Genomic DNA, 70,399 nt, shown 5'->3' on the forward strand with positions numbered 1-70,399 from the left:
TAGCTACTTCTTTAGTTAGGCTTTAGTTCTCCTTTAAGAAGATATAGAAGCACTCGGGGATGTAAAAAAAAAAAAAAGAGGCATTTATATATTTTCAATATTTGGTTTTGCTCAGAGAACCTTTCTTAAGACATACTTTGTACATTAGATGGATATATGACTGCTGCCCAATGTTGAACTGGGAACACGGGGCCCACCAGTGACAGCCTACTGACCACCCTTGTATGTGCACTCCTGCCGCCCCAGTTCAAAACCACCCTCTTTCAACTCAGCCCCAAATAGCATGCGATGATTTCCTATATAACCCGACCCACCCATTTCTCATTTCTCATGGCAGGGCAGGGTGTATGTCGGTATAAGTGCTTGTGACTGCTGTATTGTTTCAGAGGGGTCTATGAGGACCAGGACCACCAGTTTTTTCCCAGTATCCCAGTGGCCCATTCCGACACTGCTGCAGCCTGGAAATCATAACCAGGACACTAAGGGGCACATTTACTTAGCTCGAGTGAAGGATTAGAATAAAAAATACTTCTAATTTTGAAGTATTTTTTTGGCTACTTCGACTACGACTTCGAATCGAACGATTCTAACTAAATATCGTTCGACTATTCGACCATTCGATAGTCGAAGTACTGTCTCTTTAAAAAAACTTCGACCACCTACTTCGCCACCTAAAACCCACCAAACATAAATGTTAGCCTATGGGGAAGGTCCCCATAGCCAATTTGGGATTGAAGGAAAATCGTTCGATCGATGGATTAAAATCCTTCGAAACGTTCGATTCTCGATTTCTTCGATCGTTCGCTCGTACTAAATGCAGTAAATCCTTCGACTTCGATGTTCGAAGTAATTTACTTTGACGGTCGAATATTGAGGGTTAATTAATAGTGATGGGCGAATTTATTCGCCAGGCGCGAATTTGCCGCGAATTTGCGCGATTCGGCGCCAGCGAATAAATTCACGAAACGCAAGTGAAAATTCGCGGCAAAAATTCACCGGCGGCAAAAAAAAAATTTCCAAAAAAACGGACACCGGCGTCAAAAACGTGCGCCGGCGTCAAAAACGAGACGCCGGCGCAGTTTCGCAAATTTTTCGCCGTTTTGTGAAATTCGCAAATTTTCCGGCGAAGCGAAACGGCGCAAATTCGCCCATCACTATTAATTAACCCTCGATATTCGACCCTAAGTAAATGTGCCCCCAACTGTAAGAAGTTTGCATCTTCTGGATGTGCCAGCTCTGGTGTTTGTTTTTCTCCCACACTTCAAAAACATACAGGATAGGATAAACTATGATAGAGTATCTGAAGCAAACACACCAGTTTTACTAGTGCAGCACAACAGTACATTATATTTTAATAACTTTAGAACACTTTCATTGTTTGGTGTTACTGTTCCTTTAATGCAAGTGGGCAAATGGTAGCCAAAAGGCAGCTGTGTGACACTAAGGGGCAGATTTATCAAGGATCGAATTTTGGAGTAATGGGAGTTTTTCTTTTTTTTGGGGGTGATTAGGCTGTATTCGACCGTTCGAATCAAAGTAAGATTGAATTCGATTAGAAGTATTTTCACAAAAAAAAACTTTTGATTTTTCAAAGTCCACCAATTGACTCCAAATAGGTTCTAGGAGGTCCCCCATAGGCTAAAACAGCAAATTGGCAGGTTTTAGATGGCGACTGGTCGAAGAGACAGTACATAATAAATTTCGATATTCGAATTTTCTAATTTTATTTCAAATTCGAATTGAATTTGGACTAATCCCTAGTCGAAGTACACAAAAACAGCTCAAATTTGAATTTTTTACTTTGAATTTTCAATTCGACCCTTGATAAATCTGCCCCTAGAATAACTACTTCGTGGGTAACTAAGCAAAGCTGGTATCCTGTGATTCTAAGGAAACAGCTATATTTTGCTGCCAATGACGGGTGCTATTTTAAAGGCACATGCACCATAGAGCATATTCAATATTGTTTAGGTCACTACAATATGGGTCTGCAAACTTTGAGGCTGCCCCTCCTACCGAAGCAGTCAATGGAGGATCCAGCTTAAAGGTGTATATACTCCAGCGCCAGTGGTAAATATGGCATCACCCAAGGAGCTGAAAGATTGCTGAAATATGCAAACACAGGGCAGAAGGCTGCAGTTAACGTTTTCTCCGATGACATATTTAAGCCAACAGAGAAAACACACCATGTTCATTATGCTAATAGGCCACCAGCGCCAGAACTAGGGATAAGTGGAAGGTACAATTGCCTATGGAGCAAAAGATGGGGGTGGGATAGCACATATCTCGGCCACCTACCTACCCCCTATTCGACTCTGTAAATTTCCTCCCATGCCAATGTAATGCACAATTATTGTACTGAGAACTGAAAAGTCACTTGTAAGTACCCAAGCAGTAAGTGATGTAATGCTAGCTGTTAATTACCTTTATATATATATATATATATATATATATCTATAATACACAAGAGCCATGAATATCTTGTAAATGATATCCTTATAAACAGTGAGTTCTGATGTCATCAGTTATAAACGGTGAGTTCTGATGTCATTTCTGTCACATGACTCACTGAAACTTGTGTATTATAATAAATAAAGTACCCCCAGTTGTAAAATATAAGGATATTAGACGTTACCTCGGAGTTCCATGACCTGTATAAAAACACTCGGACTTCGGCCTCGTACTTTTATATGGTCATGAAACTCCTCGGTAACTTATAATATCCTTATAATATACAAGAGGGGGTACTTTATTCACTATACTCCATTCAGTACAAATGAGGTACATACCATAAGCTGTAGTTTGTAGAATGTGTTAGCAGTACATTAGTCCTGGGTTATCTCGTGTGATATTATCTGTGGCTCATAAATTGAGGCCATAAAGCAGGAACATCGCCAATTCACAGCGCAGATGACAAAAAAAGTAAACCAAAGAGACCATCACTAGCGTTTATTGGCGCTCTTTTGCCAGGCGACTTTTCACTCTGGCAAATGGTCGTAGCTCCACAAATTCACTAAATTGCGGGGTTTCCTTCGCCATCTCAGACCAGTCAAACTGCTGAAACGAAGCTTCATCTTCCTCAATCTGATTTCAGTGACATCATATCCTGTACCCCGGAAAGTCATAAAAAGTGTAAAAAACGCAGGCGACTTTTCTATTTTTAAAACGGGATTGCCTACAAAAGTCCAAACTATTAAAGATTTATGTTTAAATTTTTTTTTAACACTTTTGATGGGCAAGTCATATATTTTAGGTTGGGCTCATGTCTAGGGCATTAGAGGAGCGTTTATGTCTTTATTAAGCTCCCTTGGGCATTTGAAATTAAAAGTGGCCACTTCAAGCATTTACACCAACATCTCTAAAAAAAGACGCGTATACGACTTTTATGCGCCTCCCCTATTCAAATTGACCTAAGCGTAAGATAACTGGCGAATTTTCGCTAGTGAATCTTCGCTTTGAAATGCTCGCACTGAAGTATCGCTAGCAAAAAAGTCGCCAGCGTTCAGCGCCCAGGGCACAGCCTCTCATTTTAGTGAAAAAGCGTAGTGGTAACAATTTTGCCCCTGGAGAAGTGCCGCGAAGTGTGCGAGTTGGTCGCTGGCGACAATACGCTTTTCAGGCCCCAAAGACTCCAGCCTTGGTGTTGAAGTGTTCAAAATGTGCTTCAGGTTAGTCTACTGTACCCCAAACCTATTTACTTGATACGTTCTATATACTAGTGGAGCACACCTGGGGTACGTATCCTTCTGGCTGCTCTACAAGTTATTCTATCTCTCACTCTTGGGGCACATTTACTAATTTGGAGTAGTTTCACCAAAAATTAAGATTTCCCTCAATATCACCAATGTACAAAAAGGAGAATCCACCAAGTTTTGGAGAATTAATTTCGTAGAGGTGAACTTTCTCCAGTAAAAATTCTGCAACACAAGAGCACATTGAGCCTCTCTCTCTCTCTCTCTCTCTCTCTCTCTCTCTCTCTCTCTCTCTCTCTCTCTCTCTCTCTCTCTCTCTCTCTCTCTCTCTCTCTCTCTGTCTGTCTTTCTGTCTATTATATGTGTGTGTGTGCTGAATGAGACACACAAGTCTGAGCAAGGCAGGAGAGTGCACTCTATAAAAGAGACCACCAGCTCAGAGGGAAATCAGATACAGAGCTGTCACCCAGCACAGAGGGTTGAGCTGGTTTAAAAAATCTTTGACTTGGCTTCTTCTCCTTGGGGAAAGTCCATAAGCCAAAAGCACCTTTATACTAGAAACCATAGACCAATATCAGGCCAGGTATTATCTTGTACTGAACACAGTTCATCAGAAATGATTGGTACTTAGTGAAGATAACTCTGCAGTAAACCTTCATCGCATGCTAAGTACAGGGAACTTTTTCTTATCATATACATGACTTCTGAAACATGTGTGCTCATTATGCTTCCAAACCTACATTAATCAGATACATTTTATAATTAGTTCAGTTAATCTCAATACTAACAAGTGGGGGCCTCAACCACCTAAACCTCCTTTACAAACGAATGCAATATACAGTTCAAACAACAATTTGTAAGTACTAAGATTCAGTGCTGCTTAATAATCAGCTGTGGCTGAGCTTCGTGTGGTTTGTAGCACCCCATACCCACCCTGTTAAACTAATGGTGGTCCTATGCTTTTAAAAATTGGGCATTGGTTTGGGCAATCTCTCTCTCTCTCTCTCTCTCTCTCTCTCGAAAGCCGCATACTGGCGGGGGAGGATCTAGCCCTTAGACTCAAACCAAGGTTCAGGTGACACTGATTACAAGGAATGTTACTATGCAGAGGAGTAAAAGACTTTTTATATTATGACCGGAGGTAACAAGTTAGGGACCATCGTATGGGGTTTATCAACTTTATGATCATAAATTTGTAACTTAAAACCCCTGTTTTTGTAAACACATACACTTGCATTTATATTGAATTACTTATGAGACAGGGGACCGGGAATGTGCATTGATTAATTGGCCAAATCAGTAGCACTTCCATTGTACTTAAACACATTTTAACTTAGCCTTGGAGTGCTCCCACATTCCCCTTTTTGTACAAGGTATTTTGGCACCCTAGGCAATCGATCAGTGCCCCCCCCTCCGTCCGATCCTGCATTACCGTTTCCCACTTTACAATTCATATTGCCCCCTGTACCTGTGCCAGCACCTATCATATTGCCCCCAATCTGTGCCAGCATAAGCCAAAACATCCATCAGATTGTTACCCCCAATCTGCCCCTATGCCATCATATTGCCCCCAAATATGTATCCGTGCCAGCAGCTGCCAAAATCCATCATATTGCCCCCAAATATGTATCTGTGCCAGCAGGAGCCAAAATTCATCATATTGCCCCAAATATGTATCTGTGCCAGCAGGAGCCAAAATCCATCATATTGCCCCCAAATATGTATCTGTGCCAGCAGCAGCCAAAATCCATCATATTGCCCCCAAATGTGCCAGCAGCTGCCAAGAAGGAGTTGGGGAGTGCTTCTGCCCGCAGTACGAATCACAGGCAAGAGGGGTTTGGAACAGGCAGTTTATAAAATTGAAAAACTAATAAAAAAAAGATCCCCCATGATTGTGCGCTAGGCAGGCGCCTACTCTGCCTACCCCTAGTTCTGACCCTGCTCCTAACAGAAAGCAGTGCTACAGTCCTGCCACATAATCTTTATCTTTAATTGTTTGTGTAGAAACCTATAGAAAATTCCAAGTTCGGAGTGAATTGAATGACACTGAGTCATTACATTTGTATCCGATTGCAGGTAAATGGAGACTACTCAGCCAGCCTGAAAAGTTCATTATGTAATTACCTTCAAAACATTTAACAGCCAGCTTTCCTGACTCGCCTGTATATGATAGCAAGGGCAGTTGGTGCCATAATATTAATAATAATAATAATAAAAGTGCTTTATCCAAACAAGACACGCACTTCCTGAATTGCACTGGGAAACCTTTGCTGTACAGTTCAAAGGCTAATGATAGAGACACTCGTTTTTCACCATTGCCAGGAGGGACATGTTGCAGTTGAGATTATCTTGGCTCAGGGAAGAAGATGTCGGCTCTGCTTTGGCTTTTTTCTGTTGGGCTTCTCCTTGCCACTGGCACGAGCCAAGATGTTACCAGCCAAGCCAGGGACTTCCTAAAACAGTTTGAACTGGAAGCAGAAATCATTTATCATCAAAGTGCACTTGCACAATGGGAATACAACACCAATATCACTGATGAAAATGCCCAAAAAATGGTAGGTGATCTATATAAATATATATATATTTTTTCTGCTACAAACTCTGATCAAATCCGCTTGGGTTTTTTTACGCTTATTTATTATTATATTTTCCCGAAAATTTGCTTTGCAGGAAAAAATCTGATATTTACAATTTTGTTCAGATTTTTATAAGATTTTTACTTTTTTTTTTTTTTTTTTTTTGATTTTTCACCCGAAAACTCAGATTTTCTGCCTGGGGTATTGCACGAAACCCAGCACACATCAAAGTGGGAACTTCTCCCATTGACTTATATGCAACCTCGACAGGTCTGAGATGCTGAATTTTCTGATTCTGACTTTTCCATCCTCAGGGTTTAATAAATTCCGAAAAAATGTGTGATTTTTTTTTTTTTTTTTTTCAAAAGTCAGATTTTATTAAAAAAAAAAAACACAAATTGTTCATGATTTTTGCATTCGGAGTTTGTAAATAACCCCCCAACAAAAATTGGAAGAATTCCAATTTACCATTCAAACCTTAATAAATCTGCCCCTAAATAGAAACAAACACCCGGCCCATGGTTCAGAATTCTTTAACTTCCCTGTTTATGTGACAAAAAGGCAGAGTCCTGAACCAAATCCTGGATAGAAAATAAAATAAAAAAATCAAATTAACTTTGATTAAAACATTCAAAAATTTTAATTTTCAGCTGTTTAAATATAAATATGTAAAGATCGGTGATCTGGAAAAGTAGAACGTGTTGCATTACTCAGCATATGTTTTGACAATTAGTTGTCAAGGTAAAATGTGCAAAGGTTTTTTTATCAGCTCATTTAGTTCTGCCTAAATGCTTTTAGCAGAAGGAGCAGCGACTGAATATAATAATGTGGGAAGAGTATTACTGGAGAGGGATTAGAGCAAGACGTTTGTGAACATGCAGAGAGTCAAAGGAACAAGTGGCTTCTCTTGTACAGGTATAGGAGCCCTTATCCGGAAACCCGATATCCAGAAAGCTCCGAATTACGGAGTCTCCCATAGACTCCATTTTATCCAAATAATCCAAATTTTTAAAAATGATTTCCTTTTTCTGTGTAATAATAAAACAGTCGCTTGTACTTGATCCCAACTAAGATATAATTAATCCTTATTGGAAGCAAAACCAGCCTATTGGGTTTATTTAACGTTTAAATTAATTTCTAGTAGACTTAAGGCATGAAGACCCAAATTACGGAAAGATCCGTTATCCAGAAAACCCCAGGTCCCGAGCATTCTGGATAATAGGTCCCATACCTGTACCAATGATGCAGGTGCAAAAACAGGAGCTATGGGTTGGGTGACATCCTTGTTCCAGTAAGGTTATTTCTCCAAAGTAAAATTGTTTTATTTTTGCTGTACAACATTTTTTATTTTTACTGCACTGTGTTGGAGCTGAATGTGACACAAGTGCTCCATGGAACTTTTGCACTGGATTTTGGTGGAGGCTGCACATTGCTCCTTGTACTGAAGTATAGGGCTCTCTTGCATTTTCCACCTACTAGTGCTCCCTAGCTTGTGTCAATATTTTTATACTCGCCCCCTGAACCAACGCTTCATTAATGCCCTCAATTTAATTAATGGGGGCCATACCTTAGGGTAGTATAGGATACTAGTTCCTGATGCAGTGATTGTTGAGGCGAATAGAATTGGTATCAGTAGCCAGGGCAGCCATCAGGGGGGGACAGGGGGTGAGAGTTGTAGGGGGCCCCGAGGGAAAGGGGGGCCCCGGCCACACCACACTTACTTGATTATCCGGGCCCCCCATCTTTCTGAGAGCTGCTGACATCAGGAAGGCATGGACGTTTAAGGGGCCCTGGCCACCAATTTTCTCATGATGTGGGGGGGGCCCTGGCCACCAATTTTGTGCATCATTTGTTTTTCTCATGTGGGGTCCTAGCCACCAATTTTTTCAAATTTTTTTTTATGGGGGGCCCTGACCACCAATATCTTTTTTATTAACATGTGGGAACCCTAGCCACCAATATTTTTTTTGTTTTTTTACTGTGTGGTTGGGGTGGACCTGTGGGGTGGGGAGGGCGGACCTGTAGGTGGGGCTTGCGGTGGGTGCAGCCCAGGGGGCCCAGGAAATTTTGTCGTATGGGGCCCTGCGATTTCTGGTGGCGGTCCTGTCAGTAGCTATGACTAGCAGAAGAAACACAGAAAATATCAGGGATGCATCGAATCCAGGATTCGGTTCGGGATTTGGCCAGGAAAGATTGCCAGCGCTTGGTCTAACTCACAATCTGGAGTTGATCAGCTGCTACAAACAATAAAAACCCAATATTTGTACAGAAAATATGGCAAGTCAGATGACAAATGAGGATTGTCAGTACTATATTTAGCAGAGAAAAAGGAAATCCGTTTTAAAAATGTGGATTATTTGGATAAAATGGAGTCTATGGGAGACCATAGACTCCATTTTATCCAAATAATCCAAATTTATAAAAATAATTTTCTTTTCTCTGCCATTCCATAGTTTGGAACTTTCAGGATAACGGGTTTCCGGATAACGGATCCTATACCTGTACACAAAAAGAAGAAGAAAGATTGCCAGCTCGCAGTTTGCCTTTAAAAATACTTACAAAAAAATGAGGTGTTCGTACCACACTTTGGCCAAAATATGTAAGCTCACGTGCCACGTCAAGGCCCCTCGTTATACGTGAGTCCTACACTATTTGTGGGAATTCTACATTTGTAGTATGCTCTTAGATAATCTTTCTTTCTTCTTCCTTATAGCACATGTAGCTCTTCAATAATTCTCTTATGGTTATTGGATCTCTAGCAGTTTTGTCATATTTAACAGACATGCCTCTGTGTAGCAGTTATGGCTCTGGTTTTCTCTACCAGTTATGTCCTTCTCTAATAGATACAGTATGTCTCTGTCTAGCTCATGTGGCTCTCTAGTTGTTATGGTTCTGTTACTCCTGATTCCTGGAAAATAATATAGTTACTTGAGTCAGAAGATTGTGACAGATGATTGGATAACCTTGGATGCATCGCTACTTCTCCTCCCAGAGGACTTTTGCCACCAAGGATCACTTCTAACCCTTTGTGTAGAAGACTTGAGCATGATAAGCTTAATAGGCAGTAATAATCAACACATTCATCTCTGGTTATTAATGAGGGTCAAAGTATAAAAGGTCAGTGTTCATAAGACAGATGATTTTATTATCAGCCCTTCTAGGGAGAGTTTTACAGTGTAAATGCTGCATACGACACACAGTATATTTTCTTTTATTCCTTTACTTTAATGCAGCAAATAAAAAGAAATCTATAGGCCTTTATTTAAATCATTCAAACGGGGAAATGTAATAAAATTCACTAATGAAACATATTACATTCCCCCATTAGTCTCAACAGCTAGAATAATTGTCCAGGTATTGGACCTATTATCCGGAATCATCGGGACCTGGGGCTTTCCGGATAATGGGTCTTTCCGTAATCTTCATACCTTAAGTCGACTAGAAAATCATATAAACATTAAATAAAGCCAATAGGCTGGTTTTACTTCCAATAAGGATTAATTATATCTTAGTTGGGATCAACTACAAGCAACTGTTTTCTTACTACAGAGAAAAAGGAAATCATTTTTAAAATTTTGGATTATTTGATTATAATGGAGTCTATGGGAGACGGCCTTTCTGTAATTCGGAACTTTCTGGTTAACAGGTTTCCGGATAACGGATCCCATACCTGTAGAATAGCTTCCCAAGGAATAGGATGGTCTTACACAGATCTAATGTATCCAATTCAATGCCTTAAGGCCCCCATACACGAGCCGATAAAAGCTGCCGATCGATATCTGGCTGAAAGTCGGCCAGATCTCGATCGGCAGGTTAAAAAATCCTGTTGGATCGGATCAGCCCGATATCGCCCATTTCAATGTGGGCATATCGGGGAGAGATCCGCTCGTTTGGTGACAACACCAAACGGGCGGATCTCTACGTCTATGGCCACCTTTATAACCAAATAATAAAAGACAGCAGGGACTAGTGGCAGACTACATACAGTATGTGCGAGTTAACAGCCCATTGGCAAGTATAAAGTGCCCAAAGGATTGTCTCTGGAATTATCTCATTGGCAAAGGACTATGTTGAGTCACGTATGTGGTATGTGGCCAGAGAGTCTGTGCATGTCCCAAATGTGATCCAATCACTGACCTAAGTATCAATTGATCAGAGCAATAAATGTGCCCTGGCATTTGGGAGGTACAAATTGGCCAAAAAGCCAACCGTTTGCTAACATATCAATTGATTTAAGCCATTCATCTGATATGAGCTGATTTCATCCTTCCTTTTCTTTTCCAACCCAAATATTGCATCTGTTTAATTAGGCAGTAGAAACCATGGGCCTCATGTACAGTATTAAGAGCAAAAAAGAGTAATCAATCATCCACCATGTTTTTTTAATCCTAATGCTGCATTTTCTGCTCCACTACAGATGCAAAACTTGTAAGTGCCGCATTTGTGTTATTTTGGGCATGTAACAGCCACAATTGCATTGTTTTTGGGTGTTAAATAGAGAAGGTGGGTGCAAAGCAAGGAACCATTTTTTATTAAAGGCTGTGCCCCTGATGCTCTTTAACTTGCACTTCCAAATGATGTGCAAGTTAAGGGAAGGGTGGGGGAGTGTCTCCGTGCCCCCCCCCTGTCCAACCCTCTTGATTGATTGAAGGGGCATCCATCAAGTCTGTGCAGCTAGTTACACAATGTGTGCAAACTACAAAAAATGGCCGCTTCTTGTAATGTGTCCTGCATTATAAATGACCCCTCCTGTATCTGTAATTGTGTTGCTACTCATGGCATAAGAGCTCTATTCAGTGTTGGACTGGCCCGTCGGGATACCAGGAAAACTCCCGGTGGGTCCAGGTGTCTTTGGGCCCTCCTGCTTCTAACCTTTTAGCCTATTTCACAGTCATTCCCTATTTCTTTATGGGGGAAAAAAAGGCTTGATAATGAAAGAGTAGAGTATAGTAAGTAGACATAAAAGACTAGGAGAATAAAGGGGTTGAGTGAGGAGAGGAGCAATAATAGTTTAGAAAGTGGGCCCTCGGTCTAAGGTTTTCTGGTGGGTCCCTGGCACCCCAGCAGGGTCAGAACTAGGGGTAAGCAGAGTAGGTGTCTGCCTAGGGTGCAATCATGGGCGGGCGCACTTTTAAGGGGATTTTTTTTTCTTTTTTTTAAAACCCTAGTTTGCTTGGCATTTAATAGTTTTTCAATTTTATAAACCGCCGTTTCAAACCCCTCTTGGCCGTGATTCGTACTGCGGGCAGAAGCACTCCCCACCTCCCCCTTGGCTGCTGCTGGCACAGGTACATATTTGGGGACAATATGATGGATTTTTGGCTCCTACTGGCAAAAGTACATGTTTGGGGGTAACATTGTAGATTTTTTGGCTGCTGCTGGCACAGGTACAGATTGGGGGCAATATGAGTGATTGGCTGATGCTGGCTCAGGTACACAGATGGTTGGAGCAATAGGATGGATTTTTTGGTTGCCGCTGGCATAAGTGCAGATTGGGGGTAACAATATGATGGATGTCTTGGCTTATGCTGTCACAGGTACAGATTGGGGGTTTGGGGGCAATCTGAAGGATGGACTACTGTTGGCACAGGTAGAAATGGGGGCAATATGATGGCTGTTGGCACAGGTATAGGGGGCAATATGAATGGTAAAGTGGGAAATGGTTATGCAGGTGGAGGGGGGTCACTGATTGAAGCCCTTGCCTAGGGTGCCAAAACACCTTAGCCCGGCCCTGCATCCCAGCCCAACACTGGCACTGATCAATAGAACGTCCAGTTCATAATATTTACATAATATAAATCTATCTAGCAACAGGCAATTAGCAGTACATGGTGTGTAGCAACAGATATTTTAGTGCAGAGTGTCACCTCTTCAAACAGCTGGATATCTCATTAGAATTGTACGTACCACTGAGATGAACTGTGTCTGCCAATCCTTCATTAAGTAAAGCCTCAAAGCAGAAAGGGGGGATTCATCAACAACAAGCAAAATGACATTTCTCATAAATACCGTTAGGTCTAAGAGCTTTAGTTCCCATATCCAATATCTCCCTTCTTAATTATTTCGATATTTCATCCTCTATAAGTTTTTTCCAGAATCTGCCATCGTAGATGAGCTTTGTCCAATCTTTTCTCCAGGAAGTTTTTTAAAAAAAAAAACAAATATATACACTCTTATGCCCCATTATCCTTGTATAACTAAAAGTTGATAATATACCCGTCTTAGTAATTTAAGAAGATATATCTCTATTTCATAAAGATATGCAGCTTTATGTTGCTACCATCTAGTGGATCTAAAACATGTTTTCCTCTTACGATACCTTTGCAATGTGGCATTTAAGCTGTATGTATTCTTGTAGGCTGCCGCAGGTCTCTGTGCTCCATAACAGATTATAGCTGTTTGTGGCAGCGCTATATATTCATGAGGGGTGGGGTTGGAATGTAGGTATCCCCCATTTTGCCCCTACCATTCCACTAACTTGCACATCATTCAGACATGCAGGTTTGGGCAAATAATGAACTCATTCTAAAAATCCACTATCCCGGTGAAAGATGTAGCTCAGCATCACCTTTTTACTTACCATGAACAACAGCAGGGGTGTAACTACAGAAGAAGCAGACCCTGTGATTGCAAAGGGGCCCATGAGATATAGGGGGCCCCATGAGGCCCAAATAATGAGCAATTTCAACATTTATGGTAAAACAGAGCAATCTCTGGATATGTTGGGGGCCTTAAATGAATTTGCTGTCGGGCCCAGCAGGGCCTGATTCCTTTGGCGGTCGCCCCTAGGCCGCACGGTCCAATCAGGCAACCACACGGTCCTAGCGCCCACCCACACTTCACCCTCCCGGCGCGAATATATGCACACCTGCGAATAAGCGCCGGCGAAGGGTGCCATTGAACGGGGACGCGCAGGTCCCCATAATGCGGCTGGGCGCCATGCCGCCCCTATTTTTTTGCAGTGCTAGGCCCGGGCCTATGTGGCCTAGCCACAAATTCGGGCTTGGGGCCCAGTAACATCTAGTTACAGTCTCTAATGCAGATTTAGACTTGTGCATGCCCAGTACCATAAAATCAGAATATTTAAAAAACGGAAATTCGGCTCTTAAAGTTACAGGAGGTGGCTTTTTGCCACCCCTTGTAACTGGCCGTTCACTGCTGCCTGAAGCAAGTGCTCACCTTGCCTCATGGCAGGAACGGCCCTGCACACTTCTGTGTGATTGGGGTCTTCTCTGTGGCTCTTTATGTTTCTCTACCTGCATCTTCCTCCTTTCCCTCATTTGTCAGCAGCTGCTTTTGCTGGGAAGACTGTTCACTTAGCAATTGCTCCCTCCATGTGGCATACCTTGTAGCGAGTGCGGGGTAAAATCATACCTTTATATTATACGGCTAAGGGACCTGTTATCCAGAATGCTCTGGACCTGGGGTTTTCCAGATAATGGATCTTTCCATAATTTGGATCTTCATACCTTAAGTCTACTAGAAAATCATGTAAACATTAAATAAACCCAATAGGCTGGTTTTGCATCCAATAAGAATTAATTAGATCTTAGTTGGGATCAAGTACAAGGTGCTATTTTATGATTACAGAGAAAAAGGGAATCATTATTAAAAATATGAATTATTTGGATGAAATAGAGTCTATGGGAGATGTAATTTCAGTAATTCTGAGCTTTCTGGATAATGGGTTTCCGGATAAGGGAATCCCACACCTGTACTTTTAATGTATTATACATTCATAATATAGGGAATGTGTTTCCTAAATAACATAGCAAATATTTGGTAAAATTTGCGTAATTGTACATATCTTAATGGCATTTCAAAGGAGGGTTGCATGTAAGCTGTTTTTGGAAAAACAATAGGGATATAGACAGTCAGACAGTAAAACACCAAAGCCACCAAACCTCTCTGTGTTCCCCCTGGCCAATTGAGGATAAAAGTCTAGATGTTTGGATACGACTAGATGTTTAGGATAGGACTCTGACATTACCTCTGTGCTTTGGGGTTCATTAGGATGAGTCCTGAAGTTGCTCCTTCCATGTGTCATTAATGCAACTATATGAACTACACGAGGTTCCTCATAACTGATATTGTCCAAAAGAGACGTTTCTCTAACTGGCCCTCAGTTTTGTTACTTACAGTTGACATCTTGAAAAAATATTTATACAGTAGATATAAATTTTTATTTTTATATTAGTGTCCCAATGGCAAAAGCTAGCCACATGTGATAAGTGGACCTAGGGGAAATATCATTCAAATTGACTATTCATGATGGAATTTTTTTATAAAGCTGGACTTCTTGGCCTTAATGTTTAAGACTGGTGCTCATGGATATCACAGTTATCCCAACTGCAGACCATGAAAGGAAAAAAAAAAAACAATATATGTATTACCTGTTTTGCAATGTATTTCTGCTGAATAGGCTTAACTATATGTAATATAATCTATTGTACATTGTAGTTTCCCTGAAAGAACCTTCAGAAAATACTAACGTCAGACAATTTAATCGCATATTTGCAGGCTTGAGAATAAGTGTTGTATCAATGATTTACAGACCTTGGAGGAGCCATACTGATAGTGACGCCAGTAGGTCCAGCACATTAGTAAAATCAACACTTTAGTTTCATACTTCTTTTACAACTACGTGATGCTGGGAATGATAATTGTAGCAAAAAAACTTGTGCTCACCACTAAACAATTTAAGACCACGAGGGATGACTTTGGGATGTCCAGGGATGACTTTGATGTAGTTGGCCAGCTGAAATACATTGCAACATATAGACAAACATTCCTTGTTTAAAGAGTGGATAACTTTTTTTTAAAACATATAGAATACCATAGTGTATTCTGCATGGAAATCCCTGAATATCTCTGTTTATTTAGAACAGTGATCCCCAACCTGTAGCTCGTGAGCAAAATGTTCCTCTTCGACCCCTTGTAAGTTGATCCCAGTGGCCTCCAAGCACGTGCTTCTTTTTGAATTCCTGGCTTTAGTTACATAAATAACATGTATACTGCCAAACAAAGCCTTCTGTTGGCTGCAAGTCCACATAGGGGTTACCAATACCCAATCACAGACCCTATTTGGAAGCCCCAGGAACTTTTTGCATGTTTGTGTTGCTCTCCAACATTATTTTATACTTGAGTGTGGCTCATGGGTAAAAACGGTTGGGGATCTAGAAGGATAACTAAACTTCTTTCTCATATACACAGGATGAGTAGGAAGACAAAAAAACGTACTTTATTAACAATACTGAATAACACACAGAACATACAGCAGCCTACAAGCCAAACGAGCTCCTGTATAATCACAGCTATGGTCATGTATTGCCGTGTGATGGCACAGATTTAGAAGGTTCTTGTTATTAGAAGTTTTTTGTTATGATTCAGACTTTTCGGTTGCAACAGGCAATGAAAGTTTGTAGTTCTTTGATCAGAGAATTCCAGACTTTATAAATATGTGATTGGAGTTACTGCCAATTGAAAAGCTCTGATGTTGGATCAAGATTACCCGATATCCATAGATTAGAGGTAAAAGCCTGCACTTTCCATCATCACGGGAAATTACTGGAGCTTCAAACATGTTGTTCCAAAGGCTCTAATCAAAGAGAAACACTGCTGCTCTCTTGACTTGTTAACTGCCAGGCGCAGCAAATTGCTACACAGGAGAAACTAGGGAGCTATAATATAATGAAAAAGAACAAGTTAATTTCAACTCATGGCAACTATGGAAGGTTTACTATTTTGTGCTGAAACCTCAACACATACACATTGCAATGCATAGCTTGAACTTTTGCAACTAATCATCGCTGTATATTTTGCATGTTACTTTTAGTCTTGCTTGTACATGGCACCAACAGACACACTAGGACATCAGTTCCAGCTCCACCACCACTCTAGACCTTGACCATCTTCTACCTTTCATGAAAGGCATGAATTAATTATTATAGATGTTTAAATATTTTAAGACCGATCGATAACTATTGGGGGGGGTTGAATAAAATAAGTTTACTTTCCTGTATTAGACAGATCTGTATGCATACTAGACTGTACTAGAGCTTAACTATTAAGTAAGGCCAAAGTCAACCCAAAAATATGGAGTACCAGCTTTGTGACTGGTATTCTCTCCCATGTCTAATGGCATTTGTCACCCTATTTGTCACTCCTATTGGGGTCAATCCCAGTGTACAAGAGATTTATTCCTACTTTTAGCAGCTTTCAAATCCCTAAAATTGGAAGGAGGCGGTATATGGCACTTGTACCAGTAAGCCATAGTTAATGCCGTTCTGCCACCTGAGCCAATCGCCCCAATAACTTTTCCTCTTAAGCTGGCCATAAACGCAAAGATCCGATCGTACGAATCGATGTACGATCGGACTTTCCCATCTCCCGACCTGCCACTAACCATTCAGATCAAAGTCTTACCATTCAGATCAAATAAAGTAGTTAAAGAACAGATCATCCAATGTTCTGCCCCTGACAGCAATCGTACGATAGTTATGTCTGACAACACTAGTGACAGTCCCCCATTGTAAATCGTACGATCGGCAATACACGCAGAGATATTATCGGCAGCCGACAGAAATTTTCTAACCTGTCCGATCGACCAAACGACCGATCTCTGCCGGACGAAAAATGTCGGGATTCTCTACACACGGTCCGAAAATCGTACAAATCCACGATTCGTACGATCGGATCGTTGCGTCTATGGCCAGCTTTAGTCCTGTCCTGGTCTGACATTGGTGGAGGTATCACTTATATAGAGAGCTCTGCTTTGTTTGCCTGCTTGCCTTTATAAAGCTACAATTTTTGGTATAAAAAATTAACCATGGCTTGGACAGACAGCTGAGGCGCGGTTATTACTGTACAGCTGGCAAAAAAACAATCCTGTGTAAGGCACAAAGTTTTCAAGTGAATAGTAAGTAAGTGCCAAGAGGCTCAGGCAACTAAACTAATCAAAACCTAAGGCCAACTTCCCAAACCCACCAAGAGAACGAGAGGTCCGGGGATCAGTAATTGTTACATGAAAAACACACTAGACTATGGTTTTATTTGCAAAATGATATTTTTTTTGGCATTACACATTTTGAAATAATTCTGATTTATTTGTATTTCAGAGTGAAGCAGGGGCCAAATGGTCAGAATTTTACACCAAAGCAAGTAAAGCTTCAGAAGCGTTCAACAAAGATGATATAACAGACCCGAGCATCAAACTTCAGCTAATCTTTCTTTCAGAGAAGGGTTCAGCCATTCTGCCAGCGAACAAATATGCCAGAGTAAGTATTACTCTCTCTGAAAACCCCATGTTATCCAATATTCAGAAGCAACTTCAGAAAGCAGCTTCCTCTGAAATATACATTTAATTCTGTAACCTTACATCAGTCATAGTTCAGCTTTTATATAGTTATACTTCCCAAATCAGCCTTCAACTGACTGACTGCCATTATCACAGCCTCTATAGAGAGGCCAGGGCATCATAAGAAAAGGGTATTAGTCCTCTCTTTAAAAAGAGAAGGAAATGTTAAAATTAAGTAAGTTTTATCAGAAAGGTCTATATAAATACACCAGTAAACCCTCAAAGTAACGCTGCTCTGAGTCCTCTGTCAAAAGAAACAGCACATTTCTTTCCTTCTATTGTGTACTCATGGGCTTCTGTATCAGACTTCCTGTTTTCAGCTTAAACCTCCAGGGCTAGGGCTTGAGCATGCTCAGTTTGCTCCTCTCTCTCCCTCCCTGCTGTAATATGAGCCCAGAGCATGAAGTGATGTCACAACAAGCTAATATGGCAGCTGCTATCCTAAACAAACAGAGAGCTTCTAGAGCTGTTTACTCAGGTATGGTAAAGCATTCTACAGAACAAATATAGCCTTCTGGCTTGCATTATTGTGGCCTTTATTGGCAATACTGGCAATACACCGCCTTGGTAGCTTCCCTTCTCTTTTAAAGGACCAGTAACATAAAAAAATTTTTTAAAAGAATTTGTTTCTTTTTAATGAAAAAAAACACACCAAGACAGTTTTAACTTTTAATTTGCAAAGCTTTTATTAAGAAATTACTTACCGATTCTCTGCATGCGCTCCTCTTCAGAAACAGCGAAAGGGCGACGATCCATTGTGCGGCACTCGATTTCTCCTCCCTGCCTTCTATAGGAGATAGCCAGGGAGGAGAAATCGAGCGCCGCACAATGTATCGTCGCCCTGTCGCCGTTTCTGAAGAGGAGCGCATGCAGAGAATCGGTAAGTAATTTCTTAATAAAAGCTTTGCGAATTAAAAGTTAAAACTGTCTTGGTGGGGGTTTTTTTCGTTAAAAAGAAAAAAAAATTATGTTACTGGTCCTTTAAGAGTAATATTAGAAAAATTAACTATATGATATTGTATGTATCCATGAATCAGGATTTTAGAGTAACATTGCCTATCTCATTTGTTTGCTACACCCTGTCAATAGTAATACTCTGTAGGGCTCATCTATTAATGGGGCAGATTGTTTGCATCCTGACTGTATTTGAATTTATTATGTTTTAATCCAACAGAGCTAAACTATAAAACTTGCAACTTGTCTTTTTCTTATTCACTATCCATCCTTTTTTGCACCAATTCTTTTAGCAGAAGTGCCAATCCAGCTGGGCTCCAGAAGGGCATCAATATGGAGATGCAGGGTGGACTATTTAAAGGCCACATTGGCATGATGCATTCTTCATGTATCCACTGGCTTTCAATGGGTTCTACAGCTTTACTCAATGATCATACAGGATCCTAACAATTGTACAGTAGTTAGACTCAGGGAACCCAGCTATTTCAAGCTTACTTGAAGGTCCTTCATTCTCATACACATTGAAACTATTCTCCTGCAATAAATGTTTTTTTTTTTTTACTAAAGGCAATTTACAATTTAAATCAAATATCAATATGAATATAGACGGTATGATGTTCTTATGCTTTTAAACTTTCCCCGCTGTCATTAAGCTGCCAAATGATTGTGTTCGTCACAGTGATTGCATATTGTCTTCTCTAGCTGAATCAAGTTCTAAATGAAATGAGCACAATATACAGCACACACACGGTATGTAAAGCAGATGGAGCAAAGGACTGTTTGCAACTGGAACCAGGTAGGAAACTCTGTATTTTCTTTATTCATTTTTTTTTTTTTTTATACATATGATTATAATTCCAGCAGATGGGTTTTAGCCATAAATAACATGTAACAGAATGGTGCCACCAAATAATTCAAATTCTGATTACTTTAACTATAATCCCAGCTGCCTTGTTATGACTTTTAACCGACAGCTCTTTCATAAGTTCAGGTTGACAAATCAGGGTGGAAAAGGGACATTTTTTATAGTGGTATGCATAGAAATACTCAAGAACATACTGTACCTCATCAAGGCTAAAAAAAATTTGGGATATTAGTCCAAAGGCCAATCCCACTGGGCCACATCCAGTAACAAGCCTTGCCCCTCAGTCCCACCTTGCCGGTATGATCTGATTTTAGATTAGTGACTGCCAGTAGACTCATAGAAATACTGGCAGTTGGGGGTGTATACTAGATTGTGTTACGTGTCAGCTGGACTTTATTATTTTAATGTCAATGTCTTAGCACTAACTGCCTTTCAGAAATTCTTGCCTGTAGTACTTGTACTTGAAAAACCTCATAGAACTTGTATTAAAAAGTGCATCATTAGCATAGTAACCTTTGGTCATAAATTGCCTCTGTAATATTAGGTTTGGACTTAATCATGGCTGAGAGCACTGATTATGAGGAAAGGCTGTGGGCCTGGGAAGGTTGGAGAGCCGGAGCTGGAAAGAAAATGAGGTCATTGTATGAAGAATATGTAGATCTGGAAAATGAGGCTGCCCGTCTTAATGGTGAGTTATGCATTTGTCTATTTAACGAGATTTATTTTATTCAAAAATCAGTGATCCCCAGCCCCTTGAATGTTGCTCCCAATAGACTCAAAGTAGGGGTGCACCCAATCCACTATTTTGGATACTGAATCAAATCCTAATTTGCATATGCAAATTAGGGGTGGGAAGGTGAAAACATTTTTTACTTCCTTGTTGACAAAAAGTCATGAGATTTCCCTCCCCACCCCTAATTTGCATATGCAAATTAGGATTTGGTTTGGTTGGGCAGAAGGATTCGGCCAAATGCGAATCCTGCTGAAAAAGGCAGAATCCTGGCTGAATCCCGTTCCTAATCCCGGATTTGGTAAATCCCTTACTCAAAGCAGGTGTTTATTTTTGAAATCCTTGTTTGGAGGAAAGTTTTGTTTCATAAAAAACAGGTGTACTCCCAAACAGGGCCTTCTGTAGATTTCCAGTTCACATAGGGGGAAACAAATGGCCAATCACAGCCCTAATTTTGCTTTAACAAGGAACATTTTTCATGCTTGTGTTGCCCCCAACTCTTTTTACATTTGAATGTGGCTCATAGGTTAAAAGTTTGGGGACCTTTGCCTTAGGGTCAGTCATGTTGAGTGTAATGGTACACTGGGCATAGTTTGGTCTTGTCTCTAAAATGTTCTATTGCTGTAACATATAAAGATTAGTAATATTTACATGGTCCATGCCATGCCTTTCTTTATTTTTTTGTAACTTATAATTTTATTAAAGAGAGAGCAGAAAAAAAAAGATACAGTCGTACATGTAGACTACATTGATCATCAACATTGTTAAGGATAAGCATATGTCATGTCATACCGAAGGATAGTCAATAAAATCACAAAACAGATTAACTGTGTGTACAGCTGAGGAGGCTCTAATTTTCATCCAAATTCAAAGGCAAAGAAAGGAAACGTGATAAAGGTAGAGTAGGAAAGGGGGGAAAGAAATACGAGGCAGAGAAAAAAAGGGGGGGAAAAAAGATAGAACAGGTATGCGCCCAGTTTTGAATGAAATACATGAGAGGTAAGAACAAAATTATAGCAAAACATAGGTGCACCAATCGAAGAGAACATCACTATGGAGGTTGCAGAGTCAACAAGTGATAGCCGGGGTTGAGGCCAATGGAGGGCACATGCCACCCCTTTCTAACCTGGCCATGACTCTGGGCATTATCCAAGGCTGACCTTTTCAGGTTGTCATCACAGTTGATTCTCTCGGCTGCTCATTGTTGTGTCACTGAAGCTGGCAATAGACGCAAAGATCCGATCATACGAATTCACGATTCGTATGATTTTCAGACCGTGTGTGGAGAGTCCCGACATTTTTTGTCCCATGAAGATCGGTCATTTGGATGAATAGACAGGTTAAAAGATTTCTGTTGGCTGACTATAATATCTCTGCATGTATTGCCTATCTGACGATATCGCTGTGAGCTTCCCAGTAGAATTTGTCAAGAAATACGACAAACAGATTTCTGTGACGGGCAGGACATCAGCTGTTTTTTTCTCTTTGCCGCTTTATCTTATCTGAATGGTTAGTGGCAGGTCGGGAAAGGGCACCGACTGATCGTTCGTCCGATATTCTGCTCGTCTATGGCCAGCTTAAGAGCCACCAATGGAAGTGACTTATCCAATGCTGGTACAAAACTGCCTCAGCTGAATTTATTGACATTATGGGGGTCTCACACCCTCTTTCTCAATGTAAAAGTCCCCACATTCTAGAAGTAGCTACACTGGACATCTGTAGAATATTGTGAAAGATCTGGGATTCTGTTGCCTCTACTTACTAACAACCCTTTCTTCTACAGAAATACGTTTTACATGTTTTATAACAGGCAGAAAACCTAGAAACCAAAATCTGTAGGAAGCATTTGCCGGCCAGCAATCTGATTTGGTTTAACAGAACTTGAGCAAACAATGTATTTATCATTTAAGTACCACTACAATGCTCATATCTCATACATACCTAAAATAGTTTTTACATATAACACACTAGAGGTTTGGTCAAACTGGCAAGTAAATGAGTGGAAGCATGCTTCAAGGTTTATGGTACATGTCAGCTAAAATGAGAGCAATAGAAAAATGAATTTTGAATAATCTATTAGACAAAGTATGCTACACTAAGGGGCTGATTCACTAACTTCGAGTGAAGGATTCAAAGTAAAAAAACGAATTTCGAAGTGTTTTTTGGGCCACTTCGACCATCGAATGGGCTACTTTGACCTTCGACTACGATTTCGACTTTGAATCGAAGGATTCGAACTAAAAATTGTTCGACTATTCGACCATTTGATAATCGAAGTACTGTCTCTTTAAGAAAAAACTTTGACCCCTTAGTTCGCCATCTAAAAGCTACCGAACTCAATGTTAGCCTATGGGGAAGGTCCCCATAGGCTTTCCTAAGTTTTTTTGATCGAAGGATATTCCTTCGATCGTTGGATTAAAATCCTTAGAATCTTTTGATTCGAAGGATTTAATCGTTCGATTCGAAGGATTTAATCGTTCGATCGAAGGAATAATCCTTGATTATTATGATTTCGATCGAACTATCTGCGCTAAAATCCTTCGACTTCTATATTCGAAGTCGAAGGATTTTAATTCCCAGTCTAATATCGAGGGTTAATTAACCCTCGATATTTGACCCTTGGTGAATCGGCCCCACAGAATAACCCATGTAACGAACCAATCCAAAACACCATTTTAATCAAATCCAAAGACAAAAAGATGGAGTTCAAGATTATCAGAATCTTTCTTTTTCATTAAAGGTTACAATGATTATGGAGATTATTGGAGAGGAAACTATGAAACTCTGGCGGCAGATAAATATGCCTACAGCCGTGATGATCTCATACAGGATGTGGAAAGAACGTACCAAGAGGTATCTCCATACCCCCATAATAAACTTTTATTCAAGAGCAGAATGAAAATATTATATAACAGGATCCCTAGTAATTTTGAGGAGGAAAATGTATATCTCTTAACATGCATATTCTTTATATCTAAATATCTCCTTCCTCCATAACAATAATGTCAATGTGATGACTTTAGCATGGGACAAAAATGCTCCAGTTGATAAATAGAATCTTACCTAAAACAGTTTAGGATATCCAGTAGTAAAATGAATCAATGCTTTAGTATAATCCGTATACTGTTAAGCATTGTCACTACAATTACACCACAAATTAGGATAATGCCAATTTCATGTATTTCTGTTTGTGTGATTTTAGATACTTCCACTGTACAAGGAACTCCATGCGTATGTAAGAGGGAATCTGCAGAAAGTCTATGGTTCTCAGTACATCAGTGACACTGGATGCCTTCCTGCTCATTTGCTTGGTATGCACCGCACTGCTGACACTCACTTTCAACTGTTGCCATTGTAATTTGTGTAATATGATGTCACCATACTTATTCAGCTTCTATATTTCTCATAAACCCGATAAAATGATGAGGCTGATGAGGCTGGTAAGGCATTGTTGACAAACTCTATAACAATAAGTACTAGATGAAGGGTGATCATCTATTTTTATAGTTTAGAGAAGCCAGAACCTCCAGTTTAAGTCGGCCATACACGGGCCGATGAAAGCTGTCGACAGACAGTCGGCAGCTTATTAGCCCATGTATGGGGACATCCAACGGGCTTCCCCGATTGATATCTGGCCGAAAGTCGGGCAGATGTCGATCGGACAGGACTAAAAAATATAGTCTAATCGCACACCGCATTGGTTCATTGATGTGGTCCCCCGATCTGACCACCTGTTTACCCATCGTTATGATCCGAATTGACATTGAGGAGAGATCCTCTCCTTTACTGAAGGATAGCTTATAATGATTGGTTGGTTGAGGTAATCATCACACAGTCAACGAGGCTGCTAAATGTGCAGTTGTATTGTAGTTCAGAAAGTTATATTTCTCAATATATCAGTTCAGTCCTCAGTCTTTAAATGGTAAGTATACTGAGACTTAGAGATGGGGAAATTTTAATATAAAATTATAAACTGGTTAATTTAGAGGTCTTCTGATTTTGAGGATCTTTCATGACTGTTTCAATGGCAGTTTTTGGTCATATTGTGCCCAAAACAACCAGACATGGGGGCAGATTTACTAAAGTGGCTATCGCTAGAGAAAATTCCCCAGAAATCTCATCCGCCGGGACATTGGCAATTTACTAACAGGAGTAGAGGACAATTCGCTAGCGAAAGAGACCTATCGGCAGGGACATTTCCGCTCAGGCAAACGATCGTTACTCTGCAAATTCACTAAAGTGAGAATTTTACAAAATGTTACCTCTTTCGCGTTTCCTTCGCCACCTTAGACCTGGCGAACTGATAAAATGAAGCTTCATCCTCCTCAGTATTATGTCAGTGACATCATATCCTGTAAGCCGGAAGTCATAGAATTTAAAAAAAAACGCTGGCATTTTATTTAATATTTTAAAGCGGGATTGCCTTCAAAAGTCCTAACTATTAAAGATTTTTGTGTTAACATTTTTTTCCCATGCTCCCTCTCAGCCATTATAACTACCCAGTTCACTATCTGTGTTGCAGGTGACATGTGGGGAAGATTCTGGACAAACTTGTATCCTCTAATGATCCCCTACGCAAACAAAGAAAGCATTGATGTGACTCCTAACATGGTTGCTCAGGTAAAGATAAATGTTATAATTATGGCTCCAGCCAAAAGGGTAAGAGTTTCAAAAATGCATGTATCTTTATAACTGTAACAAGTAAGTGGGGCTCATTTATAAACACTGGGAACACTGTGAATTATGAAATCCTGTTCTCTATCCACCATCTGGGATACACACAAACCTACCAAGATGGTGCCAAGAGCCACATGTCATCAGCCTAGGAGTAAGCACAGAATAATAATACGCATTTATCTGTGTATATTTTACATTAGTGAATGTTGCACATACCAGAAAATATGTAACGGTATTACACAATTAAGGTGATGATGATAACATCCTATTTCATATTCATTTTTCTGGGTTTCAGGGATGGACAATAGAAAGAATGTTCAAGGAAGCAGAAATTTTCTTCAAGTCTGTTGACCTTTTTGCACTTAATGAAAACTTTTGGAATAATTCAATGCTAGAGGAGCCTAAAGATGGAAGACAAGTCGTATGTCACCCTACCGCCTGGGATTTGGGAATGAATGACTTCAGGTACTAGTTGCTTGCTTTGCTTATAGTAACAGTGGGATAATAGTCTCTGGGAAGGGAGTGTGACTGTGGGATAGCAGGTATAGTAGGGAGAGATGGTGTCTATAGTAACAGTGGGATAATAGTCTCTGGGAAGGGAGTGTGACTGTGGGATAGCAGGTATAGTAGAGAGAGATGGTGCCTATAGTAACAGTGGGATAATAGTCTCTGGGAAGGGAGTGTGACTGTGGGATAGCAGGTATAGTAGAGAGAGATGGTGCCTATAGTAACAGTGGATAATAGTCTCTGGGAAGGGAGTGTGACTGTGGGATAGCAGGTATAGTAGAGAGAGATGGTGCCTATAGTAACAGTGGATAATAGTCTCTGGGAAGGGAGTGTGACTGTGGGATAGCAGGTATAGTAGGGAGAGATGGTGCCTATAGTAACAGTGGGATAATAGTCTCTGGGAAGGGAGTGTGACTGTGGGATAGCAGGTATAGTAGGGAGAGATGGTGTCTATAGTAACAGTGGATAATAGTCTCTGGGAAGGGAGTGTGACTGTGGGATAGCAGGTATAGTAGGGAGAGATGGTGTCTATAGTAACAGTGGATAATAGTCTCTGGGAAGGGAGTGTGACTGTGAGATAGCAGGTATAGTAGGGAGAGATGGTGTCTATAGTAACAGTGGATAATAGTCTCTGGGAAGGGAGTGTGACTGTGGGATAGCAGGTATAGTAGGGAGAGATGGTGCCTATAGTAACAGTGGATAATAGTCTCTGGGAAGGGAGTGTGACTGTGGGATAGCAGGTATAGTAGGGAGAGATGGTGTCTATAGTAACAGTGGATAATAGTCTCTGGGAAGGGAGTGTGACTGTGGGATAGCAGGTATAGTAGGGAGAGATGGTGTCTATAGTAACAGTGGATAATAGTCTCTGGGAAGGGAGTGTGACTGTGGGATAGCAGGTATAGTAGAGAGAGATGGTGCCTATAGTAACAGTGGGATAATAGTCTCTGGGAAGGGAGTGTGACTGTGGGATAGCAGGTATAGTAGAGAGAGATGGTGCCTATAGTAACAGTGGATAATAGTCTCTGGGAAGGGAGTGTGACTGTGGGATAGCAGGTATAGTAGGGAGAGATGGTGTCTATAGTAACAGTGGATAATAGTCTCTGGGAAGGGAGTGTGACTGTGGGATAGCAGGTATAGTAGGGAGAGATGGTGTCTATAGTAACAGTGGGATAATAGTCTCTGGGAAGGGAGTGTGACTGTGGGATAGCAGGTATAGTAGAGAGAGATGGTGCCTATAGTAACAGTGGGATAATAGTCTCTGGGAAGGGAGTGTGACTGTGGGATAGCAGGTATAGTAGAGAGAGATGGTGCCTATAGTAACAGTGGATAATAGTCTCTGGGAAGGGAGTGTGACTGTGGGATAGCAGGTATAGTAGGGAGAGATGGTGCCTATAGTAACAGTGGGATAATAGTCTCTGGGAAGGGAGTGTGACTGTGGGATAGCAGGTATAGTAGGGAGAGATGGTGTCTATAGTAACAGTGGATAATAGTCTCTGGGAAGGGAGTGTGACTGTGGGATAGCAGGTATAGTAGGGAGAGATGGTGTCTATAGTAACAGTGGATAATAGTCTCTGGGAAGGGAGTGTGACTGTGAGATAGCAGGTATAGTAGGGAGAGATGGTGTCTATAGTAACAGTGGATAATAGTCTCTGGGAAGGGAGTGTGGACTGTGGGATAGCAGGTATAGTAGGGAGAGATGGTGCCTATAGTAACAGTGGATAATAGTCTCTGGGAAGGGAGTGTGACTGTGGGATAGCAGGTATAGTAGGGAGAGATGGTGCCTATAGTAACAGTGGGATAATAGTCTCTGGGAAGGGAGTGTGACTGTGGGATAGCAGGTATAGTAGGGAGAGATGGTGTCTATAGTAACAGTGGATAATAGTCTCTGGGAAGGGAGTGTGACTGTGGGATAGCAGGTATAGTAGGGAGAGATGGTGCCTATAGTAACAGTGGATAATAGTCTCTGGGAAGGGAGTGTGACTGTGGGATAGCAGGTATAGTAGGGAGAGATGGTGCCTATAGTAACAGTGGGATAATAGTCTCTGGGAAGGGAGTGTGACTGTGGGATAGCAGGTATAGTAGGGAGAGATGGTGTCTATAGTAACAGTGGATAATAGTCTCTGGGAAGGGAGTGTGACTGTGGGATAGCAGGTATAGTAGGGAGAGATGGTGTCTATAGTAACAGTGGATAATAGTCTCTGGGAAGGGAGTGTGACTGTGAGATAGCAGGTATAGTAGGGAGAGATGGTGTCTATAGTAACAGTGGATAATAGTCTCTGGGAAGGGAGTGTGACTGTGGGATAGCAGGTATAGTAGGGAGAGATGGTGCCTATAGTAAACAGTGGATATAGTCTCTGGAAGGGAGTGTGACTGTGGGATAGCAGGTATAGTAGGGAGAGAATTTGGTGTCTATAGTAACAGTGGATAATAGTCTCTGGGAAGGGAGTGTGACTGTGGGATAGCAGGTATAGTAGGGAGAGATGGTGTCTATGTAACAGTGGATAATAGTCTCTGGAAGGGAGTGTGACTGTGGATAGCAGTATAGTAGAGAGATGGGCCTATAGTAACAGTGGGATAATAGTCCTCTGGGAAGGGAGGTGACTGGTGGGCATAGCAGGTATAGTAAGGGAGAGATGGTGTCTATAGTACAGTGGATAATAGTCTCTGGGAAGGGAGTGTGACTGTGGGATAGCAGGTATAGGTAGAGAGAGATGGTGCCTATAGTAACAGTGGATAAATAGTCTCTGGGAGGGAGTGTGACTGTGGATAGCAGGTATAGTAGGGAGAGATGGTGTCTATAGTAACAGTGGATAATAGTCTCTGGGAAGGGAGTGTGACTGTGGGAATAGCAGGTATAGTAGGAGAGATGGTGTCTATAGTAACAGTGGGAATAATAGTCTCTGGGAAGGGAGTGTGACTGTGGGATAGCAGGTATAGTAGAGAGAGATGGTGGCCTATAGTAACAGTGGATAATAGTCTCTGGAAGGGAGTGTGACTGTGGAGATAGCAGGTATAGTAGGGAGAGATGGTGCCTATAGTAACAGTGGGATAATAGTCTCTGGGAAGGGAGTGTGACTGTGGGATAGCAGGTATAGTAGGGAGAGATGGTGTCTATAGTAACAGTGGATAATAGTCTCTGGGAAGGGAGTGTGACTGTGGGATAGCAGGTATAGTAGGGAGAGATGGTGTCCTATAGTAACAGTGGATAATAGTCTCTGGGAAGGGAGTGTGAACTGTGGATAGCAGGTATAGTAGGGAGAGATGGTGTCTATAGTAACAGTGGATAATAGTCCTCTGGAAGGGAGTGTGACTGTGGGATAGCAGGTATAGTAGGGAGAGATGGTGCTATAGTAACAGTGGATAATAGTCTCTGGGAAGGGAGTGTGACTGTGGGATAGCAGGTATAGTAGGGAGAGATGGTGGCCCTATAGTAACAGTGGGATATAGTCTCTTGGGAAGGGAGTGTGACTGTGGGATAGCAGGTATAGTAGGGAGAGATGGTGTCTATAGTAACAGTGGATAATAGTCTCTGGAAGGGAGTGTGACTGTGGGATTAGCAGGTATAGTAGGAGAGATGGTGCCTATAGTAACAGTGGATAATAGTCTCTGGGAAGGGAGTGTGACTGTGGGATAGCAGGTATAGTAGGGAGAGATGGTGCCTATAGTAACAGTGGGATACATAGTCTCTGGGAAGGGAGTGTGACTGTGGGATAGCAGGTATAGTAGGGAGAGATGGTGTCTATAGTAACAGTGGATAATAGTCTCTGGGAAGGGAGTGTGACTGTGGGATAGCAGGTATAGTAGGGAGAGATGGTGTCCTATAGTAACAGTGGATAATAGTCTCTGGAAGGGAGTGTGACTGTGAGATAGCAGGTAATAGTAGGGAGAGATGGTGTCTATAGTAACAGTGGATAATAGTCTCTGGGAAGGGAGTGTGACTGTGGGATAGCAGGTATAGTAGGGAGAGATGTGCCTATAGTAACAGTGGATAATAGTCTCTGGGAAGGGAGTGTGACTGTGGGATAGCAGGTATAGTAGGGAGAGATGGTGTCTATAGTAACAGTGGATAATAGTCTCTGGGAAGGGAGTGTGACTGTGGGATAGCAGGTATAGTAGGGAGAGATGGTTATAGTAACAGTGGGATCCTGTGGCAGGTATAAGAGAGATGGTGCCTATAGTTGGATAATAGTCTCTGGGAAGGGAGTGTGACTGTGGGATAGCAGGTAGTACACGTGACTGTGGATATGCCTAAAAATATTGGTATAGTAGTTGTATCTTCCCCGAATATTTTCTCAAAACCAGCTTCTTCCAGCTGCTTAAGATGAGGGGCCTGACATTCCAAAATGGAATAAAGCATCTCACAGAATTTAACACCTACAAAATGAATCCCCTCATTTCTAGTATGATAGAAGCTATAACATCAGTACCGTGACGCTCAGTTTTCAGAGAGTGAATTATTTCACCCTACGATCGTTTTCTGTACAAACTCGTTTAGGATCAAGATGTGCACAAAGGTGAATATGGAAGACTTTCTTACAGTACATCATGAGCTGGGACATATTCAGTATGACATGGCATATGCGAAGCAGCCTTTTATGTTGCGGGATGGCGCCAACGAAGGTTTCCATGAGGCTGTCGGGGAAATTATGTCATTGTCTGCCGCGACCCCAAAGCACCTGAAACATATCAAACTACTGGATGAGAACTTTATAGAAGATCAGGGTAAGTATACTCTGAATTTGTTTTGAATTCCTCAGTAATATCAGTATGATAATAGAATTCATATGAATAACTGACATACAAAGGATATTCATAGGGTCCATTTACAAATTGAAGGTACGATACAAAAATAGGAGCAAAAATAGACCAAATTGCATCAATCAAAAAGCTTCTCACAAAGGGGCAAATTCACTAAGCGCCGAAGCGCTGAACGCTAGCGTTACTTCGCTAGCGTTTGCCATTTTCGTTACTGCGCAAATTCACTAACGAACGCTGGCGTAGATTCGCTAGTGTTACTTTGCACCCTTACGCCTGGGCGAATTTTCGCTATGGACGTAACTACGCAAATTCACTAACGCGCGCAGTGTACTGAACCTTTTTCGCTAGACTTCCTTCGCCACCTCAGACCTGGCGAAGCGCAATAGAGTAGATAGGGATTGCTTCAAAAAAAGTCAAATTTTTTTCTAAGTCCCAAAAAACGCTGGCGTGTTTTTTACATTATGGGTGATAGGCTGAAAAAGATCGAAAATTTTTTTGGGGCTCCCCTCCTTCCCCCCTACATTTCCTGACTCATGGCAACTTACCTAGACAGTGGGCACATGTGTAGGGCAAAATACAATTTTTATTTGATGTTTTGAAGGTTTCCCAGGCATTTGTAGTGCTGATACGTATTCCTCCATTGAAATTTGAATTTGGCGCCGTATGCAAATTAACCATCGCTAGCGTAACTTCGCTTCGCTTAGCGAATCAATGCTAGCGCAACTTTGCAACCTTATGCTACCCGTGTGCGACTTCGGATTTTAGTGAATTTGCGAAGCACTGGCGAAACTACGCCTGACGAAGTGTGGCGAAGTGCGGCGAAGTTACGCCTGGCGCAACTACGAATCTTAGTGAATTTGCCCCAAAGAGTGTGCTTCTCTGAAGTTTGCTAAACTCTAGTTGCATCTACTGCAAAGTAGGTGTTGCTGCAAATTGTACTGCAAATTTCTAGATGCTGCATTTTGAAATTCAGGTTTTTCAAGTTGTATAATCCGTTAAAATTCAAAATTTTGAAACTCTAATTCAAAGAAGAACCAAACCCTTAATTATAAAAACCTCTACCCTACATAGACCCCCCCCTCCCTGCTCCCCCCAGTCTTACCCCTACTTACCCCTCGGTGCAGTGGAGATCACGGGCGCCATCTTCTTCTCTCCGGTCTTCTTCCGGCGCTTCGGCAATTTCCGTCGCATGTGTAGTTGTCACAAACTGGAAGATTGTTCCGACTGCGCATGCACCGATACTGCGATCTCTTCCCGAAGATGGCGCCCATGAACCCCGCTGCACAGAATCTGCACTGAGGGGTAAGTAAAGAGGTAGGGTCATTTACCCGGGGTAACACCTAGGCTGGGGGGAGCAGGGAGGGGGGTCTATGTAGGGTAGGGGTTTTTATAATAAAGGGTTTGGTTCTTCTTTAACTAAAAAATTGAAACCACAAAAGATTTAGAGGCCTTCTTATTAAGCCTCAAATTTTTCTGGCTGAGTTTTTACGGGGAAAGAAATCTGAATTTTTAGAGGGAAAAAACTCAAATTTTTCAAGAATTTTTGTTTTTAATAAAAATGAAAAAATAAATACACCCCTAAATCTGAACATTGATAAATCAGCCCCATAGCATTAGAATTTGCTGGTAATGGCTTAGTGTTCCTTTTTTACAGAAACACCTGCTGTATTTTTAAGATGCACTCTAGAATTTTATTTAGAGAAAAAAAAAAAAATTTCAAATATATTTTTTGGCACATTTCATGGCATGTCAGATTTATTAGGAAAATGTTTGCACTGCTTTAAATTAGATTTTTTTTTAATTTTACAAATATTTAAGCTTTTTGCATGACAGCCTTTCATGACTTTTATTGCCTCCTAACTGATATCTTGTTACGTTGTCCATTCAGAGGTAGAAATTAATTTCTTACTCCGACAAGCACTGGCCATCGTTGGCACATTACCATTTACCTATATGCTGGAGCAGTGGAGATGGAAAGCGTTCAGAGGAGAAATCCCTAAGGAGCAATGGATGAAAACCTGGTGGCAGATGAAGTAAGAGTAGAAAACAACATAGGGCAATAAGTAATGTAAAATTTAGCTGCTCTAAGCTCAGCACCAATGTTATGAGAGGCGGCACAGTTATCAAGTGTTCCCAAAAGCTTCCTACATGTTTCTCAAAATATGGACAGCAACACATACTCCAAAAAGTTAAAATAATAATAATTTAATTCACTTAAAAAGAGGTAAAAGGTTAAGGAAACCGAGATACAAATTCACTATGTGCCCGAAGTGTCTAACGCTAGCGTCAATTCGCTAGCGTTGGTCATTTTCGTTACTTCGCAAATTCACTAACGCTGGCGTAAATTCCCTAGTGTTACTTCGCACCCTTATGCCTGGCGAATTTTCGCAACGGACGTAACTACGCAAATTCACTAACGCGCGCATTGTACTGAACACTACCTTTTACGCCAGACTTCCTTCGCCACCTCAGACCAGGCGAAGCGCAATAGAGTAGATAGGGATTGCTTCAAAAAAAGTTCAAAAAAGTCCCAAAAAATGCTGTCGTTTTTTCTATATTATGGGTGATAGGCTGAAAAAGATCGAATTTTTTTGTTGGGGCTCCCCTCCTTCCCCCCTACATTTCCTGACTCATGGCAACTATACAGTGGTCACATGTGTAGGGCAAAAAAAAAAATTATTTGATGTTTTGAAGGTTTCCCAGGCATTTGTAGTGATTCTACGTATTCCTCCATTGAAATTTGAATTTGGCGCCGTATGCAAATTAACCATCGCTAGCATAACTTCGATTCGCTTAGCGAATCAACGCTAGCGCAACTTCGCAACCTTACGCTACCCCTGAGCGCAACTTCGGATTTTAGTGAATTTGCGGAGCGCTGGCAAAGTGTGGCGAAGTGCGACGAAGTTGCGCCTGGTGCAACTACGAATCTTAGTGAATTTGCCCCCTAATGCGCTTCGGGATCTGTTATGTCCTTAATCCATGGGTCCCCAACCTTTTGCACCAGTGAGCCACATTCAAATGTAAAAAGTGTTGGGGAGCAACTCAAATATGAAAAAAGACCCTGGGGTGCCAAATAAGATCTGTGGTTGGCTGTTTGATAGTCCCTATGTGGACTGGCAGTGTATGGGAGGCTGTACTTGGCACTATACTTAGATTTTATGCAATTAAAACTTGCTTCTAAGTCTGGTATTCAAACATAAGCCCCTGGTGTGAGGCTACTGAGAGCAACATACAAGGAGTTGGTGAGTAACATGTTGCTCGTGATGAGCATGATGATCATAGGCCTATGATTAAGAGCATAACAGCCTGAAATGCTTTAGGTTTTTTGATTCTGCCTATTTTTAACTGTAGTCAATAAAGATTGTTATTTCAAAGGGATACTGTCATGGGAAAACATATTTTTTTCAAAACACATCAGTTAATAGTGCTGCTCCAGCAGAATTCTGCACTGAAATCCATTTCTCAAAAGAGCAAACAGATTTTTTTATATTCAATTTTGAAATCTGACATGGGGCTAGACATTTTGTCAATTTCCTAACTGCCCCAAGTCACGTGACTTGTGCTCTGATAAACTTCAATCACTCTTTACTGCTGTACTGCAAGTTGGAGTGATATCACCCCCTCCCTTTTCCCCCCCAGCAGCCAAACAACAGAACAATGGGAAGGTAACCAGATAACAGCTCCCTAACACAAGATAACAACTGCCTGGTAGATCTAAGAACAACACTCAATAGTAAAAACCCATGTCACCAGGGGCATAACTATAGAGGAAGCAGACCCTGCGGCTGCAGGGGCCCCAGGAGGTATAGGGGCCCCATGAGGCCCTAATTCATATACCATTTCAATAAATATTGGAGAAACAAGTCAAACTCTAAACTTTTTGGGGGCCTGAAAAATAATTTGCTGTGGAGCCCAGTAATATCTAGTTACGCCACTGCATGTCCCACTGAGACACATTCAGTTACATTGAGAAGGAAAAACAACAGCCTGCCAGAAAGCAGTTCCATCCTAAAGTGCTGGCTCTTTCTGAAATCACATGACCAGGCAAAATGACCTGAGATGCAACTACACACCAATATTACAACTAAATACACTTGTGTTCAAGAATGAAATTTAATATTGTAGAGTGAATTATTTGCAGTGTAAACAGTGTCATTTAGAAATAAAAACTACACCATAAAAATCATGACAGAATCCCTTTAACTTTTTTGGAGTTCTTGCTGCTATCCATGTTTGAAGACAACCTACCAATAAAATTTTGTATTTGCTTTTTCAAAGCTTTTTCCAGATGCCACTATTTGCATTATAGTTCTTATTCTAGCATCTAGTGGGATGTTTTCTTGGCTGGGGATCAATGTACTGTTCTAGGAATCTAGACAGAGTGAGTGTGGGCTCAACTTTCTACATGAAGCAATCTAACATCATGCGTATAAGCACCTAGAGAGGTGCAGTTGATATCTGCCTAGGGCCTGTCTCAGCGTGGACGAGGCTGTAGGGAGCTGAGGTGGCTCATAGCTGCTGGGGTGCAAGCCTTAGGAGTGGTCCAGGCCATAAAATAGTCACCGGGTTCTTTATTTAGGGTGTGGAATCACTAAATGTGAAACAAGTGGTATGAAAATCTGGACCACTAGTATTCCACAGTTACTTTCTCAAGGCTTTCTAGGATGCTAGTTCAAGGCTTCAGGAGGCATAACCCCTATAGACAATACTGTGTTATGATATAATGAATGAACAAATAATGAATGATAACTATTGGCAATGATGTTCTGTTGTGACCTCTACATTCAGATTAGTGAATAGTAAAAAGGACCATCAAATAGGACAACTGCTTATCTCAACTGTTGATGATCAACAATTGCCAGCTTTCTCCAGAAGCTTTTGGCTATAGATTAGTTAACGGTTGGTAAAAGATAACCAAACCCTTGCTAATAAAAAACTCTACCCATATAGATCCCCCTCCCTGCTCTCCCCCAGCCTAGGTGGTACCTTTGGTAAATGCCCCAACTCTTTACTTACCCCTCGGTGCAGATTCAGGCCATCAGAGTTCACTGGCGCCATCTTCTTCTCTTTGGTAAAAAGTAAAGAATTAGGGGCATTTACCAAACATACCACCTAGGCTGGGGGAGAGCAGGGAGGGGGTCTATGTAGCATAGGGGGTAGGGGTTTTTATTAGCAAGGGTTTGGTTCTCCTTTAACAAAAAGCTAGCAAGCTAAAGGTCTATCAGGTGGCAGTTCAAGTAGTTTTTGTCTGATCATTTTAAACTTAGAACAATGATTTTGTGTTTTTCTTTTCTTTCATTTTACTATAGACGAGACCTAGTTGGAGTGGTGGAACCTGTCCCACATGACGAAACCTACTGTGATCCACCAGCTCTTTTCCATGTGTCCAATGACTATTCATTTATTAGGTATGGCTTCTAAACAGCGCTTGGTATACAGTTTATTTTATACAAAGCAATATAGATTTTATGTAACATATAGGGGGTTATTTATCAAAATCCAAAAAGTTCTCACAATTTTCTGAAAACGACTCCGACCAAATCCGCACAGAGAGAGACTTAATGAGAATAACACCACATAATGGAAAAACTCAACCAGAGCCTCCTTACAGTTGTTATGCATGCGATGGTATGGGGCAGTTTTAATTCCTTAAAGGGATACTGTCATGGGAAAAAAAAAAATTCAAAATGAATCAGTTAATAGTGCTGCTCCAGCAGAATTCTGCACTGAAATCCATTTCTCAAAAGAGCAAACAGATTTTTTTTTATATTCAATTTTAAAATCTGACATGGGGCTAGACATATTGTCGATTTCCCAGCTGCCCCAAGTCATGTGACTTGTGCTCTGATAAACTTCAATCACTCTTTACTGCTGTACTGCAAGTTGGAGTGATATCACCCCCTCCCTTCCCCCCCCCAGCAGCCAAACAACAGAACAATGGGAAGGAAGGTAACAAGATAACAGCTGCCTGGTAGATCTAAGAACAACATTCAATAGTAAAAACCCATGTCCCACTGAGACACATTCAGTTACATTGAGAAGGAAAAACAGCAGCCTGCCAGAAAGCATTTCTCGCCTAAAGTGCAGGCACAAGTCACATGACTGGGGCAGCTGGGAAATTGACAATATGTCTAGCCCCATGTCAGATTTCAAAATTGAATATAAAAAAATCTGTTTGCTCTTTTCAGAAATGGATTTCAGTACAGGATTCTGCTGGAGCAGCACTATTAACTGATGCCTTTTGGAAAAAAAACATGTTTTCCGATGACAGGATCCCTTTAAGACTTTATATTCCTTTCTAAGGGAACTTTTTTCTGGAGAGAGAAAAAACAACTCTCTGTTTCATATACAGGTATTACACAAGAACCATTTACCAGTTCCAGTTCCAAGATGCCCTCTGCAAGGCTGCAGGACACACAGGTCCACTCCACTCATGTGACATTACAAACTCTAAAGAAGCTGGAGCAAAACTACGGTGAGAAATGCTTACTCAACATTCTGAATTAAGAACAGTGTGACACCTCCTTCCACCCAATCTTTCCCCATTACATCTATCCACAAACATTATATTTGTAATCAGCGCCGATCCGCGTCTTTATGCCGCCTGAGACGGCCTTCCGTTGCCGCCCCGACCCCTCCTCACGGCGCTCACATTTTCTGCGCAGGAGGGGGTCGGGGCGCTGCACGACGCTAGTGCAGAGAGCGCAATTGCGCTCTCTGCACTAGAAGAGCCGAATTTCCGGGTTGAAAACCGGAAATTCGGCTCTTAGTTACCAGGAGCGGCATTTTTGCCGCCCCTGGTATCCAGGGGGGCGCTGCCGCCTGAGTCGAGTGTCTCAACTCGCCTCATTGGTGGAGCGCCCCTGTTTGTAATGCCCTATATCTCATTTGTATCTACACATGTAATGATGAAAACCTAGATCTTGTTTCTCAAGTCCCCCATAAACGGGCCGATAAAAGCTGACGACAGACCAAGTCATTATTTCATACTGGACACTAAGGGGCAAATTTACTTATGGTCGAATATTGAGGGTTAATTAACCCTCGATATTCGACTGCCGAATGGAAATCCTTCGACTTCGAATATCGAAGTCGAAGGTTTTACCGCAATTCGTCCGAACGAACGAAAAATCGTTCGATTCGAAGGATTTTAATCAATCGATCGAACGATTTTTCTTCAACCCAAAAAAGCTTAGAAAGCCTATGGGGACCTTCCCCATAGGCTAACATTGACTTCGGTAGGTTTTAGGAGGTCGAACTAGGGGGTCGAAGTTTTTTTTTTAAGAGACAGTACTTCGACTATCGAATGGTCGAATAGTCGAACGATTTTTAGTTCGAATCGTTCGATTCGAAAAGTCGTAGTCGAAGGTCGAAGTAGCCCATTCGATGGTCGAAGTAGCCAAAAAAAACATTCGAAATTCGAAGTTTTTTTTCTTCTATTCCTTCACTCGAGCTAAGTAAATGGGCCCCTATTACTCATAGGCTTCCTCATGTGTTATAACCCCCTAATAAGAAATGGTAATGTAACGCCCATTGTGTTAGCTTCTTGTAAGGTAATTAAAAGAGATTATGGGGTTTGATAAATAGGGGTTGCCACCTTTTCTGGCAGGAGGGTCGGGACAGATGACATCAGAGGCAGTGCAGGGCAGGGCTGGGGAAATCGGGGGTGGGGCCGTTGATGTTGGGGGCGGGACTGATGATATGGCGATCATCGATTGGCTGATCTTCATGTCATTGTTTTCAATGTCCTGTTTGGATTTCCAAATTATGTTTCAGCCCTTCCAAATACCAGGCTGTCCTGGTGAAATCCGGACAGGTGACAACCCTAGTGTTAAGAAATATTGAATGAGACCTCTTAATAGAAGAAACAAATATTTCACTGGTCATAAAACTCATTAAGAAACACAATAAAGAACATTGATCACTAGTGTTTGCCTCCAATAAGTATTCATTTGATCTTAATCAGGATCAAGTGCAAGCTACTGTTTTATTATTACAGAGAAAAAGGAAAGCGCTTTTTTAAAATTTTAATTATTTGATTTGGAGTCTATGAGAGATGACTCAGAGCTTTCTGAATAATGGGTTTCCATATAAGGGATACCATTCCCACAGTAATTCCCAGATGAAAGCAAAATAATCTCAGTTTATGGACTGCAATATTTTATTCTTATCTAAATGTTGTCATAAATGAATATCTGGTGTAGCAATTCTAGGCTTCTTTTTTTTTTGAATATTGTTATATATTTTATGCACAATAAAGTGAAAGCCTTTGAATTTTTCCTAGAGCTATGTTGGAGCTTGGGAAAGCTAAATCCTGGACTGAAGCTCTGGAAAGCATAACAGGAGGAACAAAAATGGATTCCCAGCCACTACTTAAATACTTTGAGCCATTGTTTGTGTGGCTACAGAAAAATAATAAGGATAATGGAAGGAAGAGTACCTGGAACACGGCATGGACTCCATGTATGTTGAGATTATTGCAGCATTTGACCAGCTTCTCTATGCTCTCAGTTAAAGTGCAGTTAGAGTATCTTTTACTCAAGGTTGTAAGATTTACATAAATGAGAAAGAAAACCATAAAGGTATTAATGCCAAATGGGCTGTGTAAAGGGGACAGAGACAAATAAGGTGGCATTGTTATCCTGTAGAAAGCAGACAATAAAATGGCTGCCCCCATGGCTACACAGCAGCTTTTATATATAAACTATAGTAGTACTTATCTGTTATCTACTGTTTATCCTGTGCTTGAATGGCTGCCCCCATGGCTACACAGCAGCTTGTTTATATAAACCATAGTAGTACTTATCTGTTATCTACTGTGTATCCTGTGCTTGAATGGCTGCCCCCATGGCTACACAGCAGCTTGTTTATATAAACTATAGTAGTACTTATCTGTTATCTACTGTGTATCCTGTGCTTGAATGGCTGCCCTCATGGCTACACAGCAGATTGTTTATATAAACTATAGTAGTACTTATCTGTTATCTACTGTGTATCCTGTGCTTGAATGGCTGCCCCCATGGCTACACAGCAGCTTGTTTATATAAACTATAGTAGTACTTATCTGTTATCTACTGTGTATCCTGTACATGAATGGCTGCCCCCATGGCTACACGGCAGCTTGTTTATATAAACTATAGTAGTACTTATCTGTTATCTACTGTGTATCCTGTGCTTGAATGGCTGCCCCCATGGCTACACAGCAGCTTGTTTATATAAACTATAGTAGTACTTATCTGTTATCTACTGTGTATCCTGTGCTTGAATGGCTGCCCCCATGGCTACACAGCAGCTTGTTTATATAAACTATAGTAGTACTTATCTGTTATCTACTGTGTATCCTGTGCATGAATGGCTGCCCCCATGGCTACACGGCAGCTTGTTTATATAAACTATAGTAGTACTTATCTGTTATCTACTGTGTATCCTGTGCTTGAATGGCTGCCCCCATGGCTACACAGCAGCTTGTTTATATAAACTATAGTAGTACTTATCTGTTATCTACTGTGTATCCTGTGCTTGAATGGCTGCCCCCATGGCTACACAGCAGCGTGTTTATATAAACTATAGTAGTACTTATCTGTTATCTACTGTGTATCCTGTGCTTGAATGGCTGCCCCCATGGCTACACAGCAGCTTGTTTATATAAACTATAGTAGTACTTATCTGTTATCTACTGTGTATCCTGTGCTTGAATGGCTGCCCCCATGGTTACACAGCAGCTTGTTTATATAAACCATAGTAGTACTTATCTGTTATCTACTGTGTATCCTGTGCTTGAATGGCTGCCCCCATGGCTACACAGCAGCTTGTTTATATAAACTATAGTAGTACTTATCTGTTATCTACTGTGTATCCTGTGCTTGAATGGCTGCCCCCATGGCTACACAGCAGCGTGTTTATATAAACTATAGTAGTACTTATCTGTTATCTACTGTGTATCCTGTGCTTGAATGGCTGCCCCCATGGCTACACAGCAGCTTGTTTATATAAACTATAGTAGTACTTATCTGTTATCTACTGTGTATCCTGTGCTTGAATGGCTGCCCCCATGGTTACACAGCAGCTTGTTTATATAAACCATAGTAGTACTTATCTGTTATCTACTGTGTATCCTGTGCTTGAATGGCTGCCCCCATGGCTACACAGCAGCTTGTTTATATAAACTATAGTAGTACTTATCTGTTATCTACTGTGTATTCTGTGCTTCTCCTTTAAGAGTTGTCTTCTTCTTCTGTCACTTTGCATGTTCATTTGTGAAAGAGTTTTTAGGAAACTTTTTTTCATCTTTCTTATTGAAAGTGTGTCCTCTAAATACACTCAGGTCTTGCCCCGCTAAACCTGTGTGAGTAATTATACAATTTGTACTTATAGTCTCAGAGGCCGAGTCCATTAAAGTGAGGATTAGTCTAAAGTCTGGCTTAGGAGACAATGCGGTAAGTAGAAATGTTTTCATATCTTTCAGTTATTTAGATCTACAAAATGTTAGTATTTCTATTTCTGATAGAACTTTTATATGAATATACTAAAATGATTGGCAGTATATAAGTAATAGGAAGTAGGGGCCGAACATTCCATAAGTTTCACCAAGGGACATTTATTTAGTCCAAGGGGGCCTATTTATCAATTTTTGAGGTTAAGAAAAAAAAACTGCAAGAACAAAAACAAAAACGACAAACCCCTTGTGACTCTTTTTCTTGAATACTAGCGTATTGAAGAAAAATAATGCGACAGAATATTCTAAAGTATTTTTGTATCTCGAAAAAAGTCAAAAGAATCACATTGTTTAATTTATTAATTAAGTAACATTTCATTTCAATATTGACAAGGTGCTAGGATGAAAGGTACTCATTAGCGATGGGCGAATTTGGGGCTTCGCCGAAAAATCCCTGAATTTCCAAAACGGCAAAAAATTTGCAAAACGTCGCCGGCGTCTCATTTTTTTTCTCTGCGGTTTTGTGATTTTTTTCACCGGTAGCAAATCGCTGGAATTCGCCGCAAATTCGCACCTGCCGAATATATTCGCCCATCACTAGTATTCATTTTGTTGTCACATTTCTTGACTAAAACAATGGCATCCTTCAGTAGAGAATAGTGAAGATCTAACATGTTTTGAACCCTAATTCTGACTTCACAGTATGAATGGAACGCCAATGAACTGTACCTGTTCAAGTCATCTATTGCGTATGCCATGTCAAAATATTACTCTGTCGTCATGAAACAAGACATACCTTTTACGTAAGTGATACTAATTCTCTTACCGCTAATTACCAATAAGTCAATAGAGCAACAAGAGTGATATAATATGCGTTGCGGGGCTGGCTATTAAAGGGATACTGTCATGGGAATTTTTTTTTTATCAAAATGAATCAGTTAATAGTGCTGCTCCAGCAGAATTCTGCACTGAAATCCATTTCTCAAAAGAGCAAACAGATTTTTTTATATTCAATTTTGAAATCTGACATGGGGCTAGACATATTTTCAATTTCCCAGCTGCCCCAAGTCATGTGACTTGTGCTCTGATAAACTTCAATCACTCTTTACTGCTGTACTGCAAGTTGGAGTGATATCACCCCCTCCCATTCCTCCCCAGCAACCAAACAAAAGAACAATAGGAAGGTAACCAGATAGCAGCTCCCTAACACAAGATAACAGCTGCCTGGTAGATCTAAGAACAACACTCAATAGTAAAAACCCATGTCCCACTGAGACACATTCAGTTACATTGAGAAGGAAAAACAGCAGCCTGCCAGAAAGCATTTCTCTCCTAAAGTGCAGGCACATGACTGGGGGTAGCTGGAAAATTGACAAAATGTCTAGCCCCATGTGAGATTTTAAAATTGAATATTAAAAAATCTGTTTGCTCTTTTGAGAAATGGATTTCAGTGCAGAATTCTGCTGGAGCAGCACTATTAACTGATTCATTTTGAAAAAATTTTTTTTCCCATGACAGTATCCCTTTAAAGACGAGGAAAAGGGCCTCATTAATTGCAGTTGGATGATGTTTTTTAACGTACAAGCCACAGAGAGATGCCATTGGATCTATTCATGTGGTTCATCCTACAATTAAAAGGAAATGTATAGACTAAATATATCTGGTCTCTACACTTACATACTGTACATTCTTATTACTCTCGGCAGATATGAAAATGTTCATGTGTATGACGAGACCCCAAGAGTTTCCTTCATGTTTTATGTTACTATTTCCAACAACACTGTGGTTTCAAAACTGGAAGTGGAAAATGCTGTGAGGTAAAGAAAACATCCATTTTTTTTTTATTCTTTATTTAATTATATCAAACTAAATGGCCTTGACTTATAAGCAGCTAGTTGTTAGTAGACTTAGGGGCAGATTTACTAAGGTTCGAATGGTAAATTCAAATTTTTTTTGTCAATACTGACAATTTCGAATTTAAACTCAAAGTTGAATGTGAGATTTATCACATCTCGATCCTGGAAACAGTTCTAATTCGAATATTCGCCACTTAAAACCTGCTGAGTTCATGTAGAAGTCAAAGGTCCCTTGACCTTTAATGGTAGGAATGAGCCAAATATTTGCCAAGTTTCACTCTCCAATTGGAGAAAAAAATTGTCAGCATTATTTCCCAGTGCTTTTATTTCAAACTTTTTACCCCACATATAGTTTCATATTTTTGCGTCACCAAAAAATGTGCATAACTCACTTCTTTGTTTTCATGTTTTACTAACAGGTTGTCCAAAGACCGGATCAACAGCATATTTAAATTAGATGACAATGCTCTAGAGTTTGTAGGAATTCCTCCTACACTGGCGGCCCCGGCAGAACAGCCCGTCACTGTATGGCTTGTGGTTTTTGGCATTGTAGCTGGCATAATAGTTGTTGCTTTAATTGTTCTGATCGTTCTTGGGCACAAAGATAGGCAAAAGTAAGTATGGCATTCGCTTGGGGCAATTACTGTTTATAATTACGTTTCAACGATGTTTGGGTGGGCCAGGAACCTAACCAGGTGGAAATATGGGCAACGCCCTTCTGCATGGCAACCCTGATCTTAACCTGAGCGAAATATCCAGAAACCCTGCCACAGTACAATTGATTTTGTTTGGCTAGTAAAGTCACATGAGTAGCATGAAATAGACTTTACCACATTGGTTTCATGCCAGTGTTGTGTGATAGAAACATGTGAGGAATAACCACCTTTATATGTAATCTTGGGAGGTTCAAATTATCATCATGTGCATGAGAAATATGTTGGCGATATACCACATCACCAATACACTTAAAGGAGAAGGAAAGGCTTTGTGCACTTGGGGTGCCAAATGTTAGGCACCCCCAAGTGATTGTATTTACTTACCTGAAACCCCGGGCCGGTGCTCCTATCAGCAGAAAACTCCACCGGCCCGGGGTTATACCAGTGAGCACCACGGAGTGATCCTCTTCCAGCTTCTTCTTTCTTCAAATTTCCCGGGGCAAACGCATGTGCAGTTGAACTAAATAGCCAACTTTTTAGTTAAAGTTCAGCTTTTCGTTCTACTACGCATGCGTTTGCCCCGGGAAATTTGAAGAAAGAAGAAGACGTAAGAGGATGGCTCCGTGGTGGACACTGGTATAACTGCTGATAGGAGCACCGGTCCGGGGTTTCAGGTAAGTCAATACAATCATTTGGGGGAGCCTAACATTTGGCACCACAAGTGCACAAAGCCTTTCCTTCTCCTTTAATCTTACCCAGTTTATACTGTAGATATCAATACACTGGTATCTATAGGAAACAGAAGAACATATATTTTTTTCATTTATAATCATAGATGAGTTAAAGTCTTGATCACAGTCTATCGATACAAGCAATCTTTGTACTCCAGCACCTCATTTGGGGTGGGTAAGCTGAACCGAACCTTGGCAAATGTTAGAGGTTTAAATGTTGGCTATCACTTGGCTGCAATATCTTCATTTGAGGTTCTATGTACTGTGGAACTAACCCCAGGATAAACTTCTGGGGGGTTGTTTGCTGGTTTATCTCAAAGGGCACGTCCCATACTCCTGCTGATTACAAAACTCTTGTGCTTTATAGAAAACGAAAATCTGAAGGAGACAAGGAAGCCATGGCTCTCAGCCAAACCACTAATAATCCTGAACCTGCCACATGTGAAATGACTCAAGAAAATACAAGTCAAATGAATAAAGCCTTCGATGGAAACGATAATAAAGCATTCGATGGAAACGATAATAAAGCATTCGATGGAAACGATAATAAAGCATTCGATGGAAATGACAATAAAGCATCCGATGAAGCAGATATGAACACAACATTTTAAAGCTTATTCATCATGGACAATTTCCATCTACTGGTACTGATTTAAAAATGGAAACTATCACAAGGCTCTAAAGCTAAACTTCCAAAGTATATATATTGTAGCTATACACCAGTACCAGCTATGGAAGAAGGTCTTCTACTGCATGACCAATAAGGTCAAGCCATAATGCTATGATAAGAGCATCAGAATTTGTATTAATAAAAGCATTGACAATGTTCTACAAAGATCTAATGGTTAACATACAAATAGCAGAGGGAATAATTCTTATATGTCTTAATCCAAATAAAATCTTGCGCATGTGCAACATGAAGAAACAGGCAGAGGTACAAGATCTCAATAACCCAATGATCATCAAATGTACCTTCCAGGCTCCTTCTTCCAGCTAAAGGGGTAGATAGATACTGAGATATGTAGTTCTGCTTCACTGTAGTGGGCAGCCGAGGCTAAATGGAGTTTATACTTGGTGTCCTCTGTCTACACTGTGCTGTTTGTGTCCTTGCACATCTTTTATGTTGGACCAGTGGAAAGCTGAAACAAAATGCCATAACATTGGTTCAAACCATTTGCCTTAATCAAAGACAAAGTTTTGTTTACCCAAATGCAACACACTGAATTTATATGAATAGATATGGCTAATAAAACTATGTAATACCTTCTGTTGCACTAATTCATATTGCTTTGGGACAGGTAAGATTTGCTACTACTGTAGTTATTGAAAGGAATGAGAGATTCTAAGGCAACAGCTCAAAATTATTATGGCAACAAGTACTGGCAGATGGCACACAAAGCAACCACAGACTCAGCTAATGTACTTAAAGAGTACTTGTAGGAAATACTAGCTAGTTGTATAGTAACATCTTGTTAATTTGATATTAAAGGGTACTTGGGTGAAAAGGGTACATAGAGTATCATTATACATATAAATTGGAATTAAAAGGGCCTTTGCAAAAAGATACAGTTAAGTTGGACCATCTATTTGAATATAACGTTGATACGGATTATTTGAATATGTTACAGGAGTATAATTATTAGATTAAAAAGACCAGCTACAGTTTGGTGTGATGCTGGTCCCTCATCAGTTACTATATTGTAATCAATTCTGCATTACTTCTCTGAAAGAGCCTTAGAATGTAAGAAGCAACACTTACCCTTTAATTTTCCACTTAAGACACATTACAGCCACAACATTTTGAGCTGATGGAAAAGCACTGTAATTAGCTCCACTGGGAAGGTTTCTAATGAATACTATAGAGGGAGCTGTATCATCGTTTAGTAGTTATTTGTTGCCTGGTGTGATCACTTTAGTCTGATCCAGTTTGTTATGTTTTTGATGTTCACACTTTGGTGAACATTTAAAAGGAGTCCCAGATGAATTCCACTAATGTACTTGTGTTGGCACTTGGAGATATATGAACAAGTCATAAGCAACTACAGCGATGGGACCTGTTATTCAGAATGCTTGGAACCTGCGGTTTTCCATATAGGGGGGTCATTCCATAATATGGATCATCATACTTTAAGGGGCAGATTTACTAAGGGTCGAGTGAATTTATGAAGAAAAAAACGTCGAATTTGAAAGTAATTTTTTGGATACTTTGACCATCGAATAGTATACTACGACTTTGACTCGAAGTAAAATCCTACGACTTCGAAAGTCGAAGTACTGTCTCTTTAAAAAACTTTGACTTCAATACTTCGCCATCTTAAACCTGCCAAAGTCCTATGTTAAACAAGGGAAAGTTGTGCTCACCACTATTTTTTAAAAACATTAGGCGGGGGTGCAATGAGGGTGTGACCACAAAATACATATAGTCAAATACAAGAGGCCTCTGCACTCAACCCATTATCAATATATTTAAGACAGAGACATTTTGTGCTACTGCTACTGAAAAATGCCTTACCCTTTAAACAAAATAGGGATTGGGGACCTTCTACAACATTTTTCTAAGTCTTTAGCGGTCGAATGAAAATCCTTCGATCGATCGATCGATGAAATCCTTCAAATCGTTTGTTTAGAAGGATTTAATCGATGTTCCTTCGATCGCAGGATGGCTAATTTTGCTGAAAAATAATATACTACTAAAGTATTTAAATTTACTTCGAAAATCGACCCTTGATAAATCTGCCCCTTAGTCTACTCAAAAAATATAAACATTTAGTGGCAGATTTACTAAGGTTCATTTGGTAAATTCGAATATCCGATTTTTTTTGTTTTTTTGGTCAAAAATCACAATTTCGAATTTAAACGCACCAAATCGAATTTGAATTCAAATGTGAGATTTATCACACCTTGACCCTGGAAAAAGTTCTAATTCAAATATTTGCCACCTAAAACCTGCCAAGTTCATGTAGAAGTCAATGGAAGAGGTCCGTTGAACTATGGTAATGAGCCAAATTTCGCTGCGAAAATGATTCCAATGGTAGGAAGAAATTGTCGAGCGTCAAAAAAATTTGACGCGCAAATGTTGAGTTTTTATTTTGGAGGAAAACTCGATTCCAATTCGATTGAGTTTTCAGGTCGGGACTATTCGATCAAATTGTATATGTTTTTTTTTCCTAAATAACATACCATTCAAATTGTGAATAAAATCTAATTTATTTTTATTAAAAAAATGCATTACTCTAAAATTCGACCTCCTAAATAAAGTCAAGAGGGTTTATTAGATCTTAGTTAGGATTAAAGACAAGGTATTGTTTTATTATTACAGAGAAAAATTAAATAATTTTTAAAAAGGAGAATTATTTGCTATGGGAGATGGCCTTCCTGTAATTTCCAGATAACAGATCCCATACCTGTACTACATTCCACTGTGCCTTCTGTTTATCTGGTTCTGTAACAATGCAGACCAACATCTTTCATGTGTTGTAAAAATGATTTAATATTGCCTTGAGAAAGCTCAATGTGAAACGCGCGTCTGCAAAATTCTTAAAATCTTTTTTAATTCAGTTTTTAGTACAGGTATGGGATCCGTTATCCGGAAACCCGTTATCCAGAAAGTTCCGAATTACGGAAAGACCGTCTCCCATAGACTCCATTATAATCAAATAATCCAAAATTTTCTCTGTAGTAAGAAAACAGTTGTTGTAGTTGATCCCAACTAAGATATAATTAATCCTTATTGGAAGCAAAACCAGCCTATTGGGTTTATTTAATGTTTATATGATTTTCTAGTAGACTAAAGGTATGAAGATCCAAATTATGGAAAGACCCATTATCCGGAAAGCCCCAGGTCCCTATGATTCCGGATAATAGGTCCATTACCTGTATACTAATCGGTTTTAAGGCGGGATTCTACTTTTAATTCAATAATGGGTATACGCAAGATGATATAGGGGCCTATTGAACTAACACTTTCCTTTGTGCTCTGGTTATTTTTTTCTCTATTCTCCGTCTACTTGTCACTCCAAGACACTTTGGATTTGTGGTTTTAAAGGGTAGATTAGCTCTCCAACCAGGTAGGGAAGGTAAATAATATGACCACAGCCCCTAGTGTCCTGCCTTCTCCACCTGTGTGGTGTCCCAGGGCTAGACAGAAAAAAGGAGAAAATCAGGACAACTCCCCCTTTATTTCCTTGTCTCCTCTTGAACTTATTACATATTTATCAATTGTAGCCAAACAAATTGATTATTCTGTTTGCAATTCATGAACTATTTACTGTGCTATGCAATATGTTGGCGCTATATAAATACATGTAAATAATAATAATATTTCACAGCAAAGGCACTTTACAGAAATACCTTCGGGGTAATTAATTTTTTCATGAACACGGATTAAGTTTAAGAATTAATAAATTGTATTTATAATTTAATTCATTACAGCATGGTACACTAAATAGAAATACCCTAGTGGTAACTGATTCACTAAAGTGTCCCTGGTCTTTTAGGTGTAGAAAGACAGCCGAGTCTTGTCCTGTAGAGTTCGCCCTCCTATGCTGAGCCATTCGCTTGGTGAATACATAGGTGGGCGAGCGGCTCAGCACAGGAGAGCGAACTCTACAGGGCAAGACTCAGCTGTCTTTCTACACTTAAAAGACAAGGGACACTCCTTTGAAGATAGCAAGGTCCAAATCTTGGATAAAGAAGACCACTGGTTTGATCAAGGCGTGAAAGATGCGATTCATGTCAAGGTGGAGAAACCATCCCTGAACAGAGGCGGGGGCCTTCGACACCACTTGTCTGCTACATACAATGCTGTTCTCACAACTGTACCCCGGTGGTTTCAGAACACTTCACACATCCATTCATGCAACTCTTACAAGTAACACATGTTTCTAGGAGTTGCATGACACATTGGATAATCCTTCAATTTCCAAAGACCCACCAGCACACCCTGGCCTCCCGAATTACAGCTGGTCTGGTGCTCAGTTAAAAGGGATCTGCAACCCTTAATTAACACTCTAGAAAAACCGGCACTCAGGACTCCATGCAAGCGGACCAAGCCCTGCGTGTTTAATGCAATGTAACGTTTCGGGGGCGAGCTGATGAAGGGGCACTTTACGTTGCATTAAACACGTAGGGCTTGGCCCGCTTGCATGGAGTCCTGAGGGCCGGTTTTTCTTTTCTAAACATTGGATAATCCTATTACAGTAACTACACAGAATCAACACCTCTGTAAATTTCAGATGTCCCCTCTCTGAAGAGTTTCAATGTGCCGTTGTGATTGGGTTAGTGGAAGAGTTTATAGGCCGAGAACTTCCCACACCAGACAGTTGAACTGAAGAAGCTGCTCGGATGAGTAGTGAAACGTCTTTAATAATTACTCAGCAAGTCCAGTTGTTGTTTGAATTCATGTGTGTTTTTTTAAACTCATATGAATTTGATTTTACTCAAATTTGATTGGGGGTAATTAAAAAAATTGAATATGTCAAACTCGAACGAACGACCCGAAAACTCAAATCGAACTCCATCAAACACAATTCAAGTTTTTTCTCTGAAAAAAAACTTGAATGTCAGGAAGGCTACAAACATCTCCAAATTGGTCACTGGACCTCTCCCATTGACTTGTACAGGAATTCGCCAGAGTTTTAGGTGGCGAATAGTCAAATTCTAATTCTTAAAGGGACAGAGTATGATAAATCTCAATTAGAATTTTAAAAAAACTCAAATTGGGTTTGGCTAATTCCCTAGTCGAATTTGACAAGTTTTGACCAAATTCGTATTTTCAATTTGAATCTTAATAAATCTGTCCCAAGTATAAAATTTGCAGCACTTTATAGCTATTGGATTACCTTTGAATTACAGTTGCGGTGAGTTTATTTTGTTTTCTTCTGATAAAATGAGACCTCAGCAGGACCCAACAAGGAGATTATTTTGAAGTCTGTAAGGGAATATTTTTTTCTTTTATTAGTAATTATTTAATATGCCAGCTGTTTATGAGAGCATCAGCATAACATTAGTGTCTTGGCACTTACAGACAAAATGGGGCATATTTGAGAGTGTGGTGCATCACTTACAGGGTGTGGTACTATCACAGCATTAGCTTGAGATTCTTTTAGTGCAAGTCTATTGCGGCTTCAGACTCAACTTTGTCCAAAATGATTCGTCTTGGTTTCATCAGATTACAAAATTTTGACAAATTGTACAGATAAATCAATGATACTTCTCCCAGGTTATCATACAGCTGCTTCAGTATTAAACCATTTTCTCTGTAAAACAGATGACAGTAATGCTTTTTATATCAATTTTGTGCAAGCGAGACCCTCAAAGCACCTTCATCCTTCAGAAAGGTGTTTAGCTTTCCAACTTTCTCCTATTTCTTCTTTCCTGTGATTTTCATCCTTCAGAAAGATGTTTAGCCTTCTATCGTTCTCCTCTTTCTTCGTTTCGTGCGATTTTCAGACTGTGTGTGGAGTCAATGGAGACTGTCACCAGCTTTTGTCGGAAATAACTTTTGTACGATTTTGTGATTCGGCCGAATCCCTGGTGAAAGATTGTGATTCGGCCGAATACCGAACCCTAATTTGCTTATGCAAATTAGGGGCAGGAAAGGAAAAAGTGGGAAAAAAATCTTCTTTTTGGAAGAAAAGTCATGTGATTAACCTACCCACCCCTAATTTACATATGCAAATTAAGATTCGGATTTGGTTTGGCCAGGCACAAGGATTCGGCCAAATCCTGAACCGAATCCTGTATTCTGTGCATCCCTAGTATGATTGCGGTCAGGGGCAGAACATCTGATCTGTTCTTTTACTACTTTTTTTAATCGGAATGGTTAGTGGCAGGTCGGGAGATTGCGCCGCACAATGGTTCGCCGATATTGAAGGTAAATCTGCACGTCTATGGCCATCTTAAGGGTTGAATTTGGCTCAGTGGTAAAATACAGAAAAGCTCACAGTTTTCCACCAATGTTTTGCCAATAACCCTTGCTTTTTTGATTTGTCAGCTACATTTTTGCAAGTTTTGAAGTCCAGGGTGTGTTTGGCCACATCAGTAAAAAGCATGGTGGCATTTAAGCAAATAACTAAAGTGGGTACAAGCCTTTGGATAATAAATATCTGTGTGTGCATTAGATAACTAAACTTAAAGGGATACTGTCATGGGGAAAAATTTTTTTCAAAATGAATCAGTTAATAGTGCTGCTCCAGCAGAATTCTGCACTGAAATCCATTTCTCAAAAGAGCAAACAGATTTTTTTATATTTAATTTTGAAATCTGACATGGGGCTAGACATTTTCTCAATTTCCCAGCTGCCCCTGGTCATGTGACTTGTGCCTGCACTTTAGGAGAGAAATGCTTTCTGGCAGGCTGCTGTTTTTCCTTCTCAATGTAACTGAATGTGTCTCAGTGGGACCTGGATTTTACTATTGAGTGTTGTTCTTAGATCTACCAGGCAGCTGTTATCTTGTGTTAGGGAGCTGCTATCTGGTTACCTTCCCATTGTTCTTTTGTTTGGCTGCTGGGGGGGGAGGGAGGGGGGTGATATCCCTCCAACTTGCAGTACAGCAGTAAAGAGTGACTGAAGTTTATCAGAGCACAAGTCACATGACTTGGGGCAGCTGGGAAATTGACAAAATGTCTAGCCCCATGTCAGATTTCAAAATTGAATATAAAAGAATCTGTTTGCTCTTTTGAGAAATGGCTTTCAGTGCAGAATTCTGCTGGAGCAGCACTATTAACTGATTCATTTTGAAAAAAATTTTTTTTCCTATGACAGTATCCCTTTAAATTTGTAGCCGACCCAGATTATACAGAGCCCTCGATATTGAAAAGAAGTTTTGTCTAGCCCCAGACCTGTTGAGTGCTCTAGGGATATACTTAGAGGAGAACAGGAGGCTGGCACCATGTAGCTCACTAAATGCTAAATGTTCTGCTGAACACCCACAGGCGCTGTGCCAATGAGGAGAGTTGACGTAGCTTGGGACCCACGTTGCATTAATCAAATTCTTTATTTTAAATTTAACAGAAAAAACATCAAAGATGGCATATAATGTGTGAATAACCAGTTTAGTGAGGAACAAGAGCAAGGGAATGGATCCCTCAGACTTCACGTGCTTGAGTCCCATCACTATGTTTGTGTAACACAGCAACACCAAAATTCTTGAGTCAGGATTTCATTCTCCGCTTCAGCCGCCTCCCATTTGTTGGTTAACTGGTTTAAAGCTGGATTGGTTCAACCTCCAATGGTAATTCAATTAAATAAAACAAACGGCTATGTTTGAAAATAAGTTTGTTTTATTCAATAAAAGTTATTTAAAGGAAAACTATACCCCCACAATGAACACTTAAGCAACAGATAGTTCATATCATATTAAGTGGCATATTAAAGAATCTTACCAAACTGGAATATATATTTAAGTAAATATTGCCCTTTTACATCTCTTGCCTTGAGCCACCATTTTGTGATGGTCTGTGTGCTGCCTCAGAGATCACCTGACCAGAAATACTGCAGCTCTAACTGTAACAGGAAGAGATCACCTGACCAGAAATACTGCAGCTCTAACTGTAACAGGAAGAGATCACCTGACCAGAAATACTGCAGCTCTAACTGTAACAGGAAGAAGTGAGGAAGCAAAAGACACAACTCTGTCTGTTAATTGGCTCATGTGACCTAACATGTATGGTTTGTTGGTATGTTTGTGATTACAGTGAATCCTACGATCCTACTTAGCTAGTTTACGGGACAACTCCACCATCTATTTTTTCTAATTCCTACTATCTAATTTTTTGGATTGTGACTACATTTTTTAACCCACTACCATGTTTGGTCATTTTTAACTACTTTTTAATTCAACTAATTAATGTTTTGGGTCTAATACTCTAAATTATTGCACTGCACTTTACTTAAATAATGAATTTTTCTACTTATGGATGAATTTAAGGAGTAATATTATCTCACAGATGAATTGAATTAGTTTGATTTTTCAAACTTTTCAATCTCAAAGTATTCAGGAAAAGTTAATGTGGTTATAACGGCACTGGCCCTTTAAAATCTTTTTTTAGTATAATTTCTTATGAATTTTTGTTGTTAAATAAGTAGGGTGCATCACCTATTAGAATTTTCCTGTCAACCTTAGAATCATAACTATTGGTGGGGTTTCTTTTTTCTTTTCCTGTAAAAAAAAATATTTTTTTGTTGCTCTGACTTTGTCAGACCTCAACTAATAGTAGTGAAAGATCTTTTTAGCGTTTGAATAAAGGCACCTCTTTTGGGTTATAATGTTCTATTTATGATTACACAATGGCACATACTACTAGAAAAGTATATTTTTATAAAAATGGTTTATTTACATGAAGCAGGGTTTTGCATACAAGCTGTTTTACTCAGTATCTTTTTATAGAGACCTACATTGTTTGGGGGGTAGAGTTTTCCTTTAACTTATTAACAAGGAACACATTTCATACAAGTACTTGTGTTATCAACCCTTGTTTTTTATGTTTGGTAGGTTTAGCTCCCCTTTTTCCTCCTATCGAGTTCAGCCAGTCCATCTTGTATATATTGTGCAGAAGCAGAGTCCCCTTTCTTTTCAGAGTGCTCTAGTGCTTCCTTAAAAATGCGTTCAGCTTCTGCAAAGTGTTCTTTCCCTAATAGAAAAAAGTTGTGCAGTATTAATAAATTCATCAAATGTAAACAAAGTACCAAACCAGGTCAAAACTAGTCAGGCTGTGTTTTATAAGCTCTCTCCATTGTGGGTAGGGTTGACACATTTTCTGGACAAAAAAAATACCGGCCTTCCTATATATTTATCTTTATTCCCTATTAATAACATTGGGATCACTGACCTTCCTATATATTTATCTTTATTCCCTATTAATAACATTGGGATCACTGACCTTCCTATATATTTATCTTTATTCCCTATTAATAACATTGGGATCACTGACCTTCCTATATATTTATCTTTATTCCCTATTAATAACATTGGGATCACTGACCTTCCTATATATTTATCTTTATTTCCTATTAATAACATTGGGATCACTGACCTTCCTATATATTTATCTTTATTCCCTATTAATAACATTGGGATCACTGACCTTCCTATATATTTATCTTTATTCCCTATTAATAACATTGGGATCACTGACCCTTTCTTCCTATAGATTATCGTCCTAATTTATTTATTCCCTATTAATAACATTGGGATCACTGACCTTCCTATATATTTATCTTTATTCCCTATTAATAACATTGGGATCACTGACCTTCCTATATATTTATCTTTATTCCCTATTAATAACATTGGGATCACTGACCTTCCTATATATTTATCTTTATTCCCTATTAATAACATTGGGATCACTGGCCTTCCTATATATTTATCTTTATTCCCTATTAATAACATTGGGATCACTGACCTTCCTATATATTTATCTTTATTCCCTATTAATAACATTGGGATCACTGACCTTCCTATATATTTATCTTTATTCCCTATTAATAACATTGGGATCATTCACTGACTTCCTATAGATTTATCTTTATTCCCTATTAATAACATTGGGATCACTGACCTTCCTATATATTTATCTTTATTCCCTATTAATAACATTGGGATCACTGACCTTCCTATATATTTATCTTTATTCCCTGTTAATAACATTGGGATCACTGACCTTCCTATATATTTATCTTTATTCCCTATTAATAACATTGGGATCACTGACCTTCCTATATATTTATCTTTATTCCCTATTAATAACATTGGGATCATATCACTGACCTTCCTATAGATTTATCTTTATTCCCTATTAATAACATTGGGATCACTGACCTTCCTATATATTTATCTTTATTCCCTATTAATAACATTGGGCTCACTGACCTTCCTATATATTTATCTTTATTCCCTATTAATAACATTGGGATCACTGACCTTCCTATATATTTATCTTTATTCCCTATTAATAACATTGGGATCACTGACCTTCCTATATATTTATCTTTATTCCCTATTAATAACATTGGGATCAACGACCTTCCTATATATTTATCTTTATTCCCTATTAATAACATTGGGATCAACGACCTTCCTATATATTTATCTTTATTCCCTATTAATAACATTGGGATCAACCATCATTTTTATAGGGGAGGAACTCCCGTGGGACCTGGGGGCGGTGTCTGCCACTGCAAGGAGCATAGGGAGCATCTGACAGATTCAACCAAGACTGACAATCTGTGGCTCCTGTAAGATGCCATAGACAGTCACTATTTTGGGTCAGGGCACAGGCAGATTCGGGGAGATTAGTCACCCGGCGACAAATCTCCTCTTCTTCGGGGTGTTTCCACTTTGGGCGACTTCGGAAAACGAATCCCGCTGGCGATTTACATTTTTAGCCAGCGGAAAGGCAGTTCGGGGAGATTAGTTGCCCCAAAGAAGAGGAGATTTGTTGCCGGACGACTGATCTCCCCGAATCTGCCTGTGTGCCCTGACCCTTAGTGGGCTGGTGGGGACAGTTTGGGCCTCTGTGTACTTGAAATGTCACTGCCCATTTTGTATCCCAATCCGGACGGATAAAGATCGACCGAAAAAAGCCAGGAGGCTGAGAAATCGCCCTAAAGGAATTGTCAAGTACCAGGACCACAGGGGTGACCCCAAGATATGTGTTCTGTTACTGGAATTCCACAAGGACCCAGTATTTAACATATTTAAAAGTTGCATATGATTTAATGCATTATCATGGCAGTTGCAGTTAAAGCCTTGTAGTAAATAAGTTACTGCTATTACACTTTTTGTTGACACACTATTTATTGCTTAGAAAGACTCCATAATGATATATAGTGGTGATCCTGGATTTTTATATTGTCACTGACCAAGGTTGCACATTTGGCACATGGGATAAAATACCTTTTTGTGCATAGGGTTTTATCATTAAAGGGCAATGGATATATCAGCTAAGGCTTCAGTTGGCCATGCAGGGTCCAACACTGGCTGCGGATTTGGTCACTCCTGAGATGGAAGCATAATGGGATGTGTATGGAGGCAAAGTGACAAGCTTATAACTAAACAGAGATTCAGATATAGTAGGAACTGACCGCATTAGACTCAACCCAATGAATAGACACATTGCCCAGAATCACAATGTTTTTACCTTGATATGTGAGGATCATGGCCAGGTTACTCAGCACCACATGCAGGTCGGGGTGTTCAGTCTTACGAGCGAGCTCAGACGCCTGCTTTACAACGGCAAAGGCCTCTTCATGATTACCCAGGGCTTCCAGTGCAATCGCAATATCATTCATGAGGATAATAGACTACAAGACAGCAATAGAGGCAAAGAAGTGAAGCTCAGCAGCACTTAAGGGAATTAATAACTAGAAATTAATATTCACATGCTTTTAACCCAACATTTGGCTGCAAATCAGATAAAGTCAATTGCATGATACAAAGGTATAGTAACATGGCTTCTGAAAACTTTACTGGAACAAGATAGAGCGATGGCACACCCACGGCAGCCCTTAAAGGGGAAGGAAACCTAGTCGGCGCAAACCCCCCACCCCCCCTCCCGTTTGTTGGCCACCCTCCCTCCTCCCCCCTGGCCTACCCGTCCCGCTGGGCAAATGCCCCTAACTTGCTACTTACCCTTCTGCGCAGGTCCAGTCCAGGGAGTTCACAGACGACATCTTCTTCCTGCTTTGAACGGCGTTTTGGCACATGCGCAGTAGGATCATTTCGCCGGTACGGATCTACTGCGCATGCGCCAAAAGTCACGCACATGCGCAGTAGATCGTACCGGCGAAATGATCCTACTGCGCATGCGCCAAAACGCCGTTCACAGCAGGAAGAAGATCGCGTGGAAGAAGATGTCGTCTGTGAACTTCCTGGACTGGACCTGCGCAGAAGGGTAAGTAACAAGTTAGGGGCATTTGCCCAGCGGGATGGGTAGGCCAGGGGGGAGGAGGGAGGGTGGCCAACAAACGGGAGGGGGGGTGGGGGGTTTGTGCCGACTAGGTTTCCTTCCCTTTTAACGATAGTAGCTTGGTGCTCAGTATCAGAGGACACGGCAACCTCCAAAACAGATACAGGAACAGAATACACTGGCACACAAAGCTTTTGCAGCAGGTGAACCCTTGCTTTAATTCAAAAAGTGCGGAATGTGCAACGTTTCGGGGCCACGCCTGAGAAAGCTTGAGAAAGGGGCGTGGCCCCGAAACGTTGCACATTCCGCACTTTTTGCATTAAAGCAAGGGTTCACCTGCTGCAAAAGCTTTGTGTGCCAGTATATTCTGAAAACTTTAACCAGCACAAGCTTCTTTCTAGTAGAAGTATGGAGTATTCAGGAGATATGAGCGACAGAGTGTGATTCCTTTGTACCTGAGGGTGCTCTGTTCCCTGCTCCTCTCTGCAAATCTTTAATGCTTTCTCATACATGTCTTGCGCCTGTGAAAACGATGAATTGTTCAGCAGGTAGCGACCGTATGAATCCAGACATAACCCCAGGAGGAGACGTGTGTTGCATTTTTCCTCGGCTAACAAAATGGAGTAAATAATAAAGGCAGTGAGTGTTAGAATCTACTTTCCCTAAAGATGACTGGATATTGCATCGCAAAGCCTTACATCACATTATTTGTAGGTGCAAGTGTAACCAATACAGATACACTATTTTCCAGATCTTTAAAACTGTCTACACGTTGGGCTTTCGGTCAGTAACATTTTGGAGCTAAATTTCTATTGTCTGCTCTGTACATGGCTACGGTCAGGGTTTGGTGTAGGAGCCATAAACAATGAAAAAGGTCTGGCCAATCAGCTGACCGCTGCATTAGAGGAGACTACAGATCCCATTGTTTTCACAAGTCATATCTCCAGATTTGTCTGTGAATATGATAAATGATAGGTTCTATTTCTATTTCCAAGTCAAACTGTGAATATAAAGTAAAAGAGATCGTTCTAATATATATGTCTCGGTGGTTGCAGGTACCACAGATGTCTGGCAGACAGAAATTGCTCAGGAGAACTGAAGAGGCAGCACTTGAAGACAGGCAATTGTTGGTGCACTTTTTTCTCAAGCCTAGAACAAACATATACTGGACTTAAAGGAAAACCATTTTAGACTTGGGGGCTGATTCACTAAGGGTCGAATATCGAGGGTTAATTAACCCTCGATATTCGACTGGGAATTGAAATCCTTCGACTTCGAATATCGAAGTCGAAGGATTTATCGCAGATAGTTCAATCGAACGATTAAATCCTTTGAATCGAACGATTCGAAGGATTTAAATCCAACGATCGAAGGATTATCCTTCGATCAAAAAAAGTTAGCCAAGCCTATGGGGACCTTCCCCATAGGCTAACATTGACTTCGGTAGCTTTTAGATGGCGAACTAGGGGGTCAAAGTTTTTTTTAAAGAGACAGTACTTCGACTATCGAATGGTCGAATAGTCGAACGATTTTTACTATGAATCCTTCGATTCGAAGTCGTAGTCGAAGGTCGAAGTAGCCCATTCGATGGTCAAAGTAGCCCAAAAAAACCGTCGAAATTCGAAGTTTTTTTACTTCGGATCCTTCACTCGAAGTTAGTGAATCGGCCCCTTGGTGTGACAAAAGTAAGACACCCCCAAGTGACTACTTTTACATACCTGACACCTCGGGCCAGTGCTCCTATCAGCAGAAAACCGCACAGGTTCTTGTAGTGAGCACCACGGAGAGATCCTCCTCCTGCTTCTTCGGCTGTTCTCACGGCTGGGCATGAGCAGTAGAGCGAAAAGCGGAACTTTAAACGAAAAAGATGGCCATTTCGCTTTACAGTACATGCGTCTGCCCGGGAAATATGAAAACTGATGGAGCAGGAACAGGATCGATCCGTGGTGCTCACTAGAACCTGTGTAGTTTTCTGCTGATAGGAGCACCGGCCTGGGGTGTCAGTTAAGTAAAAGTAGTCACTTGGGGGAGCCTAACATTTGGCACACCAAGTCTAAAATGGTATTCCTTCCCCTTAAAGCAAGCAAGAATAGAACTGAAACTACAAATAGCTTTACTCACAAACACAATATCGAAGTCGAAGGATTTATCGCAGATAGTTCAATCGAACGATTATTCCTTTGATCGAACGATTAAATCCTTTGAATCGAACGATTCGAAGGATTTAAATCCAACGATCGACCTTCCCCATAGGCTAACATTGAGTTCGGTAGCTTTTAGATGGCGAACTAGGGGGTCGAAGTTTTTTTTAAAGAGACAGTACTTCGACTATCGAATGGTCGAATAGTCGAACGATTTTTACTACGAATCCTTCGATTCGAAGTCGTAGTCGAAGGTCGAAGTAGCCCATTCGATGGTCGAAGTAGCCCAAAAAAACTTTCGAAATTCGAAGTTTTTTTACTTCGAATCCTTCACTCAAAGTTAGTGAATCGGCCCCTTGGTGTGACAAAAGTAAGGCACCCCCAAGTGACTACTTTTACTTACCTAACACCTCGGGCCAGTGCTCCTATCAGCAGAAAACCGCACAGGTTCTTGTAGTGAGCACCACGGAGAGATCCTCCTCCTGCTTCTTCGGCTCTTCTCAAGGCTGTGCATGAGCAGTAGAGCGAAAAGCGGAACTTTAACGAAAAAGATGGCTATTTCACTTTACAGTACATGCGTCTGCCTGGGAAATTTGAAAACGGATGGAGCAGGAACAGGATCGATCCTTGGTGTTCACTAGAACCTGTGTAGTTTTCTGCTGATAAGAGCACCGGCCCGGGGTGTCAGGTAAGTAAAAGTATGCAAACACACTCACGTGCACACCCGAGCCCTATGAAGTAATAGACCCGGTGCTCGGACCCTGGGAAGTCGGCACCTCCGCAATACAACAGGAACGAAGAAAATAGGTACCGGCACACAGGTGCAATTCAAGTAGGGGACTAGACCCTTACGTGTTTATTAAGTCGACACAACGTTTCGGGGGCAATTCCCCCTGACGAATTCTTCGTTCCTGAGGTAAGTAAAAGTAGTCACTTGGGGGAGCCTAACATTTGGCACACCAAGTCTAAAATGGTATTCCTTCCCCTTTAAGCAAGCAAGAATAGAACTGAAACTACAAATAGCTTCACTCACAAACACAAGAAGTCAACAAAGCTGAACTCTTACCAGTTAATGACTCCTCCAACAGACCTGCCGCTTTCTCTAGCTTTTCTTCCAGACTCAAGATACAGAACTTGTAGCCTGCCACTGCCAACTCCTTCCTGTGGTGCAGACAATAGTTCAAAAGTCAGCGGTATCAGTTCACCCAGGCATATGGACCTGAACATATAAAGCTTATTTTAATCCAATCCAACTACCGAATCAGCCTAAATAACAGGTTAATGATATGAGATATGGAGAGGCATAAATACATTCACTTACTTGTTTTGTGTAGCGTAGATACTGGCCAGCTTGAGGGAAATCTCAATAAAAGCGTTGTCGTTCTAAATAACAACAACAAGAAAAACATTACCCCAATCCAGGATATTATATTGAGGCAGCAAAAGTGGCAAAAGAACAATATACCTGCTGGACTCCATCGTTCAGCATGTACATCAATGTTTCCTTGAAAAGCTTTTCAGACTAGAAGGGAAAACAAAACGATACCTGCTATCAGCCAAATAATCTCATGGAAAAAGATCCGATTTTATTAACAGGGTGCAACTAAATATCAAGTCTATTATATTAAGCATTATATTGTTGTATTTCATAATATACTTTCTTGTTGGGAAAGTACCAAATCAAATAAAAAAAAAATCAGGACAAAGGCAAAGTTGCTTGTAAAGAAAAGAGCAAGGTTAACTTAAAGGGGAAGTAAAGTGTAAAATAGAATAAGGCTAGAAATGCTGTATTTTTGTATACGAAACATAAACATGAACTTACTGCACCACAAGCCTAATCAAACAAATGATTTATGCTTTTAAAGTTGGCCACAGGGGGTCACCATCTTGTAACTTTGTAAAACATCTTTGCAAGACCAAGACTGTGCACATGCTCAGTGTGGTCTGGGCTGCTTAGGGATCGTTATAAATGATCAAAACAGCACAAGTCAAATAATATCTGCCAGAAGCCGATACACAAGACTGATTAATAATCAGAATATACAGACTGCACTGGGTCCTGTGTTGTCATATAATCTAATGTGGATTTTATAGTTTTTGTATTGTTTAATACAAACTTTATCCAAATCTGCAGATCCAGTGGCTGCAGCAAAATAATCCTCTAAATAGAATCCCAGTTTATCTGTTTAAATCTGGCTCCATGATCTTTGTCCCTGCAGCTGGAGTTGAAAACGGTAAAGGGGATGTAAAGGCAAAAATAAAATCCAATACAAATCTCTACACAGTCGCCGACTGCTCTACAGGGAAACAAACAAAGCTGCTTGAGTTCTGCATGGCTGGGAATCATGCTGTTCATAACTATGATTTTTTCCCTACCCAGCAGTTAGAGACCGTCTGACACAGGGCCGGATTTACACAGTGTGCACCCCTAGGCCCACTGCTGTTTGTCGCCCCTGTTCCCTCCCCTTTATTTGTGCAAATTTTCATCATCTGGACCGAAGAAATGGGGATTTAAAAAAATGATTGTATCTCCAGCGCATCCCCAGTGTTTTTGAACCAATATGGGCGTGGTTGGGCAGCATGCCGCCCCCCTAAAATCCTGCCGCCCTAGGCCGGGCCTAGGTGGCCTTTCCACAAATCCGGGCCTGGTCTGACAATTCCTATCCACAGCAGTAAATGAAGAGAGAATTTCACTGCGGTTTCTTATAAAAACGGTTCACATTTTTTAATTAAAGTATATATGAGATAGGTTTCTTTTTCATTAAAGAAAGTAAAAATGGGATTTTATTTTTTTGCCTTTACATGCCCTTTAAGATTGATGGCACACCTAACGTTTACTCTACCAGTAGTCATATTGCTCAAAATACTGAACAAAATCTGCTCGCTATTCATTTTAAAAGCAGGTACATCAGCTGTTACAGGAGTTTCTCTGAGAAGAAGAAATAAGTAGTTAGTGCAAACAGTACTGGGCAAATTCACTAAAGGGCGAATTTTCACCTGCAAAGGCTCCGCCACACTTCGTCAGGTGTAAATTCGTTACTACTACGCTAATTCTCTAAAATGCGAAGTTCTGTCTCAGCAGCCGAATGCTGGCAATGTTTCGCTAGCGTTAATTTGTCAGCATGAGCATTTCATCTCAAACTTTTGCTAAAATCCGTTTCGGCCTAGTGAAACTTCGTTATTATTCTTACGCTTAGGTCAATTTGAATAGGGCGGGTACATATAGGTCATATATACGTCTTTAGAGATGCAAATGCTTGAAGTGGCCACTTATTAATACACCAAATAAAGACTAAAGAGATAATCTAAGGGGCCGATTCACTAAGGGTCGAATATCGAGGGTTAATTAACCCTCGATATTCGACTAGGAATTAAAATCCTTCGACTTCGAATAACGAAGTCGAAGTATTTAGTGCAGATAGTTCGATCGAACGTTTGAAGGATAATTCCTTCAATCGAACGTTAAAATCCTTTGAATCGAAGGATTTTAATCCAACGATCGAAGGAATATCATTCGATCAAAAAACTTAGGAAAGCCTATGGGGACCTTCCCCATAGGCTAACATTGACTTCGGTAGCTTTTAGATGGCGAACTAGGGGGAGACAGTACTTTGACTATCGAATGGTCGAATAGTTGAACGTTTTTTTTCTTCGAATCCTTCGATTCGAAGTCGTAGTCGAAGGTCGAAGCAGCCCAAAAAAAACTTCAAAATTCGAAGTTTTTTACCTTAGAATCCTTCACTCGAAGTTAGTGAATCGGCCCTTTAATGTCCTCAACGTGAGCCCATCCTAAAACTAATGTGGTGTGCCCCTCAAATGGTTGAAAAAAAATGTTAACACAAACATTTTTTAATAGTTATCTATTTTAAAATATGAAAAAAAAAACGCCTTTTTGGCATACAGGATATGAGTTTACTGACATAAGATTAAGGAGGATGTAACTTCATCTTATCAGTTCGCCAGGTCTAAGGTGGCGAAGGAAACGATGGCGAAAGTGGTAACGTCCTGTAAAATTTGCACTTTAGTGAATTTGCGGAGTAACAATCGTTCACCTGAGCGAAAATTCGCCTGACAATAGGGTGCGAAACTGCGATAGCGACGTTTTCTTTCACTAGAAAGTTGTCCTCTATGTATGTTAGTAAATTGGTCGACGTCCCTGTGGATTGGATTTCTGGTGAATTTCCGCTAGCGATGGCCCCTTTAGTAATTCTGCCCTACTTGTAACATGAGCCTAAAGCTGGCCATAGATGTGCAGGTTTTATCCTCCGTGCGACAAATACTCGTTTGCTTCAGTCTAAATATCTACCGTTAAGTATTCAGATTAAAATAAGTAAGAAACATAACAAATCAGATGATGTTCTGGCCATTAATTGACAGGCAGCAATCGTACAAAAGTCTTAATACCTGACAAATAGTAGTGACAGTCACCCACTGGTTTCATCATCATCATTTATTTATATAGCGCTGACAAGATACGCAGTGCTTTACCTTAGTTATAACAAAGTTATAACCTATTAAGGGCCTTGAATGTGAGTGTTAATAATTTGAGTTTGATTCTAGAGGAGATTGGGAGCCAGTGAAGGGTCATGTATATTGGAGCAGCTGATGTTGAGCGGTGAGATAGATGAATGAGTCTAGCGGCCAAATTTAGAACAGATTGGAGTTGTGAGAGGTGGCCTAGAACAGAGCCTTGCGGAACTCCGACAGAGAGAGGGAACATAGTAGAGGTAGAGTTAGAGAAAGCAACAAAAAAGGAACAGTCAGACAGATAAGATGTAAACCATGAAAGAGCAGTGTCATGAATGCTGAGTGTAGAATGTCAAGGAGGAGTGTGTGGTCAACTGTGTCAAAGGCTGCAGAGAGATCTAGAAGGATTAGTATGGAATAGTGACCTTTAGACTTTGCTAGTAAAAGAGCATTAAAGATCATTCTGCAATCCATGCAGAGATCTTATCGGTAGCTGATATCACTCTTTTAACCCGTCCGATCGCCTAAACAACCCGATTGTCATGGTACGGAAAATATCAGGACACTTCACACACAAAATTGTAGGAATCTTCTTTTCGTACAACTGCATCTTTGCGTATGTATATATATATATCTATCTATATACATATATATATATATAGATATATATATATATATATATACCCAGAATGAATACTTAAGCAACAGATAGTTTACATCATATTAAAGAATCTTATCAAACTGGAAAATATAAGTAAATACTGCTCTCTTACATCTCTTGCCTTGAACCACCATTTTGTGATGGTCTGTGTGCTGCCTCAGAGATCACCTGACCAGAAATACTGCAGCTCTAACTGTAACAGGAAGAGATCACATGACCAGAAATATTGCAGCTCTAACTGTAACAGGAAGAGATCACCTGACCAGAAATACTGCAGCTCTAACTGTAACAGGAAGAGATCACCTGACCAGAAATACTTCAGCTCTAACTGTAACAGGAAGAGATCACCTGACCAGAAATACTGCAGCTCTAACTGTAACAGGAAGAGATCACCTGACCAGAAATACTGCAGCTCTAACTGTAACAGGAAGAGATCACCTGACCAGAAATACTGCAGCTCTAACTGTAACAGGAAGAGATCACCTGACCAGAAATACTGCAGCTCTAACTGTAACAGGAAGAGATCACCTGACCAGAAATACTGCAGCTCTAACTGTAACAGGAAGAGTTCACCTGACCAGAAATACTGCAGCTCTAACTGTAACAGGAAGAGATCACCTGACCAGAAATACTGCAGCTCTAACTGTAACAGGAAGAGATCACCTGACCAGAAATACTGCAGCTCTAACTGTAACAGGAAGAGATCACCTGACCAGAAATACTGCATCTCTAACTGTAACAGGAAGAGATCGCCTGACCAGAAATACTGCAGCTCTAACTGTAACAGGAAGAGATCACCTGACCAGAAATACTACAGCTCTAACTGTAACAGGAAGAAGTGTTTGGAACAAGAGCCAGAACTTTGTTTGTGTGCACCGTGAATCGTAGGATCCCGGGGGGGGGGGGGGCCTTATTTTTTAATTTCAATAAGTTTTTATTGGGGTTTTTTTTTTCAAGTTAAATTACAGCTTTTGGTAAAAGCCTAATATATACTTTAAGTAAAAGTTTTTACATTAACACATAATGACATTAATAATCACATTATGTCTATTTAGGATTACCCAATGGTACATAATGTTAAAAAAGTTTATTATTATGAAAATGGTTTATTTACATGAAGCAGGGTTTTACATACAAGCTGTTTTAGGCAATATCTTTATATAGAGACCAACATTGTTAAGGGGTGTAGTTTTCCTTTAAGGTATACCAAGAGGTAGATAGAAACTTATCCACTGAGCTATAAAAAAAGTGTTAGCTTGTCGAATACTGTTGTATAATATATGATGTTGGAGTGCAACATTTTTACATGGCCTTTTACACCACGTTCACACAGACAATAATTTGCTGCTGTAATGTGTCACACTGAGCTTCATGGATTATGCCCAGTCCTTTGCAACGGTTTCTTTCTGTGAACACATTAATTCATGTCTAAGGCCAACATTGTTAAAGAAGCACACCATCAATATTACACCAATTAGTTATTTTTTGGCCCAAAATATCTGCACACCTTTAAAAATATCCAATGGACTCATGCATGTCTCCACTTGAGCGACGGATCCTAATCACATCTTCACTTGACCGCAAATTCATGAGCACAGAGCCCTTTTATTGTTCACTGGTGATGTGTTGTGTCTCAATCAGTTTACTGTATATATTTGCCGGTGCTTCATAAATAACATAATACTCACTGTATCCAGCTTTCCTGTGAGCAAAGCGAGGTTAGCCATCTGAAAGCAAAATAAAGGCCATCGATAAAACGTTTGTGCTACTTTGTCTTCCAAAGTGAAAAATCCCTTTACCAAGCATTATCTGCATTTTGGTACATCGCTCACGAAAGGGTCACAAGCAATGAGCTTTTAAAGGAGAAGGAAAGGTTAAAAGTAAGTAAGCCTTATCAGAAAGGTCTATATAAATACACCAGTAAACTCTCAAAGTAATGCTGCTCTGAGTCCTCTGTCAAAAGAAACATCACATTTCTTTCCTTCTATTGTGTACTCATGGGCTTCTGTATCAGACTTCCTGTTTTCATCTTAAACCTCCTTGCCCCGGGCGTGAGCATGCTCAGTTTGCTCCTCTCTCCCTCCCTCCTCCCTGCTGTAATCTGAGCTCAGAGCTATGAATGAGCAGGGAGAGACTCAGGCAGGAAGTGATGTCACACCAAGCCAATATGGCAGCTGCTATCCTAAACAAACAGAGAGAGCTTCTAGAGCTTTTTACTAAGGTATGGTAAAGTATTCTACAAAATAAATATGGCATTCTAGCTTGCACTACTGCAGTTAATATATTGGCAATAAACTGCTTCTGTAAATTTCCTTCTTCTTTAAGTATCTTGCAGCATTACAGGGACACAGTTCATAGATGACACTGCCCCTTGAATGGGTCTTCTGCCCAAAAACATTTTTGAAAATGAACATTCATTAAAGGGGTGGCTCACCTTTAAAGGGGTTGTTCACCTTCAAACAACTAGTTGTTTTCAGTTAGCTCACCAGTTTGTAACTTATTTATTGCACAAGGGTCAAAGGAGACAGTACTTTTTTGGGTGGGGGGGATAATTTCACATTTTTTAAATGCATCCCAATGAATTAGTTCTAAATCCCCAGGAAACCTGTTGCACTTGTGCTGTGTCTTTATATATTTCTATCCCCTCTAAAGAAAGCCCATTATTTTGGTGTGTAAAACACATACCAGATCATACGTGTAGATTATTGCTCTTGTGCTGCCAGACTTGTGAGCCAGATTTAGGGCCTGATGCAAAACCTCTTCTGCCTCCTCCATCTCACCTTTCATAATACTTAACTGAGGGAAGAACAGAATTAAAAAATACATTGGTGTTTATAATACATACATGGATGCTTTATTGTTAACAATATATATATATATATATATATATATATATATATATATATATATATATATATATATATATATATATATATATATGTGTGTGTGTGACATAATGCACCTCTCGTATATACAGGTTTCTTTGTTGCTACTAAATCATCCCACACCATCAGCTATGATGTTACAAATTGTATGGTAAATAATGTTGAAAAAAAAAAACACATGTTCATCAAGCTAAACCTTTTAACTCTATTTTAACCTGCTTAACTGCTAGTTGATCCAGAGGAAGGCAAAAAACCCATCTGAAACCTCTCCAATTTGCCTCAGAGGGGAAAAAATTAATTCCTGACTCCAAATTGGCAATGGAACCAGTCCCTGGATAAACTTGTGCTATGAGCTTCTCCCATATCCCTGTATTCCCTCACTTGCTAAACTTAGCTTAACTAAAGAAGTAGGTAGAAATGTTGTACATGATGTTTTGTGCTTCTGTACCAGCCCAAGGCAACCACAGCCCTTTAGCAGTAAAGATCTGTGTCTTCAAAGATGCCCCAGTAGCTCCCCATCTTCTTTTCTGCTGATTCACTGCACATGCTCTGTGCTGCTGTCACTTACTGAGCTTAGGGACCCACTCACAATATACAGTACACATAGAATAGAAATGTCACAATATAAGGCTGATTAGTAATTAATACACATAATTACTACATGGCAGCACAGAAACCAGTGCAATTAGCATCAGAATTGAATAATCAGCAAACCTGTAGCATCAGCTTATATTACAGCCAGGGAAGCTCATTTTCTGCTGGATAATTAGTGACGAGCCCTAAGCTTAGCTTCTCAACAGCCAATCAGAGCCCACTGAGCATGTGAGTGTCACAGACACTTTCCAAGATGGTGACCCCCTGTGACAAGTTTGAAGTCCTGGATCATTGCTGCTATTGACAAGCTGAAACTTTAGCCTCGTGCAATAAGTTCACTAAATAAAATATGGCAGTTGTAGCCCTATTCATTTTTAGGGTTTAGTTCTCTTTTAAGCCTGTACAACTGTAATTTGTGCAATGGTTAAATTTCAGGCTAACAAATGATATGATGGGCTCCATTAAGATAATGAGACAGGCCAAGACCTTGGCAAGTGAGGATATGGGACAGCCAGGGTTTGAGAGATCAAAACCACCAGCTTAGTTCCCCAAACTGCCCAATCCCTTACCTTAGCTTTCTTTAACAGAAGAATGATCTCTGCCTCTGCTTCAGTGACCTCTTCTTCTGACTCGTTCTTCCCAAAATATGAGAAGAGTGAAAATGCTAAAAAAAAAAAACCAAAAAAAAAATAAAACCAAAGCACTATTTGATCATTATTATTCCAATGCAGATAATTATGGAAGTTACTGTTAAAGTGTCTTATAACCATTTACCTGATTGTAAAGGTGGTGCAAACCAGAGATAAACTACATCTTTGATGATCCATTATTTCTACAAAATGCTTTGCTACATTCATTTACCCTAAGCAATAAGCTGCTAGTTAGCAGCCATGTATAATAAAAATTATTTTATAGGGCTGATGTGACAAATGTATGACCTATGTTCCCAAAAGTAGTCGAAGAACCCCAAATGTAAACTGCAACTAGGCACATACTATAGGTTCTATGCACATACCGGTAAACGCTCCATACTAGTAGAAATACAATAACCCAAGGTAATGGTGCAAGTTGTTTTTTTTAACATTTTATTAAACCCCTGACCACCAATATATTATTTTCATTATCTATAGGCCCCTGGCCACCAATGTTTTTTTAAATATTCTATGGGGCCCCTGACCAGCAATGTTTCTTTTTAACTTGAAAGGGGGTGGACATGACCACCAAAGTTTGGGGGGGGGCCCCTAGCGCCAATGTTTATTTATTTTTTTAATTTACAGGGGGCCCTGATCACCAATGTTTTTTTGTTTTTTTAACTTATAGGTGGGCCCTGACAACCAATGTTCTTTTTAACCTGTGAGGGGTGCACTGCCCACCAATGGTTTTTAAAAAACTTTTATGTGAGACCCTGGGGTCCTGACCACCAATGGCTTTTTATAACTTGTGCTTGTGGGGGTTTACCGTTTTTTTAGCGCAGTCTGTGTGGCCTTTTTACAAGCGCTCCCCTGTGCTTTCTTCTGTTCAGCCGCAGGGGAGCGCAAGAGTAGACACACTGAATTATTGTCATTGGGGCTGTACTCACACAGACGCATGTATGCGCTGAACGCAGGTTGAGACGCATGTTGCATTTTACCTTTGTTTGGCGCTTACATGCGTCTGTGTGAGTACAGCCCCATTGACAATAATTCAGTGTGTCTACTCCTGTGACTGAACGGAAGAAAAACAACGCAGTGGAGCGCAGGTAAAAACACGCGTATGTAAGAGCCCTTAAGAACGCACACACCTAGGGGAGCAGGGCAGTTTCAAAAACAGTAGTTTGGGGGTACATGGGTAGAGACCCCCATGATCAGTAATTAGATATCCTGACCTTCTCCCCACCTAGTCTGGCTTTAAATTAAGGTCCAAAAGCTTGGCAGCATCTTAGTAATAATGTAGAGCAGAGGATTAGGCCGGGGGTAAGGGGTCTGCAGTTATGCCGGATTAAAGGGGGAACTATCGCGAAAATGAAATAAACATCATACTGAAATAAGAAACTTTCTAAATACAATCAATTAAATAGTCTGCATTGTTTCTGAAATAATCAAGTTTATGTTCACTATTCCTCTCTCAGCATCTGTTTCTCTTCAATCTGCCTTCATGTAGCAGTTACATAGTTAAATAGTTAAATCGGGTTGAAGACAAAGTCCATCAAGTTCAACCCCTCCAAATGAAAACCCAGCCCCATACACACACCCCTTCCTGCTTTAACATAAATTCTATATACCCATATCTATACTAACTATAGAGTTTAGTATCACAATAGCCTTTGTATTATGTCTGTCCAAGAAATCATCCAAGTCCCTCTTATAGTCATTAACTGAATCAGCATCACAACATCACCCGGCAGTGCATTCCACAACCTCACTGTCCTCACTGTGATGAACCCCCTACTCTGTTCCTTTAAATGAAAGTTCTTTTCTTCTAGTTTAAAGGGGAGGCCTCTGGTACGGTGATCCTCTTTATGGGTAAAAAGGTCCCCTGCTATTTGTCTATAATGTCCTCTAATGTACTTGTAAAGTCTAATCATGTCCCCTCACAAGCGCCTTTTTTCCAGAGAAAACAACCCCAACCTTGACAGTCTCCCCTCATAATTTAACTCTTCCCTCCCTCTAACCAGTTTAGTTGCACTTAGTCTCTGCACTCTCTCCAGCTCATTTATATCCCTCTTAAGGACTGGAGTCCAAAACTGCCCCCATACTCCAGATGAGGCCTCACCAGGGACCTATAAAGAGACACAATTATGTTTCATCCCTTGAGTTAATGCCCTTTTTTATACAAGAACTTTATTTGCTTTAGTAGCCACAGAATGACACTGCCCGGAATTAGACAGTTGTATATTTGGGTGATATTTATTGACAGTTAGATCCAATATATCTTATAGGGGGGGCTCCTTTCCTAGCAGATGAATTA

At 40.3% G+C, this 70,399-nt stretch overlaps 2 protein-coding genes across 3 annotated transcripts in view; one reads left to right on the top strand and one right to left on the bottom strand.

The window, feature by feature from the left end:
- Window positions 1–6,015: 6,015 nt before the first annotated feature.
- On the top strand, window positions 6,016–45,060 carry ace2.S (angiotensin converting enzyme 2 S homeolog). The gene is made up of 18 exons (XM_018248822.2): window positions 6,016–6,247; window positions 17,386–17,544; window positions 19,281–19,374; window positions 19,988–20,131; window positions 22,914–23,026; window positions 23,376–23,484; window positions 24,696–24,793; window positions 25,146–25,315; window positions 29,853–30,079; window positions 32,004–32,148; window positions 35,425–35,523; window positions 36,468–36,590; window positions 38,400–38,578; window positions 40,490–40,551; window positions 41,253–41,353; window positions 42,257–42,367; window positions 42,826–43,020; window positions 44,161–45,060. The coding sequence occupies exons 1-18, from the start codon at window positions 6,059–6,061 to the stop codon at window positions 44,402–44,404; spliced, it is 2,562 nt and encodes an 853-aa protein (XP_018104311.1). The 5' UTR covers window positions 6,016–6,058; the 3' UTR covers window positions 44,405–45,060.
- Window positions 45,061–52,316: 7,256 nt separating this feature from the next.
- The window catches only part of ttc19.S (tetratricopeptide repeat domain 19 S homeolog), a 20,390-nt gene continuing 2,307 nt past the window's right edge, over window positions 52,317–70,399 (bottom strand). Inside the window, exons 2-10 of one of the 2 annotated variants that reach the window (XM_041583339.1) lie at window positions 68,023–68,117; window positions 66,660–66,770; window positions 65,663–65,701; window positions 60,312–60,368; window positions 60,168–60,229; window positions 59,913–60,007; window positions 57,161–57,315; window positions 55,938–56,100; window positions 52,317–53,426 (exon numbers count right to left, since the gene is read on the bottom strand). In XM_041583339.1, the coding sequence (XP_041439273.1) occupies window positions 53,290–53,426; window positions 55,938–56,100; window positions 57,161–57,315; window positions 59,913–60,007; window positions 60,168–60,229; window positions 60,312–60,368; window positions 65,663–65,701; window positions 66,660–66,770; window positions 68,023–68,117 (914 nt within the window). In that variant the 3' untranslated portion in view covers window positions 52,317–53,289. The remainder of the gene's footprint in view (window positions 53,427–55,937; window positions 56,101–57,160; window positions 57,316–59,912; window positions 60,008–60,167; window positions 60,230–60,311; window positions 60,369–65,662; window positions 65,702–66,659; window positions 66,771–68,022; window positions 68,118–70,399) is intronic. The other variant, XM_041583340.1, reaches the window with a different exon arrangement.

Source organism: Xenopus laevis, chromosome 2S, assembly GCF_017654675.1.
Source record: "Xenopus laevis strain J_2021 chromosome 2S, Xenopus_laevis_v10.1, whole genome shotgun sequence".
NCBI classification, from domain to species: Eukaryota; Metazoa; Chordata; class Amphibia; order Anura; family Pipidae; genus Xenopus; species Xenopus laevis.

Coding starts and splice junctions, on each gene's coding strand:
- ace2.S (XM_018248822.2), top strand. CDS start 6,059: ATGTCGGCTCTGCTTTGGCTTTTTTCTGTTGGGCTTCTCCTTGCCACT. Junction 20,132..22,913: donor TGAGGCTGCCCGTCTTAATG/GTGAGTTATGCA, acceptor TTTTCATTAAAG/GTTACAATGATTATGGAGAT. Junction 38,579..40,489: donor GAACACGGCATGGACTCCAT/GTATGTTGAGAT, acceptor TTGTACTTATAG/TCTCAGAGGCCGAGTCCATT.